The 54,351-nt window shown below is 39.7% G+C and overlaps 1 protein-coding gene across 9 annotated transcripts; it reads left to right on the top strand.

The window, feature by feature from the left end:
- Positions 1-22,211: 22,211 nt before the first annotated feature.
- Positions 22,212-48,136, top strand: LOC103717048 (ethylene-responsive transcription factor-like protein At4g13040). 9 transcript variants are annotated; one of them, XR_015977038.2, is made up of 8 exons: positions 22,212-23,429; positions 27,169-27,223; positions 27,796-27,926; positions 30,196-30,280; positions 38,954-39,134; positions 46,196-46,317; positions 46,407-47,348; positions 47,779-48,136. XR_015977038.2 is itself a non-coding variant. In XM_008805278.5 (7 exons), the coding sequence occupies exons 2-7, from the start codon at positions 27,181-27,183 to the stop codon at positions 46,541-46,543; spliced, it is 699 nt and encodes a 232-aa protein (XP_008803500.3). In that variant the 5' UTR covers positions 22,212-23,429; positions 27,169-27,180; the 3' UTR covers positions 46,544-48,136. The 9 variants fall into 9 exon arrangements, 3 of the variants coding, with proteins under 3 accessions (XP_008803500.3, XP_008803501.3, XP_008803499.3); XR_015977039.2 differs by having other exon boundaries at positions 47,439-48,136; XR_015977041.2 differs by having other exon boundaries at positions 22,223-23,429; positions 27,179-27,223.
- The last annotated feature ends 6,215 nt before the right edge of the window (positions 48,137-54,351 follow it).

Below are 54,351 nucleotides of genomic sequence, written 5' to 3'. Positions count from 1 at the left end.
CGAATAGATACTAAAACCTATATCGATAGGTGGACAAATTAGTACGTACCAGTTTGATATTGTACCGACATATGGTATACATGGGTGTGCTGGTTCCCAACCGACATACCATTTTTTTAAGCTTTTTAGATTGGTTTAATTAGTAATATTTTTTTTGGATTTTTTCACTAATTTTAAGTATAATTTGATATTTTTTGATATTTTTTGTATTTCTATGATTCCGGTATAATCTAAATGATGCATTTTGTTGTTTTAAAGTAATACAAAACATAAAATAATAAGTGAGATGTTGCATGCTATAAGAAGTAACATGAAATATCCTAAAATCAACTAGTAAAATAGAAAATATAAAATAATACTATCAATTACATATATTTAAAGAATCACATATATATTGATATCTAAAATTTCGTCAAGTAGCAATGCCTCTTGTAGATATTCTGATCATTAGCATAGTTAGAAGGCACATCAGCCCATTCCTCTAAAAACCAAGCGACATTGTAATCCTGTATGTTCATCCCATAAGAAATATCCTCTAGGTTATAAGCACTTTCGGATCTTTTGCTGAAGCTCTATCTCTGAAAGGCATTCTCTGGCTGATAATACAGTTGTGGAGGAGACTATACGAATATGTCGGCAGCAAAATCCGACCTATAAGATGCTTTGGGTTGCATAGGATAATAGCCACCAGAAGATAATATCTCAAATGCATCATATCCATATTCGTATCCATATGGATCATAGGCTACTTGTGACTGTAGGTAATAGAATCCAGTATATAAGTCAAAATCTGATATGTTTATGGATCCTACTTCATGTGCAAGGTCATCGTATCCTTCTGAATGACCTTGAGAAAGTCATCTTCTATATGTAATTGTAGACTCGTGGGCTCTACTAGATCGTACACCGTGGTCCTTATCCTATATAACATGTATAAATTGGAACTCATCGGTGAATCGAATACCACCTTATAGCTGTGTCTCATAAATGGTGGTCTTATTACCTCCACTCTCTTTCTGGCCAGTAGATCTATGACCATTAGAACTATCATCGCCGTTGTTCCTAGTCTCTAAATCTCAGTGAATTGATTTCTCCTCCACACTCTCCATCGGGGCTGCAACTGCCTTTTTTTTTTGCTGTATTGAGCAGCTGCCTGTTTACCCTTTGTGTCCCTCTCTACCTATCTATGTTGGAAAGATGAATGTCACCCTCCTAACTGAGTTAATTGAGTAGTATGGTGGCCTTGTTTAAGCGACTCTCAATTATATCTCTAAGAAGATATCTCGGACAAAGAGTCATGTGATGATCGGCTCTCTAGTGACCCCTATGGCTGTGGCTGGTTAGCTACAAGCATAGGTGGAATGTTGCGATCTGCCCATTACCCTACATCGATCCTAGCCTCGCTGGCTACGAAACTGGCCGATTGTGGAGACGATCCTTGCTCATCAAGCTCCAGGTCCTAATATTGGCCCACAAGCCATTCGATTATATAATCATCGTCATCGTCAACGAAAGCATTATAGATCCGATTTGTGTACTTTAACTCCACTTCCTCCTGAATGCACTCTAGCCTCAATCTCAGATTGTAGTGAACATATACAAGATCATTGAGGTGCTTCTATGTCAGACAGTTCCTTTACTTACTATGGATGAGGACAAAGGTAGACCAGTTATACTCATAGAGACTTAAGGAGTCGATCTGGGAGAGGATCCAAATAGCTAATCGCTTAAGATTCTTCATAGACAAATCAAAATGAGTCCACCATTCAGCTGTAAAAATATTTTAAAAAAAATACATATAAGATAGTATCATATTAGTAACCATCTAACATTATATAATAGTTATTGTTGATATGTAATACACCTGGATTCATACTTTTTTTTACTTATAACAACTGTTGAGACTCCAAAGCTGTCAGTGCTCTCTATAAATATTTTGGTCTGTAAAAAAATCATATTGTAATATGTTAATAATTGAAGATACCAACTAACTTACGTATGTTACTTGATGAGAGCACAAAAGTGCGACCTACATGTTACTAAAATTAGTGTTATTGTTAACCGATAATAATAAATTCACTAGATTAATATTATATTTGGATTTAACATAGATTAGTATAAATTATAGATAAAATGCACATTGAGTACAAATTTGACTTCAAATCGGGTCCGAGTCGGGTTCGGGTCCGAATCGGATCCATTTCTTTTGAGCCTTTGGAAAAGAATTTTGGGCAAATCTAATTTGGCCATATCATAACTATGAGGTGCTGGGTGACCTATGACTTGAAAGACTTGCAATTGACCTCCAGTCAGAACAGTGACCCGTGACGAACCAAGTCCATCCGTCTACAAGCCAAATTTCAAATCACACTATTTTTTTTGTCTATATGACTAATTGGACGGAACTTGGTGTCTCCCAGCTCCCCTCTCAGGAGGGCAAAGAAAATCCCAAACCTTCTTCCAAAATCCAATTCCATTGCAGAAACTAGCACATGACCCATAAGCAGTCCGCGTCCATCTCCACGCTCCCATCGTTCCGAGCGATTCAAGCATCCCAGCATCACGCCCAGCAGCCGTCCACGAAGCTTCCGCCCGTGATCCCAGCCTCCACCGTGGCCATGATCGGCTCCTCCCAGCGCCCTGATCTCTTCCATGATCGGCTCCTCCCAATGATCTCGCAGCCAGCCGTGAAGCATCCCAGATTCCCAGCTCCTTCCACGTCCTCCTTGATCCACCGCGCGTCTCCAGCCGTCCGCAACGAGCCTGTGATGCAGCACCATCTCCTCCATTCCAGCCGTTGGCATTCAACGCCCAAATCTCAGCGCCTCAGCCGTCTCCCCCTTTCGGATTCGTCCAGCCTCCTCCGCCTCAGCCCGCGCCTCCTTCCTTCAGCATCGCGCCCGATAGCAGTGGTCCCAGCAAAGATCCCGCAACGCCTTCATCCCGGGCTCCACGTCCCAGTTGATCTCGCAGCAGCTCCCTTGATCCAGCCTTGTGTGCAGTCCGCCCCAAGAATCATGCGTCCGTTCCCAATGGATCCATCGCCGGCTTTAAGGCTCGGACGATCTATAAGAAGGGGGGGAGAGGCCAAGGAAAAGGTGGTGGCCGGCGGGTCCAGAGGGGTTCTCGGCTCGGTTGAAGGAAGAAGAAAGGCTCTGTTGTCAAAAGAAAAGGGAAGAAACAGAGCATGGCTCTGTTTCGTTTGAAAGGAAGAATAAAAAATTAGGGAAAAAAAAGAAAGGGGAGATTTCTATTTGATTTTCTTTTAGTCCTTGTTTTCTTTTTTTTCATTTGCAGAAGAAAAGAAGCATTAGGCTTCATCTTCAATTTTTTTACTTCTGTAATCATTTCTTGTCATGAAATTTTTAATTTTTATTTTATGAAATCCGTGTCTAAGATTCAGTTTAATTTCTGCAATTTATTTTATGCACTTTGGAATTCTTAGTTTTAAGATAACTCTAAAATTTTTCTTTGCTATTCGATCTGCAATTTTCATTTATATTATGTCTTCAGGAATCAATCCCTACTCTGCATTAGAATTCAATTGCAAGTTTTCTTTCTCTCCTTTGTTTATTTTCAAATAGAAAACATTCTCTGATAGACTAGAGAATCATTCCACATCCCCGAAGTAATGTTTTTCTTTTATCATTCAAAAATCGATTTTGAATCCGAGTAAACGTTTTTATTTTTAAGCAACTCCAATCGCCTCCCTGTGGATCGACCTCGTACGACCACTATTCTTCGAGTAGAGAAGGTAAGAGTAAAAATTTAAATTTTAACTTTTGTTCGTCGGTTCTAACAACGATCTGTCTAGCATATTTTTAGGTAGACAGGAATGGGACGAACAAAATTTTGGCGCCGTTGCCGGGGAGGCAAATCGAGAAGCAAGAACGATCACGAAGATCAAATTGGACTTTGGATGCCCGGAGTGAACGCACTCCGGTAGTAAGTTTTTATTTTTATTATTTTGATTATTTTCAGTTAATAATTTCGTAGTTATTAAATTCTGAAATTTGAAATTCGAAAAAAAAATTCAAAAAAAAATAAAATATAAAAAATATTTCAAAATTCAAAAATTCAAAAATTTAAATTCAAAATTTGAATTCTGAAATTCGAAATTTGAAATTTAAATTTAAATTTTAAAAAAAATATATTAAAAAAATAAAAAAAATTAAAAAAAAAATTTTAAAAAAAAATCTATATTATTTTTGCTAGTAATTGATAAGGCGCAATCTCCCGAGGTGATCATACCTCTATTGGGGCTCCTCACAGAGTAATCTCCAGAGCTTATTCAACGGGCATTCGGAGATTGACTGACGCATAAGGATTAGTTTTAGTTTACATTCAAGTTATTCCTATATTAAAAATTAAAAAAAAAACAACATAAAATTAAAAAAAATTAAGAAAAATAAAAAAATAAAAAAAAAATGCTTGCTCATTTAATCAGTACAACCTAATGACATTGCATAAACTTTAAAAAAAAAACCATTGATTATTTGCTGCATTTAGTATTAAGCATTTGCATAAAGTAATTAAGGGCAAAACCCATTAAAAAGATAAGGTCGGGAAGTCATTACCTGTCCTTAGCCCAAAAATCACCACCTTGCATACTTATCCTAAGCCAAATTAAATTAAAATCAAATTAGACGTTGGCCTTAGGGTTTCGAGCTCAATTAGGCTCTTGGAAAGAAGCGGCTGAAAGCCACTCCAGTGAGGATTTAGTAATTGGTGATGTCTAGAAAAGTTTTACAACAGTGAGAACTGTTACGGGTATTGTGGTATCGGTGTATCCCTTCTGGCACCACCACACACCCCGGGACTTTCCTGGTCACTGGTTACTGGATCACTTAACTGGTAAGCTCAAGCTTAATCTGAAAGGGAGATTAGGAGCTGTCTAATCTAGAGAGAATTTCAGGAATTTTTTAACCTGATAAGTCTCTGTGCAACTAGATTTAAGAAGCTACTAAACCTCACTTAGCTCTAAGACTAATAGGGTCAAATTGTTGTGTGGTGTTGATTGTGGTCATCTTGGTCTAGCCCTTCTTCTTATCTTTTAGGATTTCGTTTAAAAAAATTGAGTCTAATTAAGTTGTGGAAAATATATGCATGGTAGAAGGTCATTAAGGGATAAGTTAACCCCATTTGATCTTGAAATTGACAGAACTTTTCATCATAACCTGCGAACTGTAAACCAACCGTCGATCTCTACAATGGGTGAACATATTAGAACCCTGAATGAATTATTCGCTCCTGCATCCGCTAGTCCACCTACATGTATAGTATTGCCAATAAATAATGCAGCCCAATTTGAAATTCGGGCTGCAACAATAAACATGTTACCCAAGTTTCATGGGTTCGAGAGTGAACAACCCTATATTCATCTAAACAAATTTTTGACAATCTGTCAAACGTTTAGAAATCAAAACTTAGATGAAGAGGGTATTAAAGTAAGGTTGTTTCCCATGACTTTAGAGGATCGTGCTGCTGCATGGCTGTATTCCCTTGCTTCAAATTCCATCACATCATGGGAACAACTATCTAAGAAGTTCATGGCTAAGTTCTATCCTATGGTAAAGACTGAAAAAATTAAGGATGCCATAAGAACTTTTAGAGAAAAATCTGAGAAGGAATTTTTCCAACTTTGGGAAAGATTCCATGACTTGTTGGTCAAATGCCCACACCATGGGCTTGATAAGGCTGATCTGGTCCACTTCTTTTATAAAGGACTACCTCCAGCACATAGAAACATGATTGAGTCCATGCACAAGGGTAGGTTCATGAACCAAACCCCGGATCAAGCCTATGAATTTCTTGTTGACTTAGCTGAAAATGCCCAAAATTGGAGTAGCTATGGTGAGGAAGTAATTAGAGATGAGTTTGGGTCTAGAAAATCAGGTAATTATGAAATGAAAACAGATCCAGAACTCAAAAATGTCATGTCCAATCTGGTGACTGGAATGAACAACTTAAGCAAAAAGTTTGATGCTTTCACTGTTTCCACTAGTTTGAGTTCATACAAAGAGTCAAATCACGTCATGAAAGTGGATCACGAGTCATATAGTTTGTGTCTTATGTAACAGTTCGGAACATCTAGTGGAGTGCTGCCCTAATCTGCCCACCATAAAGGCCGAGCAAGCAAATGCTCTAAATTCATATAGTGCATTTAAGAAGCCCATTCCCAACTCGTTTAGCCCAGTTTACCACTCTGATAATAGGTTCCACCCAAATTTCTCATACAAGCAAAATGAACCTATTCAGCATCAAGGTGGTCCGCCAGGTTTTCAGAACAATTTTTCCAGGATAGGTCCACCACAAATGAACCAACCTTTGGTTCCATCTGTACCGCCTTATAATGCCCCTATCCCACAGCAACCTTCACAATTAGAAACCATGATGGCTAATATGATGAAACAACAACAAGATTTTATCAAGCAACAACAACAGACCAATACAGCCCAAGCCCAGACTAACCAATTCCATGAGCAAGTAATTGCAAAACTTGAGGTTAGTCTGAGCCAAATAGCTAACTCTCTAGGGGATAGGAAGAAAGGTGAACTACCTAGTCAACCAGTGCCTAACCCTAGTAGACAACAAAATCAAGGTCAGATAGGTCAGTATCAAATCAATTCTAATGGAAATCCGACCTATGAAGTCCAGGCAATTACCACTTTAAGGTCTGGCAAGCAAGTGGACAATAAAGTCCAACTTTCTGAACATGAAAAAGAAAATAAAACTGAATCCGATAAGAACCCTATTCAGAAGAGGGGTCAAGAACAGGACAAACCGAAAAAAAGGGAAGAACCCATAGAAACATACAAACCCAAGGTTCCCTTTCCCAGTAGACTTCGGGACTCCAAGAAACAATCTAACTTTGATGAAATAATGGAAGTCTTTAAAACTGTTCAAATAAATATACCTTTTCTCGATGCCATAAGACAAATTCCCTCCTATACAAAATTCTTGAAAGACCTCACCACGGTCAAAAGAAAAACCAGTATTCCTAGGCAAGCTGTTATGGCTGCACAAGCCTCATCTCTCATTCAACAACAGATTGCCCCGAAATTCAAAGACCCTGGTTACCCCACCATTGAAATAAAAATAGGAGAGACGATCATCCAGAGAGCCCTATTAGATTTAGGAGCCAGTGTGAACCTACTTTCCTACTATGTGTACCAAAAGTTAGGTTTGGAGAAATTAAAGCCTACAAATATTACCCTTTCCTTAGCAGATAGGACGGTGAAGTACCCCAAGGGGATTGTAGAGGATGTAATAGTGAAAGTAAATGAGTTTTACTATCCTGTGGACTTCGTTATCCTTGAGACTGAACCTGCAATATATCCAGACAGTCACACACCTATAATTTTAGGTAGACCTTTCTTAGCCACAGCAAATGCTGTGATCAACTGTCGAAATGGGATGCTGAAGTTATCTTTTGGCAACATGAAAGTCGAGCTTAATGTCTTCAACATAAGTAAACAACCACCAGACGACAAAGAAATCAATGAAGTTGACATGATTGAAAGTCTGGTTCAGGAGACTTTCTTACAAACTTATAATAAGGACCCTTTAGAAGCTTACCTTGCCCATTCCGAGGAAGGGGTCAAGCATGCGCCCCTTAGTTCTGTTCCCCTTATGAGCATAGATCGTCATCAGCCGACTGTTCTTCATCGGACTCTTCCAAAACCATTCTTAGATAATGGTTGAAAAAAAGGAGGATTTACATTTTGTCCGGCTGAAGACATAAAACTTAGCGCTCTTGGAAGGCAACCCAACATGTAAATATTATTAAAATAATAATAATAATTAAAATAAAAAAATTCAATAAATTACTAACATGCAGGTTTGGGGGTTTTTGGCCCCAATTGTCACTTTATCCACCCATATCAGGTAACTTCTTCTCTATCCTATTACTGCTTTAAATTCTCTTTAACATTGAGGACAATGTTAGATTTAGGTATGGGGATGAGAATATTTTTGATTTTTTATGCCAAAAAAAAATTAAAATTAAAAAAAAAGGAGTTCAAATTTTTAACTCAAACTCTAATCTCTTTGGCTGTACAAACTAGGAATTGCTTTGACAATAGCTTTGAGTTAAGTAATATGTAGCAGTTCTAGCTTGAGTTGTCGTCTCACCTATCTTCTGCTAACATGATACAAGATGAGTTAGCACCTACACGTAAGCACATGAATAGTGGGGTATGTAAACTTGCAACTAATATGAATACTTTTAATCTTCGGGATAATTTAGAGTTATATGTGTGATGAACACCCTAACCTAACCAAAAAAAAAGAAAAAAAAGAAAAAAAAAGAAGAGATAAAATAAAATAATGAGTTTAATTTAAGTCTCCTCACTGAGTAACCGGGCCTCCTGCCTGGCAAGCAGCGAGTGTTCGCGTAAAAAGGTGAGGACATTGAGATTAAACTCTGAGTGACTAATTTGGCCTTGAAGCCTAGTTAACTTGAGTTATTAAGCCTGTTAGGGTGTCTCTACACCTAGTGCCCTGAGCCATCTGGATCGGGAGTCATTGGCCTAACACTCGCTACATGGGTTAGCTAGAAAGCTTAATAAGGCTCGATATTGCACAAGTTATTCTTCTTAGCATTCAGTCTGGAAAAAATAAATAAATAAATAAATAAATCCGGGGTGTTCATTACCATTTAACTCTAGAAAGTCTTGAAAATTGGAGTGATCATGTTGGAAGTAAGTGAAAGCCACTCATTTATATGATACTATCTTGCACCTCACTACATTCTTGACTTGTTAGCAGATGGATGGGGTGTAATGAAACTTGAGTTAGAGTCTGTTTAAATATGATAACAACAAGTCTCTATTGTCCTTGCAATCCTAGTTTCATACAGTAATACTTGTTCAAATTTTGAGTTAAAATTTGAAAATTCCTGACTGATGAAGTTTGTGGGTAACTTCAATGCAAACCCTCACGAGACAACACTCGTCCGCTAGGGTAACCTAGGGGTTTAACGGCTTGTTGCACATGCTAAGTGCAATCGTAATGCTCTACGAAAGTGAGTATTTATCTTAGGATATTTATATAATAAATAACACTTTTGCTCTCTCATTTTATCATTTTCGCACTGAATTGCTAGAGACTAGCAATAAGCTAGTTGGGGGGTGTGATAAGAGCACAAAAGTGCGACCTACATGTTACTAAAATTAGTGTTATTGTTAACCGATAATAATAAATTCACTAGATTAATATTATATTTGGATTTAACATAGATTAGTATAAATTATAGATAAAATGCACATTGAGTACAAATTTGACTTCAAATCGGGTTCGAGTCGGGTTCGGGTCCGAATCGGATCCATTTCTTTTGAGCCTTTGGAAAAAAATTTTGGGCAAATCTAATTTGGCCATATCATAACTATGAGGTGCTGGGTGACCTATGACTTGAAAGACTTGCAATTGACCTCCAGTCAGAACAGTGACCCGTGACGAACCAAGTCCATCCGTCTACAAGCCAAATTTCAAATCACACTATTTTTTTTGTCTATATGACTAATTGGACGGAACTTGGTGTCTCCCAGCTCCCCTCTCAGGAGGGCAAAGAAAATCCCAAACCTTCTTCCAAAATCCAATTCCATTGCAGAAACTGGCACATGACCCATAAGCAGTCCGCGTCCATCTCCACGCTCCCATCGTTCCGAGCGATTCAAGCATCCCAGCATCACGCCCAGCAGCCATCCACGAAGCTTCCACCCGTGATCCCAGCCTCCACCGTGGCCATGATCGGCTCCTCCCAGCGCCCTGATCTCTTCCATGATCGGCTCCTCCCAATGATCTCGCGGCCAGCCGTGAAGCATCTCGGATTCCCAGCTCCTTCCACGTCCTCCGTGATCCACCGCGCGTCTCCAGCCGTCCGCAATGAGCCTGTGATGCAGCACCATCTCCTCCATTCCAGCCGTTGGCATTCAACGCCCAAATCTCAGCGCCTCAGCCGTCTCCCCCTTTCGGATTCGTCCAGCCTCCTCCGCCTCAGCCCGCGCCTCCTTCCTTCAGCATCGCGCCCGATAGCAGTGGTCCCAGCAAAGATTCCGCAACGCCTTCATCCCGGGCTCCACGTCCCAGTTGATCTCGCAGCAGCTCCCTTGATCCAGCCTTGCGTGCAGTCCGCCCCAAGAATCATGCGTCCGTTCCCAATGGATCCATCGCCGGCTTCAAGGCTCGGGCGATCTATAAGAAGGGGGGGGAGAGGCCAAGGAAAAGGTGGTGGCCGGCGGGTCCAGAGGGGTTCTCGGCTCGGTTGAAGGAAGAAGAAAGGCTCTGTTGTCAAAAGAAAAGGGAAGAAACAGAGCATGGCTCTGTTTCGTTTGAAAGGAAGAATAAAAAATTAGGGAAAAAAAAGAAAGGGGAGATTTCTATTTGATTTTCTTTTAGTCCTTGTTTTCTTTTTTTTTCATTTGCAGAAGAAAAGAAGCATTAGGCTTCATCTTCAATTTTTTTACTTCTGTAATCATTTCTTGTTATGAAATTTTTAATTTTTATTTTATGAAATCCGTGTCTAAGATTCAGTTTAATTTCTGCAATTTATTTTATGCACTTTGGAATTCTTAGTTTTAAGATAACTCTAAAATTTTTCTTTGCTATTCGATCTGCAATTTTCATTTATATTATGTCTTCAGGAATCAATCCCTACTCTGCATTAGAATTCAATTGCAAGTTTTCTTTCTCTCCTTTGTTTATTTTCAAATAGAAAATATTCTCTGATAGACTAGAGAATCATTCCACATCCCCGAAGTAATGTTTTTCTTTTATCATTCAAAAATCGATTTTGAATCCGAGTGAACGTTTTTATTTTTAAGCAACTCTAATCGCCTCCCTGTGGATCGACCTCGTACGACCACTATTCTTCGAGTAGAGAAGGTAAGAGTAAAAATTTAAATTTTAACTTTTGTTCGTCGGTTCTAACAACGATCTGTCTAGCATATTTTTAGGTAGACAGGAATGGGACGAACATTACTTAAGTTAACCTACATCTTCTAAACATAGAGCCATGACTTCTAGATCAAGCTCCATCTTGTAAATCACATTACTTAGAGCAGACAGATATTCGTTATTTATATCGATTCTAGGTAGGTGTACTAAAACTTTGCATTCAGGTAGTAAGCTGCAGATAGAGTTCATAATTATTTTAGTAAAATTATATAAGTACATGTTGTATAATTTATAATGTTCTTGCTTATCTAGTAGATGTAAGTTTCTATCCATCTGGTAGTCCGGTCATTGCTTAATGATGTCAATGTACTTTTGGGCATGTCTCAGATTTGGTTCCCTAATCTGATTCATTGCTCTCTCCATCATATGATATGAGAAGCCCATCTGGGGTACCTCTCACTGTCCATGGCCCGAAATACTTTGTACAATGACTTGATTGCCTTCACTATTTTCTCGACCCACTGCTAGAATGTCTGGCTTGTTACCAAGTCCTTAATAGTGCTCCCCTCAGTGTTGGCCCTTGCAAATCTACTTTTCTGCTACTCAAGACTGACAAACTGCTATTCAAAATTGACAAACATCTGACGTAAGGCTTCTTTCCTCTCCAAAAGCCTATCAAGTGTAACATACTTGGTAGCAAACATTGTCACACGTGGTCTCAAGATCTCTCCCCCTATATATATTCTCATGAGTGATGGGACCCATATATGGTTATAAATATATCTGGTGTTAGTTTAGGTTATCTTCACTATTTACTACACCCTACAAATCTTAGCAATGTTTATTAACATGAGGTTAATACAATGTGCAGCATATGAGGTCTAAAAAATATGCGGCTGCCACTCTATCAAGATCTCCCTAGAGGCCTTATATTATAGCCCATTATTAGTGATGACCTACACGATATTCTCCTCTCCTACCTATCAATCACCTCCTCTATTAATTTGAGGAAGTACATGGTATCGTGCACCTGATAGGTAGCATCAATTGACTTATGTAAAAAAGTCTTCGTATCAATATATGTTAAGAAGTTGATGATGCTTTGCCTGGTAGGATTGGTCCAACTATCACACATTATCGTTAGTCCATATATGGCCCACTTGCTATTTTATGAGGCAATCTACTTATCTAGCTCTTCCTTATTGTCGTCAAGAAGCACACCATAGATGTCCTTCGGTCCTGAAGGATTTACACCAGGTCCGACAACATGTATGTGGGAAATGACATATCTATAGTATATATTGTCTGTTGCAATCGCTGGGATGTGGCTGAAGTGGAACCAAAATCCAATAGCTCACCACATATCCTTCTTTAGCATTGTGTCAATCCTCTACTGCTTTGAATCCTTACTAGAAAAGGCATGCAGATCTAAATTATGGATGGCGGCTCCTGGTACAATCTTTCTGGAGGACTTCTTTCTGCTACCAAATGCCCCCAACATAGATGCAATATGATCACCATCTCTGATGACGGCCTCCCTAATTGAAGAGGTTCTCCTAAACTCTAGATCTACCCTGCTGGTCGCAGAACAGAAGCCTGACTCATAGTGTGAGGGCCCAAATGGAGCCCTATACTTGGACACCTCATTCTCCTGCCACTGATCATCTAAGCTCACCTGTGTAGAGCCCTATGCCTCCTCGTCGTCTGGAGTGGACACCTTCTCTGACTCCCTAAAGTGAAGAAAGGTGGCTCTGCTACTCGATTGTCCACCTCCACCTCCTTCTTGGCATTCCTCTTCTTAGGTGCTCTAAAATTAGTGAGGTGTTTCTTCATTAGCTGTCGAACCTCTTGTGGATAGTTTTGGCACATAGATACATCGAGGTAACCATCAGCTAGGTGCTACTTCAACTTAGTTACTCCTTATTTCTTGAACTCTGTATTGCACCAATTACACTTCTAGTAGTGCTGACAAAGCGCATTTGCATATGATCCCAACTAATGTCATGCTCTGTCTTCTTTTTTGTTAGTTTTATTCTTGTAGGTTTATCAAGTACGTCAGTTTATCAATTATTTAAAAATACTAAAATTTCATTATAGTTAAAATAAATTACTTTAGAAAATATATCTGATTTATCTAATATATAGTACTAATTTTTTATATTTTTAATTTTTTGTATATTTTTATTAATTTTTAAATTTAAAAATATATTTAAATACCATAAATTCAGAAAAATATAATTTTTACTTCAAAAGATACTACTAGAATAATTACTACTATTGTTTCATAATTTTTGGTATTAATTATCTATTTTTAATTATTTTTAAATTTAAAAATAATTTTTAAATATAAATATTTAAAAAATTTAATTTGAGTTTGGATCTATGTAGAACCCTACCATGAATGTTATATATATTTTTTTAGGGCCATGTGCATATATCAAAGGCTACTGATTTCGCAATTTTCAAAATTTAGGCCTTGATTGTATCAAAACTTGAATACATACACACCAAATTGAGATAGAAAGTTGCTTGTATGTCTCTAAATACACTTTTTATTTTATATTTTTTTAAAATTTTATTTTATTTATTTATTTTTTAATTAAAAAAATATTTTTTTAATTTTAAAAATTATATATAATCCAAAAATTAAAAAATTTTATGCGATTTTGTAGACCATCTATAGATCTACAGCATATCATGAAATCATGCTAAAATCAAAAGTTTTGGCATGAGTTTTCCTCATTTTGCGAATTTTGAAGTATTTTTTGGCCTAAAAAAAAAGGAAATGAGATGGGGAGAGAGGAAACATACCTTATTTTGGGTTGGATCCTCATTTAATTGTATTGAATTGGTGTATTTTTGTCCACAAGAGGGAAGCGGGTGTTCTTTGGATACGTTGGGAATGCTCGAGAATTCTCAGGCCTTCCCAAACTTTCTTTAAAAGCAAAAGAAGAGACAGGGAAGGGGGACAAGTTCGGAATCGGTCCGACTCGGTGCGAACTAGATGGTTTGCACTAATTCTACACGGAATCGGCTGGTTCGGACCGAGTCTATGTAGTTCGTGACTGGTTCTGGATAGTTTGAAGCTGGTTTCGAAAAATATGGATGAACCAACTCGGTGCCCCGTCGGGTTGGCCCGATATGGGCTAAACTGGGCAGTTCGACCCAGTTAGGTAAACATTGATTTCCTTCCAAAAAAATGTGTGAGGCTTTAAAATATTTGCATTCCGACCACATAAAATATCATGGGAGGGAATGGAGCTCATGTCATTGGTATTGGAGTTAGTCCATGACATTGGAGTCACCTTCTAACAAGATCTAAGTTCCATTGAAATCTTCAACAACCATGCTAAGACCCTTCCATGTACCTTTAAGTTTTGCTTAGAACATGCTAATATAGCAAAGCGAGCATGGTCTGTACAATCTTTGATAATGACTGTTGTGGTGGAAAATAAACTTAATGATGTAATACAATTGGATTAATCCATTTCCAAACTAATATAGTGTCCCATGTAGCCGGACCAAGTCGACCTCGACTGAACCAAAAAAGTAGGACAAGCATATTAGAAGACCTCCAAGATTGTGTTATCCGACAAGAAACACCATAGCTCAGATTTCCTCAAGTTGGCATCTACTCCAAGCCAACCTGAACCTCCCTAGCTTGGTAGCCGATTTTTCCATGCATAGAAGTATGTTCCCTCCATCAAGCCGAGGATAAAGATTATCATAATAGCCTCAGCGGTTACATCGAATCTGTTGGTGGTTATGCCAGATCCTAGACAGTTATACCAATAGACTATTAAAATATAATTCGCAGGAGATTTGGGCCCCTATAGTTATAAATAAACCCAATGACCCTTTGTGAAAAGGAGCGGTTCAATCCTTCAAAAATTGAAGCATCCCTAGGACCACCTTCACTAAGCTCTCTATTCTTTTTTACTTTCTTCTTCTTCCCCATCTTCCATCAAAACAATTCTTTTTGACTTTAGTATGGAGGGTCTGGCTAAAACCAATCCGGTGAGCTCTCTAACCTTATTTGTTATCTTGCAGATCACTGGAAGCAGCTCATGTCATGGATCCAGATTTGGTAACAACAATGACAAAAGTCGAGCTTGCCTTATCATGTTTGAAGACTCCATTAGCCATCCATATTGTGGGGGACACCAAGACCCAGGAGAGAAGATGTAGAAGAAGAAGGAAACCCATGCTTCCCAAGTATCTTTGGTGAACAATTGATGTAGGTGAAAAGGAATTTTAAAGTTGCAAGTGTTCTACTGTTATAATGGCTTGCCAAATAGATTCTTAGGCTTATGCTCAAAACAGTACTTGTTTCAAGCTTTTCATATATGATAAGGCCATGTAAATGACATAAGTAGCATTAATCGAAGGTAAACCATATAACGAAAGGCATACTCAACGTTATTCCAACCATGCTAATAAATGGTAATATATAATGCTACAACAAAATCACCCCAAATATTCTCCAATTTCCGGCAATTAGTGAAAGTCTATATGTATGAGAATTGGCCCTATTAGGCCCGACCAAGATTGAAGGCGGTAATGCCCACTGATTTCAATCCAAAAAATTCAAAAAAAATGAGGAGGGGGATTGAAATAGAGGAACTGTGTTCCCTTACCCGATCCGTTGGCAGTTGGGTGGATAAGGCCGCGGAGTTGCAATCGGTGATGACTCTGCTATGACGACTCCACAAAGATTGTTGAACCAACATCGGTCATTTGGTCACATACAATCGGCATCAGGATCCATGGATAGGAGCAGCGACTGCCGAACTAACCCCAACCAAAACTCCTTTAAGTCCCCTTCATCATGTTTGATCACCGTCAAGCCATCTTGTCCCTTTCTTCCTCACCTTTCGTGACCATCGCGTCACCGTAGCTGAGTTCAACCACCCTCAAAACCTATCCTATTTCTCTCTAAACCTGATTGTTGTATTTTCTTTCCTCTATTCTGAGCATTGCCGCCACAAAACTCTCCAAAACTCGCTGTTGTCAGCCAAAATTCGCCGCCATTGTTGTTCGTCGCTGAGCCCCATCTCCTCTTGTTTCTTTCTTGGCCAAGAAAACTGCCACTATGGCAGCTAGGGGACGCTGCCCCGTTCCTCTTTTTATTTGCTTCTTCTGTGCCATTGTGGCTGCTTGTCGTCGACCCCCGATGAGCTCACCAAGCCACCCCCGGACCACCACCCCCTCTTTTCCTTTCTTTTTTTTTTGGTTAACCGGATAATTCATATAAACTTAGTACGAATGCATCCAACAAAATTAGAAAATAGCAAACCATGAAGTGCCATAGGCAACTCCCTCTCCCTACTCCATAGGGTACTCCCGGAGTGGTCGACCATATATGAAGCCACCCAGTCCGCAACCCCATTCGCCTCTCTGAAGATATGCCTGGCCTAAAACTCCACGCCCTCGGCCATGTCCCTAATATCACGCAACAGGGGGTGGCACCCGTGCACACCGCCGATGCTCTCCGTAATCCAGCTGATCACTGTAGCTGAGTCCCCCTCTAGAAGAACTGCTCTAGAACCTAGGACACATCGGGCATGGCCCAGCCCCAGCCAAGCTGCCCTGAACTCAGCCTCTGGGACCGAGACCTCGAAAATCTAGCGCCCACCAATAGCAACTACTCTCGAGTCCGAGCCTCTAACCTCCTACCACCCTCCAAAACACATCTGCCAAAATTAACCATGAGAAAACTCGGAAGTGGGGGCTCCCAGGTGATAAACATCGTCTGAGGTGCTGCAACTGCAGAGGAAGAGCCCTAGGTGCCTCAAGCTATCAAGGGTCCATCTGATCGAAAGACCTGGACAATCTCGAAAGCCTGAACCCGTGTCTGCTCCATAACGAAACGAGAGGGAGGACACCTCTTACCAAAGGTTTAGGCATTTCTAGACAACCAAATTTGATAGGCATTATTATAGGTTGCCTCGATGGCCACCTATTGAAAAGGAGGGGCAGAAGCCCATAACCTGAGAGCTAACAACAAGGAATCAACCCCACTTCGCACATCCGACGAGAGTGCGATGAGCCCCCAAACCCTCCTAGCACGCTCACACGAGAAAAAAGCGTGATCTACTGTCTCCTCAACTTGGCAGTCAGGACACTAGGTCTGGATGCCCAGCCCTGACCGCCCGGCATCGATCTCATTGGCAACCGACCCCACGCCACCTTCTAGAGGAACATGGCCACCCTCGAATGGAGGCCGAACCGCCAGACCTAGGTACAGTCCACCTCGTGGTGCTGTTCCTCATGAATAGCATGGTAAAGGTCTTCCACTCTGGCTCTATAACTGGAAGTCACACCCCAAACCCTCATATCAGGGTTGGTCCTCCTCGGCACGGGAATAGACCGTACCTCTCCGCAAGGTGCTCCCCAAACAGCAGGCTGACGCGGTGGGGATCCCACCCCGCCCCCTCTGGCCAAAGAAGGTCACTCACCCGAAGACCCTCCGCGGCCTTGACATTAACCGTCGTCAGTCAGAGTTCCACCAGGATTGAATCCAACCATGAGTCCTCCATCACGTCCATGCTACGCCCATCACCAATCAACCATCTGGAGTGTGCCAGATCAGGGGCACATACCTACTGATCTCACGCTAGATGAAGGAGCATCTCTGGCTGCTCCGAACAGGCGTGCCCCTTCCTACCGGGCCATACCGGGCCATCATCATCTGACTCCAGAAGCATTGCCGCTCTAGGATCCACCTAGTCGTGTGCCGAGCAATCAAAGCCTCTCTCCTGATGCGGAGGGACTGCACCCCCAGTTTCCTTCGCAGATTGGCATACAGACCGCCTCCCAAGCTAACAAATGCACCCTGTGCTAACCTGGAGTAGCCTCTCTATACTACCCAGCACGATCTTTGGAACCACTATATTGGACATAAGGTGTATTGGTATTGAACAAAGGACAAACCTGACTAGCGTCAGCCTGCCCATCATGGATAGAGAGGTCGCTCTCCAACCCTTTAGATGCTCTTGGACACGCTGCACCATACTGCCACACTCCCCCACCTGCAATCTCCTGCCAGTGATAGGGACGCCCAGGTAGCTCCACAGCTCCACTTGCTCCCTCATGCCAAAGAACCCCCTAATTTTCTGCCTCACCTGCCGCTTCGTCTTCGGGCTAAAGCAAATGGTGGACTTAAGTAGGTTCACCCTTTGCCCGTAAGCCATGCAAAAGTCTTCCAGAATCCTTCTAAGGGCCCACGCATCCCTCATCCTCATCCTGACCAAGAGGAGGCAGTCATGTGCAAAGAGAAGATGGAAAATCAGCTGGGCACCAGGGGCTAGGATGTAGGCCTCCAAGGCCTCTCTCGACATGCAGCCTAGAGGGCCCGGGACAGCACATCTAAACAAATAGGGGGACAGAGGGCATCTCTGTCGAAGCCCTACTGTGGACTGGAAGAAAGGTGAAGGTGAGCCATTAACCAGGATGGAAAAGGATGGCCCCTGCATGCATCCCATAATCCATGCTATCCAAGTCTCATGAAATCCTAGCCTCGCCAGAGCCTGCCTAAGGAAACCCCACCGCATCCGATCGTAAGCCCTTTCCATATCAAGCTTAACTGCCATATAACACATCCCTTTCTTCTCTTCCTTCTCTTTCCTCTCTTTCTCCTTGTTTTCTTCTTATTCTTTTAGGTTCTTCTTCCAATCTTTAATTCTCTTATTTATTAATTTCTATTAAAAAAGAGAAATTCTGAGTTTCTTCGCTAGTTGTTAATTTATCTTTTCTAGCCATGGAGTAGATGCAATGATGATTTATACCACTAACAATAAAACCTAAACCCCTGATTGAACCCGAATTGAGACTCTCTTTCTTTTCTCTCTTCTCCCTCTTTCTCTCTCTAAGCAAGACTTAGGGATCCTAGTGTAAGCCATATCTTCCTTCTATTCGGGGTCTAAGTTGACCCTAAGGCTGGGGCCCTAAACTATCCCAGTACCCAAGCAGTAGGCCGGCCCCTTACCTCAGCCTTTGTCAGGTTTTTTTGAAATTTGGTCATCATTGACTTTCATGGAGTCATCTAAACTATGTTTGATCTTGACTAGTTGAGTTCATCTTGTTGGACTGACCTAGATTGGTATCGCCGCTTGGCTGACCCTATCTTTTCTTTACCTTGGTTTGGATTTGAACCCATACACTTTGCAGTACCCCTAATTGGATTAGTTTGCCCAATTTTAACCTATTCTCAGTTATCTTGAGTTTCAAAGTTGTTGATCTTAGATTTAATAGCTTGAATAGGTGAAGCTGACTTGCCTAACTGAAGTAAAATTTTAAAACAAGAAGAGGTAAGTAACATAATACTTCAAAGTGTAGTTTTTAATTTTTAGTAAAATTATAATTAGTTTATTAAATTTGATTGTGATCTTTATTTTATATTTAATTAAACGAGTCAAGTATGTTATTATTACAGTTGTAATTATTTTAAAATATATTATTTTTATTATATTCTTGTAAGATAAAATTTAGATAATATGACCACGTAAATTATGAAATTTGTTTTATATATGTATTCTCAACATAGCTATGATCTGGCCCCGCCAATAGAGATTATTTGTTGGTCTTGTTAATTTGTAATTTGTGAAACTAGTTTCGACACTAAGCTATCGATGATTAGAATAATGATATCTATTATCTGGTACTTGGTGCACTTTGTATTTGCTATTTGACCCATGCCATTGGGCGACATGACCAAGTCTACTATTAGGTTTAGTATCAGTTTATAAAAAAATAAAATTTGAAAGAAATGTATATATTATTCGAAATTTTATTTATTCCCAATCTAAAGCATGCTATTTGATTATTTATTTGCTTGGCATGCTCAGACCCCACTTTGATGTGTTATGTTCCTTACTGGGCTGGTGTAGGACATTATTTTTTATTTTTCTATTTTTTAAATTCTGAATCATGATTGCTCAGGACTTAGAGGTGTGCGCTATCTGCTGGAGATAATTGTAATTATTTGGATTTCTAGTTTCCCTTAGTTAGACTAGTTTAGTTTAGTTTGAATATTTTATTCAATTTGAATAATAATAATAATTAGTTAGCATAATTTGAATTATGTTACTTTGGGACAATTGATTCTGAGAATGATTTATTTAGATCTTGATTAAATTAATTTTTGAGAATTGAAGAATTATTATTATTACTTTGAGATTATTATGATTTGATATGTAGTCTTGCATGTTTGTATGGTTCACTCTACAGATATATAACATTTGTTACACATTGAGTTCGGAGGGTGACAATATGCACACTAATTTTCTTATTAGAAAAAATAATGATTGCAGACATGCAGTAATGTTAATACCACAATTCGGTGAGAAAAACACTGATATGGGGTCGAAGACTGGTAACTTTGCGCAGGAAAAGATTGGATTCTGGGCAGGTGAGGGGTTCGCTATATCTAAGCAAAGAAGATAGAGGAGGGGGAACAAGGAGATAGAAGTAATAAGCAAGGAATTAGATCAGTTGAGAAGAGAATGTCAATAAGTACTTTCACATATTCCATGAAACCATGTGACCGTAGTACTGAAATAAAGTTCACTGAAATTAGAGAGCAATAAGAGACCTTCAATGTAGAAACATAGTGCTAGATCTAGATATGGGACCTCTAGGACTTTATGATGTTGATATTCATATATATATGGGACCTCTAGGACTTTATGATGTTGATATTCATATATATATATATATATATGATGAGAATCCCACAATAAATTTTGCAGCATGATAATGTTTAGAATAATTTTAAATAACTTGAACATAAATAGAGAGAAAAATCTAAAATTATAATATTGAATGGCCCGTGTCTTGCTTATAAGCTCCGGTTAGGTATTTGATTGAGGCCTAAAATCATGAAAGGTGAGCTTTTCCTTTAAATTGGTCAAGAACTGGATTAATTTAAATAGAATTACATAATGCGGCCTCGTAATTCTTTTTCTTTTAGTTTTTGTATTCATCTCAATTTCTAATAGCCTCACCATATAATTGCAAGAGATAAATATTTTTTGCACTGATCTTCGTGTTTCATTGCATATTTAATAAATAATTGTATCCAATTTTCCAAAATAAAAATATATGTGCAAATATCGAACAAAAATAAAAGTGAAGAATATTGCACTTATAAATTGTTAGAGAAATGGTAGGCAATCGCTGTAAACTAACATTTAAGCAACTTCTCGATTATTTTCCATATGATTTGGTTAACATAATTTCTCTGTATCCATTATTTCTTGCTCCCAGTCCGCTCATGTATTTTTTTCCTCCTAGATCCATTTTCTACTTCATGACTTGATTCTCTTGCAGAAAGTTTAAATAGAATATTATAGAAAAAACATACATAAAATTCATAGATTACAAAAAATGAAAACATAAATTATTTTTCCAAGGAAGATGGCTAAAAAGCCCGAGTATCATTAGATATTTTGTACAAAACCATGCAATTGTCACATATTCATGCAAATTAAGACAATTCTAAATATATGATTAGGATACAAACTATTCGGAGTCAACCCAACTTTTTTTTTTATCTCTGACATGTTCGAACACGGAGCACGGATTTGATCCTCGATTTAGCAAAGTTGAACATAAGCTGACCAAATCTAAATTTGCTTGAGAATATACAAAGGATCGATCAAACAGAAAGTATTGCTTTCCTACCATGACAACAAACAACCAATCGCATTGATACCAGCTAAGGTGATGAATCCACATGGTGATGCAAGTGGCACATCCATGAAGACCCACTTCCCTTATGCTAATGCACAATTTTTAATTTAAAACTTTCGCCAAAGAACAAGATAATAAACAAATTCTTAAGGAAGAAGTTTGGCGGGTAGGTTGAGGTCAACCCTCACCCCTTTGTCCTCTCCCTTCCCTCCCTTTGATTCTCTCCCACACCACCCATCAAAACCATCACCCCCATGGGACACACACTTTTAAAGCATTACTCAATAATCCTTCTTTCCATTGCTCCACACCTCCTCCTTACTTAGCCTAATGCCTCTTAACCTAATAATTACCCAATTATAACCAATGTTTTTTTTTTGGTACCAGCTCGTGTATGAGTGCAGCCAGACAAATCTACTGTTCTAGAGTACCAAACAACGAAGGAGGTAATCGAGTCTGCAGCCCTATTTGTCTTCTGAAAAATATAAATAAGGTTATTAAAAAAAAAAAAAAAAGTGAGGTGGGCGTGGATCATTTAGGAATAGGTTAAGTAGAGGGTTCATGAGGGGCAACGTAGTTGGGGGCGGACGTTATCCGCACGCCTTATGGCCACCTTTCCATCCAACCACCATCTCGTCGGTGGCTGCCGCCCAAGCCTTCTCTCCTCTGTTTCTCGTCACCCGACCTATGAGCCAATAAAATCCAACCCCACCCCTGAATTCCCGAAATGCCCCCCCCCTGAGAAAGTTTTATTTTCCGGATCTGTCCCTCCTTCGATCCCTCCGTTCCTTCCTCGGAATTCCGTTCTGCCCGTCCTCCGAACCTTCCGCCGCTGTAGATGCTGAAATTAGTAGAAGGCGAAGCGAAGCAATTCAGTTATTCGAATCAGAGGACGTTTTTTCCCCTCATTTTTTAGGTTAAAATCGATTTTTCTGGGGGGTCCGGAGCTGGTTTCCATGAAAATTTCATCTGTTCATGGCTTGTAGGGTTTATCCGATGAACAATTCGTTTTTCTTCTAGAAAATGGGGGTTTTCCGGGGGAAATTTTGGATATTTACATCAAAAAAGGGATTGTTCTCTAAACGGAAAACAAACTCGCGATGGAACTGCAGCTTTTAATTGATTTATAAGGTTTACGCGATGAAAATTCGTTGTTTTCCCTAGAAAAATGGCGTTTTTCCAGGGAACTTTCGAATATTTACATCACAAGGGGGATTTTTGCTAGAAGAAAATTAAAAACTCCAGCTTTTATTCGATTTTTAGTGTTTATCCTCCGATAAATTTAAGTAATTTTTCCTGGTAATTGCATTAAGAAAGGATTGTTTTAATAAAAACGGGGGAAATTTAGATCGGAATTCTAGTTTTGGGAGGAATCAGAGACCCTGGAAAGACGAGAAAACCGTTTCCTTGGAATCGGGGATCTCCTCGCTCCCGTCCCGGATCTCCCGAAAGGTCGCCTGGGGCATTCTGGGAATTCCAAATTTGGTTCCTTTAAAGGAAGCCCGAAATTTACGTAGACTTTTCCGCAATTCTCCCTAACTTCCGGGGGCATTCTCGGAATCCAACCCGAGAGTAGAGAAAAACACAAAAACATACGTTCCCCCTTCACTTCAACCCCACCAGCCACAAGCACAAGAGCGCAGAACCGAGAAGAGAAACCAAAAAATAAAAAAAAAAGAGAGGAAAAAAGTAGGGAGAGAAAGGTGGTAGATGAGAGAGCCTCGCTCTCGTCACCTTCGCCAACTTCATCTCCGCCTTCCGGTTATTCCCCTGTGAGCCCACCAACCTCCGCCCGCCTTCCCCGAATCCCCCTGATCCTTCCCTCCCTCAGCGCCGTCGTGGTACGAACTTGCCTTTTTTTTTTGGTGTTTGTTTGCTGGTCCTGGGGTGGTTTTCCTTCTGTCGTTTTGATGTGTTCGCCGCTTACCATATTTGTGTTTTATGTTGTGTTTCGGTAAGGAGTGGGGTTTTGGATGTTGGGTTTTGATGGGCTTGCCGCCATTGGGAGCTTGGTTTTTCAGCAGTCCTGGGTGTTGGATTTTTGGTGGGGTTCTGGGCCTTGGCAGGAGGAGGATGATGGCTGGAGAGTTCAGCATCGCCAAGCTTTGCGGGGTCGTGGATTGGTGGTGGGGGGTTTGTTGGTGGGGTGGTTCGTGATGAGAAAAAGGTTCGGGGATTCGATTTGTTGAGGTGTTTTCCTTTGTGGTTTGAGTTTTGTCGTGCAAATTTTGCGTTGTGGACATGGTTTTCTGGGGTTTTGCGTTTGATTGGTGGAGCTCAGGGGCTCGCCATCCTGTTTTGTTTTGTCTGAAGGGGTTCGTTCTTTTGTTGATTGTGTGAGTGTGGAGTTGTTTCTTTCAAGTGCATCCTGTGAGTGTGGTTTTGGTTGGCTGAAGTCTGGTTATGCATGATTAAAGTTGGGGTCGTGAATGAGTTGGATTTGGCTGTTGGCATGAATATCGAGATGCTTAGGGAGCCAGATGTGGTCGTCATTGTTGCTGAAAAATTGTGTTGGAAAGCTGATTCAGTTTCATTTCCTCAGAGCTTGTGTAAGATATATTATTTGTATTTTGAGAAAATAACTGGGAATCTGGATACACTGATACAAATTTAAATAATAAATGGTTTTGACAAGGTTTTCCGTGTGTTTTTTTTCTCTGTTTCCAGATGTGCTTCTTATGTCAGTTAGAAATTTGTGATATCAAAATCTGTACAGCAATTTCCATTCTGTTAGCAGCTTCCATAGTGCTCCTTTGATTGAATTCTTTTTCTTTTCTGTCTAATTGTCTGTTTTGTTTATTTCTTTGTTTAATTTGATAGGCAATTCCCCATGGGGTTAGGGTGTGCCCATGGTGCCTTCATGCTAATGTGGCTTGTCTCCATGTCATCTAATTGTAATGTGGTGCTTAAATTTAATCCCCAGTGCACTTATGCAATACTGTGAAATCCTGATCCATTAATCCATATGTTTTGGTGGTATGAAGAAAGTGACATGTCATGCCGATTAGGACTCTGTTGGCGATAGATTTTCTAGGCATATGTAATTTATTGGCCATGACAGCCTTCTTACCACAGCATGCTTCTTTTGAGTATTTTCGCATTTCATATCTGATTAACATTTTGTAGTCCGTAAGATCCTTCCTTTCCATTCGCGGTTTCAACTGACCTCACAGGTTCATTCCGTATTTATCTCTTTGTTTGTTTCAGTATCTTATGTTGTTTGTGTTTTTGCTTGTTTTGTATCTTTTTTTTTGTTTTTTCTTTTATTTTTTAAAATTCGGGGCAGGCCTTGGTATAATGGTAAGGTTGCTTTACTGTAGCCTTGGTGTCATGGGATCTAAACACGGAAATAGTTTTTCTGCATGCGGGGGTAAGGTTGCGTACATCTAACTCTCCCTAGAGCTTATAGTAGTGAGGGCCTCATGCACTGGGGCATCCTTTCTTTTATGTTTTTAAATTTCACCTTCTTCCCCTTATCATAGCACATATTGTACTCTTTAATGACTAGTAATAGAAATATAACTTGTTCAAACAACTTAAACTAGAACTCCTAATCCAGTTATATTATACTCAGACCATATGAACAATAATCTTTCTTGCCCAAGTGTATAACAATGGGACTTTTTTGTTTAAGTGTAACAGGGTCCTTGGATGCATTATTCAAGTTTTTTTGGAAGTTAAATAAACTTCTAAAGTAATCCTGCTTGCTTTTTTTGAACTTTGACATTGTGTGTTAGTAATCAAATAATTCATTTATCAATTGGTTAACAATTGGATGTTCGGATGCTTCAAATTTGACCTTTTATGTGATACGTTGTGAACAACTTTCTCTGTTTATCAGTCACAATTGTTCTGCAGCTAGCACTGGGATTGATGGATATGGTCTCTTGATTGTGTACTGCATTATTTTATACATTTGCAAATCTCACTGGTGAGATAATACCTTACCTATAGGCATCTTTAGGACTTCAAGGTTAATTGATGGACTGACAATTAGCTCATGATCGTGTTCTTCAATGAAATTATCCTCCATCTTTTCTTAGAAGATTAACTAATCGAGTTTCATCTCACTTGTGCCTTCTTATTATGACTATTAACCTTAATGTTCAATGAAAGAAACTTACTTTCCTATGGTCTTTGTCTGCAAGCCCTGGGGCACCACCAGCTTTGGCCTCATGATCTTGGATTTTAAATTCACCATCATGGATCTTTGTGATTTACATTTTTTTAAAATTCTAATATGTGGATAAGCATCAGTCTCAGTCCATCCTTCTTTTAAAATGATAAATCTGTCAAGTCTTGCAATTTTTATTCATTCTTTGACTATGGTAATAGAGATTCTTCCTTTATTGTTAAGAAAGATCCTCTTGCTCCCATATCATATTAATAAAGTTGAGTTGCAGTTGATGATGGACTGAAGATGATATAATCCTTTGTGTATCTCTTAGTTACAAGGTTTCTATTTTTTCTCATTTTCATTTGAAAATTGTATTTTGTTTAGTTGATATAAAATGTCTACAAGTTTCTAGACCCTTGTCATCCCTAGTTTTATTATAATTTATACAGTTCATATCAACATGTGTACAACATTTTTTTGGGGTTTTATTTTGAATTTGACTTTATTCATCCATTGCAAGTTGAATGAAAGCTGCAGCCTCACTAGTATTGCCACAACTACTACTTGCTCTTGAAATCGGTTATTTGACATCCTGAATACTCTCAGTGAATTTTCAGTACATATTTCTACCTCTGTTCTTCACACACTCTCTCTCTGTCTGTCTCTTTCTGTCTATTGTCTCTGTGTGTGCATGCACATGTATACATGCAGTCTTTCTGTCTATCTCTCACTTAAATTAATTGCCAAAGCAAAGGTTTGTTTTCCATCATCCTTCTCCTATAATTGCATACTCAATTAAATTGAGTTAATCAACTTAAATATTGTAATTTACACTTCATTACCTTCCCTTATAATTTGATAGGAAGGCTTGTAAATTCAGAATACTAAGGAATTTTTGTATGTCACATTTTTTTTCCATGGTTGCGCTATACTTCTCGCCAATTCACAGGACATCCATGCTATGTGTGAGATCATTGAATAATCTAAACAACCAAGTACATGAAGTTACTGTCATGCATTTCTAGAATAATAATTCATTGGGAAAAACTAAGGATTTCTGTGAATTATTAAGGGATCACACTTCGCTCCAATAGAAATTCTATGCAAGTTTTTAAATATCCTAAGGCACGGCCGTCGCAGTCTTCCCATGGAATAGGAAGCTCCAGGTCCTAATACTCGAGATAATGAATTTCCCACCCCATCTTGGTCCATTTTCCCACTCATCCATTCCCAACACTCGAGGACGGTGTCCTGCTGGTATTTAAAAACTTGATTCTATGATTGTTGCTGTACACTGGCTGATTACTATTCAGATTCATTACATAGTTCAAGTTTGCCTGTCTATATCATAACTTGTATAGTTGTTAATGCTGCTATCATCAGTATTCCTTATGTTATATCATAAATTTCTGCTAATTTTTGAATAATTCTCTCATGTTGAATCGTTTTTAATTTTGCATTAGGAGATTGCAGCCATGGTTAGCATAAGGAGACGGAGATATCTGGGCCTCTGCACAGGTATGCTAATTATGCTTTAACATTTTAAGCAAGTTTTAAACTATGGATAATGAAAATGACATTGTATTAATTTATTTTCCCTTGTCCAGGTGTGATGACTTATATTTTTCATTTCATGAATGTTCATTTTTAGAATGCTTAGTGAATACTGTTGGTATTCTAAAGATTGCTGTGAAATGGAAAATAAATAAATTGTTATAAAAGTTCAATTACCTTTCATTTTGGATTTCTTTGAAATCTGAAAATTCCACATTTTTGAGCTTGGTAATTAATTAACTTTTCATAATAAGTGGCCAGAAAAAAGTCCAACAGTTAAATAAGGACCTTCTTTTTACCCTTGATATGAATTTTATAGCCTAATGTCATGTCTAATCCTTATTTCTTTCTGGAATGCTTTAGGGGGGTGGTCTGTGAAGACATCCTAGGCCATTCTTACTTTTGATTACATGGATTTATATTTAACTTTTTTTTTTGCTTTTTTTTCTAGAAATCATGTTCTCATTCCCGTACTTCAATGAACTTATTTCCATTGGACATGTCAATATAATCAAAATTTCAATATATCATTTCAGGGAAAAGCTCCATTCCTGTTGAGCTTCCCAAGCCTGCTGCCATTGGGAACACTGTGGAAAATTCTAATCAGAATGTGAAGCCATTCAGTGTGCATCCTATGCCTTCAGATAATTTAAGCCTTCAAATGCCGGTAAAGATGGCTTTTTATCATCCTAAGCTCATTTTTTCCAAATTATGTTGGTTTTCGTACCTGTTTTTTTGATTTTTGTGTTTTTTTCTAAATAGCTTACCTTTAAGAGGATAAATAACTTACTCAGGAATACGTATTTTTCTGGGTAAGTATTTTTTGGGCAACAGAAAAATAATTTACTCATATTTTTTTATGCATTAGAAAATGGCTTCAGAAGTTGTTACCCATATTCTTTTGTATTAGTACTTTTCTAGGTAAGTTGCTAAGATCTATTTATATTTTCCATAATACCCTTTATTATATAAATATAATTATATATTATATTATATTATTATATATATATATATTATAATATATAATATAATATAGTATATAATATTACTGTATATTATATTCTATTATAATAATACATTATATTACAATAATATATTATCATATATCATAATAGTAATATGCTACATTATAATAAAATATAATATAAATATTTATTATAATAACAATGATATATTATATTATAATTATAAATTATATTGTAATGATATAATAACATATTTTATTAGAATAATAATATAGTATATGATATTATGTAATATTATATTGTAATCGTATAATATATTCTAATATTATAATAATGTAATTTGTTAAATGAGAATATAATATATTATTACAATATTATAGTATATGATATTATATATCATAATATATTATTTATGATTATATTATATTATATTATATAGTACTATATTATATTATAATAATATGTATTATACCATTATTATTATATTATTCTTATAAGGTTAGGAGTATTTTAGGAATGAAATAAAAAGGTTATTTTTCGGCTGATGAGAAAATAACTTACCCACCTAGAGAAGTATGAGACATGGATAAGTTGGTCAATGGAAAAGTTGACCAACTTTCCAAGATATTTACCCACCAAGGAATGGGCCCCTAATGTGAATCGTGTTTAAATATCTTGCTGATTAAGTTGTAGAAAATCTAAATTCATTGTAATCATTTCATGTTTGTATTTGGAGTACTAAAAGATGTTCACTCATCTTCCTTGGTATGATTTCATAATTCTGGGTGTAAGAAATTGGAGGAATCTTGAGACCTTTCTTAACAAGCTTGTTAGTTAGACTGTTTGTCATCTAATTCACTTGCAGGTATCTTAAATATCTTCTTCCTAACTCGTTTTGCTCTCTTAACTCGTTTTGCGAACATGTCCTCATTTTTGTTCAGGCCTCTCATGTTCTGATCTGTCCTCACTTCCAACAATATGTTCATGAATTAAGCTTGTCCTAGCACTGCCCTTTCTAACCAAAGAAATCTCAGTGTCATTTAGTGGCATTGGTGCACTCTGTAGTCTAGAGGCATGTTCTGGTTTGCTTCATCAAACTGATTTATTAATCTGTTGATACATCCTTGTCAGTCTCTTTTTTATGGAATAGAACCAAGCTAACTTAAAACTTGTTCGGGAAGATTTTTGAATAATTTTGACCTACAGTTGTAACTATATTTTGCAATAACTGCTGTTTTTGATGACTTCAAACACTAAACATAAAGTTATTTGGTAAGGGCCTGCTTGGTATTGCTTTCATTTTCTGTTATTGGTTTCAAAAACTTGGTATTGCTTTCATTTTCTGTTCTTACTTTCAAAAACCGAAGAAGAAAATATACTGGATCACACCTCTGTATGATGAAATCTTTTGGATTTCCAAATTGTTTTTTTTTGGAAATCTTCATAGTATATGGAAGAAAATTTGCTTTCATAGTGAGAGACAATAAAAACAAGGAATAACAGAAGTTGTGCAACTGCTTTCACATTAATCCTCACCATGTGGGATTTGGCTATTTTGTAAAGAAATAAAAACACAAAAACAGCAACGGTGCCAAACAGGCCTTAAGATAAACATTAAGTTGGCATATTAGTGCTCTTTGTTAAGTATATCATGATATCTTCTTCCCATCTCATGGCCTGTGGTGATAAAGCAATAGGAATTATTGATTGATATACCACAGCATGGAAACTGCATCAAGCAATTGTCTGTAGGATGACATGTACTTATGTCTATGTTCTCTATGCCATACTGGTTACTGGTGCTATGTTTTTTCTGCAATCATGCCAACTGTTTAAGCTACTGTTTCTAATACTGTCTGTAATTTTAGTGCAATGTCAACTGCTTATTGGACGATACTTTTGTCTAACCTTCTACTTTATTGATGATTCTCCTATACTGAAACCTGATCCATCAGTTGATGTTATTGACAGATTAATGTTTCTGAAGCATTACCTGGATCTTCAAATGCATCTGGTTCAAGCTCATCCAAGGAAGAGGTAAATCATTATTATCCAGGTTAGTTCTTTCAACTCAAACCTGATATTTTAAGGCCCGAAAGGGTTCTTTAGATATTTTTTGGAAACAGTTGATGTATTTATTCCTTGTGTTATACTGGGTACTCACTACTTTCTGCATGTTCTTGGAAATTTGAAATTTAAGTTTTGATATTGTCAAGACAAGCATATAATAAATAAGTTGCAATTTTCTTCCATTCAGTGATAATTTATTGGCAATAAATTATTTGTGTTGCTGAAAATTGGACCCAGGGGTGACCGTGAGCCGAGGAGGAGGAGCTTCGGCTGTGATGCAGTGGCAGGCGGCTGTCTCTGGTGGACCTGCAAGAAACCTTTGGCCGGGGTTCTGGCGAAGGCGCTTCGATGTTTAAGTCAGAGAGGGATTTGGAGATATTTAATGGAGATAATTGAGAGATGTTCTTTGGCCAGGGGAGAAGATCCTCCCTCTTAGGGCTTCCCCCCCTCTTTTTATAGGAGGGGGTGTAGTGGTTACCTGCAATCGGGTGTGATTGTGCGAATAAATGAGTTACCGTAAATGGCCCGAGATTTTGGACTAGCTGGCGATCGGTTGAGATTGCGTGAATTCAAATGTTAACAGCTGTTGAGGTGGAGATTGCGGGATTTGATTCCGGATAAGGAGGACTTGAGGATTCCTTCATGTGGGCGTTACGATGTAGGGGTTGGCTTGATTTTCGGTGGAGTGGGAGTCGGTTTCTCCCTTTAATTGGATTTTTTTCGACCTTAAGGTCAATCGAGCTTTAGCTCAGCCGAGAATATGCCTGCCGAGGTAGCGAGTGCTATGTTTGTTCATGCCGAGGTCGTGAGCGCTGAGGTCGGCCGCACTGAGGTCGTAACTGCCGGGAGCATGCTTGTCGTCGTCATGCTTGCCACGAGGTTTTGGTGCTTTGACCATATGCTCATCGACTTTTTCCCCCAACACTACCCTCCGACTTTCGAGTTCGAGCCGTCTCCGAGCTCGGGCGAAGGAAGTAGCCATTTCCGTCATGTTGACTTTAAATTATTTTGTTGTTTCGAAAGGAGGAAAAATGCGCTTTTTGAGGCGTTTTTAATGAGAACACGAGGCGGCAGATTTTTGCTTGTCGAGGTGATTTTGAGCTACGGATTCATGATGAGACTCCAGTATTCAAAGAGACGGCCGCTTCGATTCTGCTTTTAAAGCGACGATCTACGTTAATACGCTGGTTCGGTTTCTGAGGGCGACACGTGGCGTGATCTAGACGGAAGGCGCGGCCTGCTCTCGTCGATCCGGTCCGTCGGAGGAGTCTATATAAGGTCCAAGCCAGCCATAAGAACCTTTATTTGGCCGTCGTAGCCTTTGTCTTCTTCTTCTTTCATTTTCTCCTTTCCCCGATTGTTATTTGGTCTTCCTTGGAGGTGCTTGGGGGTGTTTATTGGCGACTTCTCTTGGTTTTTCATTTCTGACCGTCAGCCTTTCCAGCGAGGACCACGGTAGGTCTTCTCACTTTCGCTCGGAGGCCTACTTTTCTTTCTTCTTTGCTTCTCCATTCTTCTTCTTTTCTTCTTTTTTATACTGTGAGCAAGACAATGTCGGGCGGCTTTTCTCCCTCTGCTGGGGCTTCTTTTCGTGGGATGGAGCTCGGGCCAGAGGTGAGCCATGATCTGGATGAGGTTGGGTCGAACCTGACCAAAGAAGAATTGGGCATGATTCGAACCCAATTTTTCTTCCCACGCGAGTTCGCCTTTGAGCTCGCGGGGCCGTGGGATCGTGTTACTAGGCCCCCTTCAGGTCGGGTCGGAGTGTACGTGGAAACACTTCGGGCCAGCTTGAGATGCCCCCCTGCACAGGTTCATGAATGAGCTCCTGGAGAGGTATCGCCTTGTCCCAGCGCAGCTCGCTCCGAACTCGTGGAGGATAATCATGGGCTTCCTGTCCCTTTACTTTGCTCACGGGATACCGACCTCGGTAAACGTCTTCCACGGATGTTACATGTTGAAATCTAACCTCGCGGATAGAGGATTGCTGTACTTTGCCCTTCGGGGAGGTAGGCCGTTGTTCCGAGGTGCTCCTACCTCCATCCATGGTGGAAGGAAAAGTTTTTCTTTCTCTCCTCCGAGTGTCAGTGGGGGTTCAACCCGACGTAGGGCCTGCCGATACTTAAGGTCAATAATAAGGCCCTTGAACTAACCGTGAGCGAGTAGAAAGTCTTTGCGGCTCTTCGCGGTCCTAAGGGGATATCCTTTTGAGCGACCTCTTGAGCGAGGTGGTCCTGATAAACGTTGGCCTGAGTTCGGCGCGCCCTGGGGGTAAGGGCGGTTGCATTGTTCCTCCCTTCATTCTATTGTTCTTCATTTTATTTTTTCTATTTTTCTTCCTTTCTTTATTTTTAGGGTTGGTCTGACACTTGAGTTTCTTTCTTCATTTTTCAGAGAAAGAGAGTGGCCGAGGCTGGCGGAGCTCGTTCTTTGTCTAGGAAGAGGCCTAGGCCGACCTCGACTTCTTCCCCTGTCGAGGTCGAGGACCTTGAGGCAGAAACTCCTCAGCTCGTTCGGAAGAGCAGTCAGAAGAGGATTGGGGAGCCTAGGTCAGAAGAGGCTCCCCCTGCCAAGCGCGCAGCTTCTGCCGAGGCTACAGAAGGATCAGCGGCCGGTGCCTGCCCGACCTCGGGTCCTCCAAAAGCTCGTAGGTCATCCGTCTGCGGCACTCAGGACCCGAACCGGACAGCGGTCTCGGGGTCCCAAGTTCTTCGCATGCTCCGCCGCTGAGCTCTTCAAGGCTCGATCTTTCGAGCTCTGCAGGGGTCGATGATCGCCCTGAGAGGAGGCTCTACTGCCCTGAGTGGTTAGTTTTCGAGGACAACTCGGCTCTCCGCAACAACGAAGTTGCTCGTGAGGTCGTCCGCTGCGCGTTGCTCCCAGTCAACCGAGCCGAGCTCGAAGTCGGTGAGATCGGCGATTTCATCGACCAGGCCTACTGCTCCGTCGTTCGAGTAAGTCTTTCTCGTGCTTTTATTTTCATGTTCTTTTAAGTTTTTGACTTTGGCCAACTATCGCTTTTCTTCGTTGCAGCACCTCCACGTGATCGATATGTTAGCCTCTGCATCGGTTAACTATCAGGATCAGGCTTGGAAGAGTCAAAAGGAGCAGGAGCTCGCCGAGAAGCTCGCCGAAGCCGAGGCCAAGCGAATGGAGGCCACTGCGAGGATGGACGCTGCCGTGGCCGAGCTTAGGTCCAAGGCTGAGCACCTTGATGAGGAGGCCTCACATGCTCTGACTAGGTCGGAGCTCCGTGGCTCTGAGGCATGTTTGGCCGACGCCCGTTCTGAGCTCGCAGGCCAAAAGTACGAGGCGGGGGTCCTCCGGCTGAAGATTGTGCAACTTGAAGCTTGAGAGAGGAAGGCACTAGAGCACGCTCGGAACGCGGTGCAGATCTTCCGCAAGTCGGCCCAGTACCGGGAAGAGTTGGAGGAGGAGGCGGTCGATGGGCTCATCCGCGGCTTTGAGGATTTTCGGGCTTAGGTGCGGAGGATTTGCCTTAAGCTCGACTTCAGCAACCTTCGACCTCGGTTGGGGTCCACTGAAGATGAGGATGTTTCGAACAGCCTTGCCCCTGTGCCCGTCGAGCCCGAGTCCGAGGTAGTTCCCGGGCAGCCAGTGAAATTTTACCTGAGGCTGCCACAGTGAACGCTCCCGAGGCTGCTCCAGCAGAGGATCTCGAGGCGGTTCTTGCGGAAGAACCCGAGGCCGGTGTCGAGATCATCGCCACCCCGGAGATATCTTAGGGCTTAGCTTTTCCTTTCTTTTCTTTTTGTAAACGAGGTCAGTCACTGAAGCCATTGTGCGGCTAAGTGGGTTGGCTTCAGAGCCAATATTTTGTACTCAGCCTTCCAGCTTTTTATCAATAAAACTTCAGTGTTCTTCAATTTTGTTGTGTCTTTCAACTTGTTAATGTTTGCGCTTTCAACGCACCTTTGTCTTTGACTGTTTGAGTAGGACTTTGCACATCATTCACTTTCGAACTTAATTCCGGCGCTCTTGTAGAATTTTGCTAAGTCTTTGGGCTTGGATCTAGCTGTAGTGCGGTCCGAGGTCGACTTGTTATTCGGCTGTTAGGATCGTGAGCTTTTACAGGTTTGGGTGCTCTTCGATCCATAGCATCTGCCTTAGATGTCTCGGACTATAGCTTCGATTTTCGTTCGATAGTATCCGAGGTCGAAGGAGCCTTAGCCCGCGGCCGACACAGCGGGACGTTTCGAGCTTGGTCGGGACGTCATTAGATAGGACTCGAGGTCGAGGGAGACTTGGCTCGCGGTCGACACAGCGGGGCGTCCCGAGCTTGGTCAGGATGTCATTAGATAGGACCCAAGGTCGAGGGAGACTTTGCTCGCGGTCAATGCAACGGGGCGTCTCGAGCTTGGTCGGGATATCATTAGATAGAACTCGAGATCGAGGAAGACTTGGCTCGCGGTCGACACAGCGGGGCGTCCCGAGCATAGTCGGGGCATCATTAGGTCTCTCCTAAGGACTCGAGACATTTCAGGAACATCCTGAGGTTCACAAGCAGATCATCATTAGAGGAAGCTTTGAATAGTTAGGAGAAATCTCTGAAAAATACCTTATTAGCTGGATTTTCAAACATTGGAGACCCTTAGAAGGGCTTCATTGATAATACATCCAGAGGTTCTCGGAGTGCCAACTTCGGAGAATGAGGGTCCCATCAAGGGACTCAAACTTGTATGCTCCAGGCCGTTGGATCCGAGCGACTCGATACAGTCCTTCCCAGTTCGAGGCAAGCTTCCCTTGCTCAGTAGGTCGAGAAGCTTCAGCTTTCCTCAGGACGAGATCTCCTGCTTTGAAGAGCTTGACTTTCACCTTAGAATTGTAATATTGTGCCTCTTTCTATTGGTACCTAGCCATGCGGATTTGAGCGGCTTCCCTTGTCTCTTCAAGAAAATTTAAATTGCTTCTGAGTCGTGACGAATTGGAGGCCGCATCGTAGTTCTCCACTCTTGGCGACGGGAGCCCGATCTCCAAAGGGATGACTGTTTCCGTTCCATAAGCCAGGTTGAAGGGAGTTTCGCCGGTAGGGATTCGGAATGTAGTTCTGTAGGCCCATGGTACATTGTAGAGATCTTCGACCCATTGCCCTTTGGACTTGTCGAGCCTGGCTTTTAGCTCTTGAAGAATTGTCCGATTTGTCACCTCCGTCTCTCCATTAGTCTGAGGATGAGCGACCGACGTGAAGTGATGGTCGATGCTCCTTCGTCACGCCGGTTCTATACAAACCGATTGAGTATCCCACGATAGATGAGCGCTTCAATCTCGTCTTGGAGTCGGAAGCACTCCTCTGTGTCGTGGCCGTGATCTCGGTGGAAGCGGCAGTACTTTCTAGAGCGTTGTCGAGCTTCCGACTCTCGCATTGGTGGTGGAGCTCGGAGATAGCCTCGGCCTTCTATCTCCATGAGAATCTCGGACCGAGTAGCAGTGAGGGGAGTATAATTTTCGTACCTCCCTGATGTGTTCTCTGTCGAGGCGGTGATCTCGGTCGGGGCCGTGGTCTCGGGCGAGGTGGACTTCTCAATCGAGGCAAGTTCTTCTCGCGGCGAGGTGATCGACTTCCTGGGTGGCCGCGCTGTCGCGACGCCTTTTCTGCCCCTTCGAGAGTCGTTAGGCGGCGTCTCGCCGAGAGGCCATGGCCTCTTCAGCCTTTGCATATTTCCGAGCTCGGGCCAGCATCTCCGTGCAGTCGGCAGAAAAATTCTTCTCGATGGAGAAGAGAAACCTGTAGGACTGAGCTCCTATTTTTAAAGCTGACACGACAATCGATTGATCAAGCTCGCGGACTTTCCAAGTAGCGGCGGTGAAGCGGTCGATGTAGTCTTTCAGGGATTCTTCTTCCTTCTGCTTGATGTCGAGACGAGAATCCGACGTTCGCCGCTAGGGCCGACTGGCTGGCCGCAAACTGCCTGCCGAGCTGCTCGAAGGAGAGCACGGTGCTCGGCTTTAGCCTGGAGAACCAAAGCTGGGTCGTTCCTCAGAGGGTTGCGGAAAAAGTCTTGCACGGCAGAGCCTCCGAGGATCCTTGCAGTGGCATAAGGGCTCTGTAACACTTCAGATGATCCAGGAGATCGGTGGTTCCGTTGTAGGATTCTATCTGGAGCATCTTGAATCTTGAATCTTGATGAAATCGGGGTTGCCCTTGTGCCTGATTCTTTGATCCCGAAGCGCCTCGATTTGCCGCTTGAGTTCTTTGACCTTCTTGTCGAGTTCTCCGCCTTGGAAAGTCGCCATGGTGGTCCGTTTTGGTACCGACTGACCTGGGGTCGATTCGGCTTTCGAAGGCTGCGGCCTTCTATCCTGGTGGCTCCTTAAGGGCTCTCTCCGGGGAGACATTCGGATAGAACCTGGTGACGGCGCCGTTCTCCATTGTTGATCTTTGCACAGACCCATCTGGAAGAAGTGCCGATCGAACGTGAACCCGTGGAGGCAGCACAGGAGGGGCTTCCACTTGTTGCAGGCCTTGGACTGCTGTTGCTAGTGCTTGGACTTGCTACACTAGCATGTTAAATTGCTCAGGTTGGATCTGCGGAACTTGATCTGCTGGAGGCCTCGGTGGGGGTTCTGGACTGAGCGGCCAGGACTTGGTGCATGATGCCGGGAGGCATTAGAGGCTCCTCGGCTCCTTAGTTTCATGATCATGACTCGGTCCCTTCCTCTAGTGCCAACTGTTGCTGGAAATTGGACCCGGGGGTGACCGCGAGCCGAGAAAGAGGAGCTTCGGCTGTGATGTAGTGGCGGACGGCTATCTCCGGCAGACCTGCAAAAAGCCTTTGGTCGGGGGTTCCGGCGAAAGCCCTCCGATGTTTAAGTCAGAGAGAAATTTGGAGATATTTTAATGGAGATAATCGAGAGATGTTCTTTGGCCAGGGGAGAAGATCCTCCTCCTTAGGGCTTTCCCCCTCTGTTTATAGGAGGGGGTGTAGTGGTTACCTGCAATCGGGTGTGGTTGTGCGAATAAATGAGTTATCGTAAATGGCCCGAGATTTCGGGCTAGCTGGCGATCGGTTGAGATTGCGTGAATTCAAATGTTGACAGCCGTTGAGGCGGAGATTGCGGGATTTGATCCCGAATAAGGAGGACTTGAGGACTCTTTCATGTGGGCGTTACGATGTAGGGGTCGGCTTGATTTTCGGTGGAGTGGGAGTCGGTTTCTCCCTTTGACTGGGTCTTTCTCGATCTTGAGGTCAATCGAGCTTTAGCTCAGTCGAGAATATGCCTGCCGAGGTTGTGCCTTCCAAGGACAGGCCTGCCGAGGTAGCAAGCGCTGGGGTTGTTCATGCTGAGGTCGGGCGCGCTGAGGTCGGTCGCACTGAGGTCGTAACTGCCGGGAGCATGCTTGTCGTCGTCACGCTCGCCACCGGGTTTCGGTGCCTTGACTATGTGCTCCGGGTGATCTACTTTCCCCCCAAACAATTTGTATACTAGGAAAAATGAACATATTCATGATGGGTTTTTCATGTAGGTTTTCAGATTACTCAGGATGACCACCATTGGCCTTGATAGCACTGTTTGGTTAAAATACCAATAGAAAAGAAAGCTCCACATTGGAGAAAATATGGAATGTTAGTTACATTTAACCTCAATGAGCTCATGCTTAGGGCTGGAATACCAATATAGCAATTTATTCTATTGGGCCCTATAAGGTTAACTTGGATCAATTAGATTCTTATATTCCTAACCTACTTTGCTCTTGAGCAAGTTTTGCAATACTTGTGTGTATAGCCCTGGACTGGGCCTGCTGTACTATACTGATACCGAATTGATACATCGTACGAGGGTGTGTCGAGTGTCGATATAGACTCTTATACAAGGCATGTTGACACTGTATAGATATGTAATTAGTATGGGATCCAATACCGAGATTGTGAACCTTATTCCTAAGTATATTACTCTACCTTGTAGGTTGAATAATTTACTCTGGCTCAAAAGGAGAGTGGTGCTGTCTACTTTTAAAATGCCTACTTTGCCCCTAGGATAAAGTTGGTTCTTGTAAGGCATTTAACAAAATATCTGGAGTAGGTGATTAAAGAGGTTATATTCCATCTTGACCCAGTCTTTTCCTTGAGGTAAACATAATCTTGGAGAAACAGAACACGAACATATTTACTGCCTTCAGGAACTCAATAAGCTGGTGTGTAACTGTTGAAATAAAAAGAAACGGAAAAAGGACATTCCTTAAGGAACATTTCATCAATAGGATTTCTTGTTTGTGGATGGTAAAATACATGATAGTCCTACATTTGTTTTTTGACTTCTGCATTTTCACTGTATCCTTGATATTTGACATTCTTCTCTTTCTGCAATATTTGCTTGTGCTAGACTGATGAAGAGAAGGAACAAGAAGGGAACACTAACATTAGTTCATTTTGTCGGTTTGAATTGACTAGGGCACACAATTGTTTTGAAGATACAAATTATTCTTAACCCCTTCTTATAGTTCATTTAGTAATGAATTTGTCGATCTGTAGCTTTCAATTGTATTGACTTTCATTTAAGAGAGAGAGAGAGAGAGATACTTTCTTTTAAAAAAAGAGAGTAATCTGGAAAGAAAGCTGATATGTTACCTTGCCACCATTTCTATCAATATTAGATGTGTTTTTTCAATAAATTTTGCTATTGCTCTTTCAATTTGCAGGTAAACAAATCAAACGCAGGAAGCGACACAGGAGAAAGCACTTTGAAGACCAAGAACCATGCGTAATGAGGGGTGTTTATTTCAAAAATATGAAATGGCAGGCAGCAATAAAAGTTGACAAGAAGCAAATACACTTGGGCACTGTTGGATCACAAGAGGAAGCGGCCCGATTGTATGACAGGTATTTGCACACAGTACTCAAAGTGATTGCTATGTGATTTTCATTTCTACTGGTGTCCTAAAATTTGAAAAGAAGTACTTGTGTTTTTTCTTGATTGTATCCAATTTTAAATTGCTTTAACAAATTTGCTTCTCAGACTGAAGCATGCACTTATACAAAAATTTCTGCAATGAATAAAATTGATCATTGATTTAGTCTTGAAAGGACTATTATTTTATTGCTACTCTTTTGTGAGGATGCCCTAAACTTCATTACCTATTAACTAAACTACCATATCTAATAACACGTCATTGATCTTTGTCTACTGATTACTTGATGCAGGTCTAACCCAGATGGAATGAGGTGTAAGGTAGCAACTGAATATTTTAGGCACGAAAATTGCAAAACTTAATATTGATGGATAAAAGCAGTAATTTATTTTTATGTATAAATAGATGTGTATCAAAAGCTCCACTAAGAGTCTGTGTTCTAGATTTCGATTGCGGTTCATGTCTTTAAGGATCTTGTTACCACAGAAAGATAAATCACAGCAGAAAAAGCCTCAAAATTTATCTTGTGGCCTATTTTGCTGGGAGTAGTCTTTGCTGTGGAAACCCTAGAAGCCATCACCTGGTGTAGAGGAAGTTATGGATTTCAATTTTAATCTTAACATGGGGAAAAAATTCTATTTAAGAAGCCTTACAATGGCGATAACCCTTTTACTACTTCCGATAGGGTGATCTTATTATCTTCATAAAAGAAATAAGCTTTCTACTATGCAAACTCAAATCTCATTTCTCACTTCTGAAGCTGGGCTCCTTTTCCAGCCTGATCACCTGGGCCCTGGCTATTCAGATTTTCACCATACAAGTCAAATGATTACATCATTAAGTCACTTAACTAAATAACATGCCAGATGACTCACTTAAGTTGGTCAGATAACGTCACTTAATTAACCAATACACTGATAAAAGAGCTAAATAATGTTCCAACATTTCTTTTTAGCTGTTGGTTTTTTGACATATGATTTTTATTTCATGAATAGATAAATCTCCTAGAGAAGCCCTTATAGGACTGTACATAAATTATAGTAGGCTCTTCTAACTCTTCAAGCTTCAATTTTAACCTTTGTAGACTTCTCTTATAGTTAATCCTGTCAACAATAACAAGACATATAGGTGGTCTTATTTCATACTTTTCATCAATGGACTCTAAATCAGAACTCTGTCTAACTTTACGACTGCCATAGAAAAATCTTTTGCTAATTGTATGCTTGACTTCCTAATAAGTGGATGTACACTACCATGGATTTTTATCCTGTTATTGTTCATTCTTTGCATTTTTAATATGTTTGACTCCATTGCATGTTTAAGTGGATAGAGCAAGTGTCAAAAATTCTGCTTATGTGGAACGATCCATCAGAAGAGACAGCTTTAATGTACACATTTACACTAGGTCTTCGGTTCATAACCTCTCAAACTTAGCATGTAGACATATCCCATGGATATGCATTGCACACATAATATAGCTGTGTAAAACAGATGAAAAAATTTATATCTTAAACTCTCTCGTACTCATGATGGTATCAATTGAGTCTGCCCTCCAGCAACTAAAAGCTTGTCTGATGTAGATTCGGATTGCATCAATGGAGTGTATTCCAACCGACGTCTTAAAATTTTCTCTACTTTAGGTGCACCTCTACAAACTTTGCCAACTCATGTTCTAAAACTCATTCAATTTAATATGTCGTGCAGCTTCCTGGTAGATATTTGAAGGTTCGGGGCAGCCGCAGAATATAATATGTAACCCTTTTTATTGACTCGAGTAAAAATGATCACTTATCATGATAGGATTAACTTATCATGCATCCAAGATTATCATGACATTAAAACATCTGTTTGTCAAGCTTGATTTTAGTTATTGTATTCAAGCTACAGCTATTACACGTCAACATCAGGAACTACATCTTGAAGAAATTGTCAGGAATATTTGTTGGACACTAGATCAACAGATGCTTCTTCTGCAGATTTTGTCAGTCATTTTCATGAATAAAACTCAGCATATGATAATAACTTAGCTGATAGCTTAGGAACTTATTAGTTTTTCCTGTAAATGTTGAAGGCTGTAGTGAATCATGTCATCTAGAAAGTTTTATTTCTATATGACAGAAAAGGGAAAAGAAGATTACTGAGGAAAAGAATAATTAACAATCATTAGATTTGTTTTTATTAAGTAAAGTTATAATAATGCAATTGGAAGTGAAAAAAAGGAAGAAATAAAAATGAGATTGGTGATTAGCTCAACATAGTCAGAAAATATAGGCCATGCTATGTTCAAATCTTTGTTTAGCACGAGATAAATGATGCGGAGGGTTGGATCGTGATTTAAAGTTTTTGTTGAAACTGAAAAATTTCGCCAAATTGTATTGGTTTTGCTAGAAATTCATCCAGAGCCTATCCAAATTTTTAGTAAATTTAGCTTGTTTTATTTTTTTATCAGATATTCACTAGCCTTGGTCTAAACAACTTACGTAAGGCATTCTAGCCTTTTTTTGGGATTCTTCTTATTTTTTATGTTATTTTGTTTGATGGGTAGGGCTTTCTTGTTAGTGAAGAAGTGGGCCTTTACAAAGCACTTCTGTGAGACTCATATTCAATTTTGTGAGTTTTAAAGATTTGGAAACATTTTTGGTATTTTTTGGAATGAATATTTTTTCAACTATTTTTTTTATTAGTAATTTAAGCTCATGGAAAATTTCTTGCCAGTGATGAATGACTTTAAACTTGGATTTTTCTTTTTGTAAGTGAGCAATTCCAAAAAATAAGATCTTGTTACTTTTAATGAAACTCCCAATTTTGTGGTATAACTTTTATACAAAGTAAAGAAATTAAAATTTTCAATGTTGTAATCTTTTGAAAAGAGCATCTGGATGTTGAGGAATTTTTAGTTTTTCATCATGTACTTATATTTGGCGTACTTGGTTGAACCTACCAACTGATGAAGCAAATTTTATATTTAACATTTTATACTTGAAAATTTAATTTTTCGCATTTTCCTTGGAGAATCAATAATTGCTAGTTGTGCCTTCAAATTTGGATTTTTTTGTATATACTCTTGCAATTATGGGTTGTTGCATATTTGCCATTCGAAAATCACTATTTACCTATATTTGTACCCCTCAAATCACCTTGTTTTGGCATGGATGCCCCTCATTTGATTTTTGGCTAATGACGTGTTTTAAATATCATTTGACACCAAGGTCTACTGTGCTGGTTTTGGGCACTGTATCGGTTGCCCGATGGCACGAGTTGGTATGGGCCGTGCCGGGCCCGTACCGAGAGAGAAAACCTGCCGGAGAAGGAGAAGAGAAAAAGAGAGTGAGCGGGGGAGGGAGGGATAAGGAGCGGCAGCAGAGGCTGCAGGGGTGGGGCGGGGGGGGCAGCGGAGGCTGCAAGGGGGTGGCGGCCACGACCTTGGCCCCCGTGGCCCTCCGCCGGCGTCTACCGCCGTTCCTTCTCCCTCTCTTCCCTGCTCGCTCTCTCTTTCCCTTCTTCTTCTCCGTCTTCGGCGAACCGTTTTCTACGGCAAAACCATACCGATAAGCCACCGGTGCGGATCGAAACAGGCAGAACCATCCGGTTTGGGACGGTTCTGCATTTCTTATTTCACACTAATACACTTCTACGCTAATACCTCTAAAAAATTTAATATCTAGTTTGTATTAAAAAGAGTTGTATTTTTATATACAAAGTGCTCTGTAAGTTCATGGATTTTAAACTGCCGGTACCCGTAAGTGCAAGCCGATCATTTTTGGCCATTGTTTTTTCCTGGGGCATCTATGTGAAAAGTGTTGAGAAAGGAGTAACAAAGTAATTCTATATTTTTGATTGTTATTTAATAACACCATCATTCAAAAAATCTAAAGGAGGGGTACCTATGCAAAACAGGATGATTTGAGGGGTATATGCAAATAGTGATTTACAAAGGGCAAATATATGCAATAGGCTATATTTGCAAGGATATAGGTGCAAAAAGCCCTTTAAATTCTGTATTGTTATCTTTGTTGATTGACATTCAATATCACTCTTATTCTCTATTTCTTGATACCACTGAAGATACCCAAACCATTTGTATTACTAAGACTTATTCACAGCAATAAGTGTTGCATTCTTGGCTGAGAATTTATTTGAATATTTTTTAAATTTTTATAATTTTACTGTTTATCATGAATTCTCTTTTTCCTTTTTTTATCTTGTTATAGTAGTCTATTTTAATATAATTTCAAATACTTATTTATAACTTTGGGAAAAAAAGCTGAATTATATGTTAAAACAGCATGGTATACTTTCAAATGATTTGTATTTGCTTCTTCTTACCTTTGTATTGAATCTGTATCTTTTCTTATTTTTCTTTTTTGTTTATCATACATTTAACATTTTGTTAATTGGATAGAATTGTTTATATTTGGATCACAAATATTGAAACTACTAGATATTACAGTCAACAACTTACCTGAAAGTCCGAAACTAAGTTTTGGAATTTTGGAACTTTGAAGAAGGTACCCAGAACCTAAGGTTGTAAATGATACCTGAAAACTTGATAACCCAACCAGGTTATTTTATAATAATCAAGTATATATCCAATTTAAGTTTTCGATGACCTAATTGGATCAGCGTTGGATTTTATATTATAGGATTCGATTTATTAATGGATCGAACTTGGGTGTAGCTATATTCAAATATGAAAACTTGATAACCTGAATACATATGCACAAACTATATTTATGTAGTATATATAAATATGAGAATATAAGGAGAATTGGCTACACGATTTGTGTTAATTCCTTTTCTTTATGTTTGTATTTATGGTTTTTCTCAAACATGCTTTCCTTAACTCTCGCCTACTACTATTTCAGTTCCAAAATCCTAGCCGACAAAATCCTGGCTGACATTTAGATTTTGAATATGTTCTAATCAAACCAAAGATAAATAGAAATTTAAATCTGTTTCAAAAGAGATTGGACTTTTTCAAATTGAATCATTCATTTCTCGTATCATGCTCCTTTTCCACTAGAATTTGTTACAGATTTACTATATATACAGGATTCTTGTGATAAGAGTTCTTTTAGTTTTGAAACGAGTTAACCCTTGTCTAATTGGTCCACTAAAATCATGTGCTGAATCGAACTTTAAAAAACTTGAATCCAATTATTAATGGAGATTGGATTCGAGTTCGGAGCATACTCATCTTGATGGATCCAATGCCAAATTGGAACTCAAATTTCATATCGAGTTCCGACGCAGATACGAGATAGATCCAACCCAAGTCCAACTCATTTACAGCCCTATCAAAACCCATTTAGCATATGAGGAATGAACTGTAAGGGATGACACTGACTCAACTATTATAAATACAAAAATATGTCACTAATTTTAAGGAGAAGGAGAATTGGATGACAAAATTGCCCACCTTTGATACCCTCAGTCTAAAGATTAGTTTCCATTCTGTTGGTTGCAGATTTACAGAACCTGATCAAACAGCTGGTAATGCTATTAATTTGGTCAAATTACTGTCTGCTGGTGCTGTTGCCAGCCTCACATTGCATAATACATGCTATTCCGTGCTAGTGCTTGGCGTACAGACAAACACATACACTCGTATGTGTAACTTATACCACATGCTGATACGACATCGGCATGGTATGTGCTGATGATCATGGATTATGCTTTATTCCTTGAAGTTGGTATATTTAGTAGGATTACAAGATACTGTCAAAAGATTCATAGTTTTGTGACTTTTGTCACTAGAATATGGAGGAAATGTATACCAATGCCCATGATGCTGCCTCAAGGTCCTCAATTGAAGTGCTTGTCCTGAAACTGACAGACCTAGTGAGAATTTAGGTTACATTTGGTGGATTTAAGCCCTTAGCTTTGGACCTAGCTGAAAGATGGGAACCTGACATTGGAATTTGAATCATGTTGTTTTTGAAACTGTCATTACATAACTTGTGCCAAGTTGAATAAGGCCCTTAACATATGGATGAATGGAGGGTGGCGATAGAAAGGGAAGCTAAAGTTAGGAAGAGAAATGGGTGATTTGGGTTCCTATATGTGGCAGAGGCTTCTGCAATGGAGTAAGTATGGTATTTTCAAGCTTTCAATTTCCTGAATGCAGCAACAAAGAGACCATAATTAGTGGTCAAAAAGAGCCATTAACATAAACAGCATTACAAATCCATGGATCAATTTTGATCCTACTTTATCAGTGACTGATATCCTCGGAGTCCTTGGAATTGGAATGTCTTCAAATTGCTTCTCCCCTTCTTCCAAAGCCTTCGTTGGTCACTTCACCAGGTCTTTGCTTCCACAATATATAGATCTGAAACGTGTTGGGTTGCTACATGCTTTATTGGCCATTTATGGAGTTTATTTAAATCCCTTATACGTGCTACTTCTCAGCCCCATTCTATGTACTCAAAAATATCTTATTTTTCCTAGCTTCAACACCCACCTCAATTTCATCATGTTTGTCACATTCATCTTAAGCTTTTGTCCATATTTCACTAGAGTCTGAATTTGTTTCACCATTCTTACTGTTATTTGATTGTAGCTAAAAATGCCATTTAATATTTTTACGATCACATCAAGACTGTCTGTCTCCCCCTTGTACATATCTTTTTGCGTGGACCCAAAAGTCTCTTAGAAGAACCATATTAGCATAATACATTAGAAATCTTGTCTCACTAAATTACACTTGGAATGTTAAAAAGTAAAAAGAAAAACCGAAATCAATGTATTGTGCAGGTGCTATAAAAATTATCATTTTGTATGGGCCATGATTTTGATTATATAGAAACAACTACACTATAAAATAATGACAAAATAAATCCATTTATACCGGAGAAGGGCCAAATCTACCATGAATAAATTGTAAATTAATATGACTAACATGTACAACTATGTACAACTTAAATTGTAAATTAAATCTACTATGTACAACTTTTCTCAAAAATTATGTATAAGGTGATATCTCTGTTGCTACATGTTCCTCAAGTTTGGAAATTGGATCTTTGTTTACAGAGCTGCTTTTATGTGCGGGAGAGAACCCAACTTTGAACTCTTAGAGGAGGAGAAGCAAGAACTAAGACAGTACAAGTGGGAAGATTTCTTGGCAGTGACGCGCAACGCCATCAACAACAAGAGTAAAACTAAGAGTTCACTTGTACTGATCATACAATGGTTGTCTGAGGTTATTAGCTGTAATAATTGTTAAACTGCTTTTATTTTTCAGAACATCAGAAAAGGCTTGGTGCGGATAGGCGAAAGAAGCCTGAGAGCCAGTTGCAGAGTAATGATGGGGAGCGTGAGAAAGGCACCCATGCTTCATCAGCATCTGATGATGGAGACGCTGATACATCTGTCTCATAATCATAATAATGCAAGCAGGCCAAAGGCCAAATTACAACTGACCCCTATTTTTCCTATAGGGATTAGTCTATATCTACATATTTCATATAGGTAGCATATAGCTTATATTTCTCCATTAAATTGCTGTGCATAAAGCCCCTATTAGGGCAAGCAAGGGTTGATGAAATGCATTAAATTCTGGTAGGAGAATTCTGTTGCCATTTTCAACTAGCCATTATAAGGCTGCATTTGGAGTTTTTTAGCCCGAAGATTGTGTTTTATCATTTTCCTTTGCTTGGTTCCTTGTACAGCTGTTCTTAAAGCCTGTTTGAATCTGTGCATAGAATCTGGCTGCAGCCCTGGGGTGAATAGCATACTGTCCATGTTTTTCTGATTGAATAATGCCATGAGTCCCATTCTGATCAAAACAATTCTCCAACTTCTAATGGTTCTGGTTAGTTAAAATTAATATTGACATATCTGTGCCTAATGATTTTTCCAAATGAGAAGGTTTTGAAGGTTGGTTCGAACTGAAACCTGCTTTACTCTCGTTGATGCTACTACATTATTTGAGCGTGGAGAACATGTTAAGACATCTGTCCATGAGAAAGAAGGGTGTGAAAATAATTGCAGTATTTGCGCCTAGTACTCCTATTTCTGACCACTTAAAAATACTTGCATGGGGCAAGTATGGCATCTGAAAGGAAACCTTCTCCAGACTTTAATGTGCTTGTCTCTTTGAGTGCAACATCTCACAGCAATTGAATTTATGTCGAGGCTTCTTTTCCAAAGTCAAAAAGGATGTTCCCGTGCACGAGGCTCAGAGGTATGCAAACTTACCCTGTTAGTATGAGCAATTGAAGCTAAGTTTATGTTAATGCATTGTGCCTTCCTCAGTGATTTTTATCATTGTTAGGTCTAAATCAGCTATGGTCATGCTAAGACATGAACTTATCGATCTACGCAATCAATGATCAGACATTTTTTGTTTGTATTTTTTTCCTGTTCTATTGTTTTAAGTAGTTGAGCCCTACAAGGCTATAATAGAGACAATTCAACTTCTTTAGGTTGACATCTGTGTGCCTCCACTGATGTACCAAATTGTGCTAAATTAGATCACTGTATCCATAGCACTACCTCATGCCCTATGCTTACATGCATCTCACTCCATGTTGCAAATGCCTGCACCTTGTAATCTATACTTGTTTGCTATATGCCCAAGCTACGGCAGAGTAAAGCATACAACTTTCTTGCAGTAAAGGAATTGTCTCATCAAGTTCGATTTAAAGTATATCACAAAGCAGGATTTCCACTGGAGGAGAATGGCAATGTATGACATGAATCGAAGATTTGTTTCCTCATGGGTCCACTAACAATTTTACTAGCGTCAATGATGTTACTGCCTTCAATCCTAGAAAGCTCCAAGACTATGGATGGGATTGAATTACTTAGTGTCGAGTTACCTTGGTCTGGGGTGAAAAATGGTTCACCTTGAGGTAAATTGTACTGTGGGGGCTTGAAGCTCCCACAACGTTGTCAATCATTCAGTCTTCAGTCTACCTCCTGCCTATCCCAAAATCTTTTCTGTTTTAAATAAAAGTATGTTTTAATTAATTTTTTTTGGTTTAAAATTAAAAAAAAAAGTGTGCAAGTTAGAAATGTGAAGGTTTTTATTTAGATGGAATTCTATCCATCTGTATCACCAATCTTATATGCTTTGTCTCCTATGCCAATGGCTAGTTAATTTGGTACGAAACTAAAGAAGTATTCTTTTATCCAAAGGAGTTCAATGTTCATGCTCACTCTTTATATGCACCATTATATAAGTAGTAATGGAGTATTGTTTTATATGACATTTAGATAATAATCTTTGTAACCATAACTTGTCCAACCACCAAAGTTAATTAAATGCAACTCGCCACCAAAGTTTGGAAAAACAACCACAACAACAAAGATTACTGATCATGATCGACCTATGATTGACTCTCTCTCCATGCAAGACTAAAATGTGAGGGGATAAGGTATTGTTTTATATGGCGTATGGATAATCTTTGCAACCATACACCTATTCAACCTCTTCAATTTTAACGTGCATGCACCGCTAACAAAAATTAGAAAACACACACACCCACACACGCATACACACGGCAGAGATTATTAAGAAAAAGTGTCATGCCATAAATCACTATACATTTTTATATAAGGTTTTTATTTGAAGAGGAAAAGGAAAAAAAGAATGAAAAATCCGGCAATGTAATAGAGTATAGATGGGCGTTCTCATCGGATTGGTGATGATGGGGTGTCTTTGTCTAGAAGAAAGATAAGGTAAACTAAATAAGGACAAGACTTGATGAAGTTAGAGATAGCAACGAGTTGGATAGGTCCTTATCTATACTGCCTCATACTTGCTTCGGAGCGATGAGGCAAATAGAGTTTCAACATGGAGAAGAATGAGTAGAGTTAGATGGAATGAGTTGGACAAATAGTATCAGATCAAGCCAAAAAATTATATATATATATATATATATATATATATATATATATATATATATATATATATATATATATAATTTTTTAAAAATAAATTTGTGAAAAATTATATGTATTTGGATGGAATTTGGAGTGGATTTAATCATTATCTGTGCCTATTATTTGGTAGAACCTGATGGGTAGTAATGAACTCTAAATTGTCACTCATCCGCTAAGTCGCGTGGTGTGGAGTTGAGAGACGATCAAGAGCAAGAGAGACCAAGCCATAAGAATGCAATTGGAAGCACGCCTGCATTCGCATCTCCTCTAACCCTTTCTTTGCGATTTGAAGGAGACAACTTGGGCGTCGCCGGCGACGTGACCGCACCACATGGTGCCAGCCACTCCGTCAGCCATCTTTTGTCCGTAAAATTTTCTTCTTTTCTTTTTTTTTTCCTCGTCCTCTTCTTTTTTTCCTTTTTTTTTATCTTTCCTTTATTGAAAGGTTCTTGAGAGTGGATCAGAGAGTTTTGCGTGCTGCATTTGGCAGAGCAGGCTGTTTCTTCATGTGAAGTAGTAGATTGATAAGCATAGACTTCATCATTCTTGCTTGTCCATCTTCTTGAATTCCCTGCTTTATACCTTTTGCTGAGGATTTTAAATTCTTGAGTTCTTTACTACTTGGTCGTTGAGCAGAAATTTTCTAATTACAAGCAGGCCTTCTTCGAGCTTTCATAGTCATCTTGGCCAGGTTTGTAGCATCCAATTTGTAGACTATGATTGTTAAACTCTCTGTTGACTTTACCTTGATCCTAGTAAACAACCCCAAGAAGATTGCATGAGGCTTCTTAGTTAAGGTTATTTGGAGGTTGCCTACCTTATGTCGGCACTGAGAAGCTTAATGTTGGAAGAAAGGAGACATAGGAAGAAGGGAAACTGAGGAAAAAAGGAAACATAGGGAGAAGGAAAACATAAAACTTAAGGAGAATAGGATAAGATGCCAATATTTTTTGTTTTTTAGAAGTTATTGAATGAACAGGAGATAAAAATGGCTAAGAAGTGGCCACATATTATATTGGATTGTAGGCTCGAGTTGTTCCTTGACAAACTTGATTATCACTTATCAGTGTTGGCAGTGGTACCAAGAAAATATTAAGCAACTTGGATTGAGGGCATTTTGCTGGACTACGCTAGCTCCAGTAACAAATGCCTTCTTCAACTAGCTAAGTGAATATTCTGGTTGACATGGTAAAAAGGATCTGATTTTCTTTTATAGCTAGTTCAGAAGGCACGGATGAAATTGGTTGGAGAACTTTTGCACATAATGTTCTATGCTAGATTTGTGATCTTGAAAACCGAAAATTCTCTCTAGTACTCCATATTTAATATGCTTTGTTCTTCTATTTTTATGTCTAATCAAATTATGGTTAGATCCTCGAGGCTCGAAGGACATCTAGGTGAACTTCTTAATAGTAATAAAGAGGAGCTAGAGAAATGAATTTTCTCCTACAATAGTAAGTGACCCACGTATGGACTGACTGCGATATATGATAGTTAGACCGGTTCTACTAGATGAAGTATCATCAACTTTCTGATATACTATGATTTGAAGACTTTCTTCCACAAGTTGGTTAATGCTTCTGATCTGGCGCATGAAGCCGCGTACAACCTCAACTGATGAAGGAGGTGATTGATCAGGTAGGAGAGGAGAATGTCGTACAGATCATCACTGATAATTGGCCACAATATAAGGCCGTTGTGGAGATCTTGATGAAGCAGCGGCCATTTATTTTCTGGACCTTATGTGCTGCACATTGTATCGACTTTATGTTGATAGACATTACGAAGATTCATAGGGTGCAGCAGATAGTGAAGATAACCCAAACCATTACTAAGAAGAGAGATCTTGAGACCAAGAGTCATACGGTTTGTTACCAACTACATTGCAGTTGATAACTTTCTTGAGAAGAAAGCAGCCCTACGTTAGATGTTTATCAGTCTCGAGTGGCAGAAAAGTAGATATGCAAGAGTTGGCACTAAAGAGAGTAGTGTCAAGGACTTGGTGATAACACAGACATTCTAGCAGTGGGCTACTGCGATAGTTAAAGCTATCAGACCATTGTATGAACTGCTTCAAGCCGTAGATAATGAGAAGGACCCCCAAATGAGTTTTTTCTATCACATGATGGAGAGGGTAAAGACTCAGATCATGGAGGCAAATCCAACCCATGCCTAGGACTACATTGACATCATTGAGCAGCAGTAGGACTACTAGATGGGTAGGGACTTGCATCTAGCAGGTAAGCAAAAATATTGAAAATTAGATTGCCCCTGTACTTGTATAATTTTACTAAGACAATAACAAACTCTATATGTAGCATACTATCTGAACCTTTGGTTCCAGTACAGCATAGCTGGAATCGATATAGATGACGAACTTCTGGCCGCTCTATGTACTGTCATTTACAAAAAGGAGCTTGTTTCAAAAGTCGCGGCCCTAGATCTAGAAGAGGAAAGTTAACTTAAGTGACATGTGTAAGTTAACTAGTGTCTTCTATTATTAATATAGTACAACATTGTTCTTTTTCACAGACCAAAATATTTAGAAAGGGCAGCGACAACTTTGAAGTTTCGACAACTATCATAAACAAAAAATGTATGAATTTAGGTATGTTACACATCAGGAGGATATTTACCTCGCGTTAGATAGTTACAAAAAATGGTACTATCTTATATTTATTTTTTTTAATGTTTTAGCAGCTGAATGGTAGATTTATCTTGGGTTGTCCGCGAAAAATTTTAAGCAGCTAGCTATTCGGATCCTCTCACAGTCGGTCTCCTCGAGTAGCTGTGAGCGCAACTGGTCTACCTTTATCCTCATTCATAGCAGGTAGAGGATCCGTTTGACACAGAAGCGCCTCAACGATTTTGTATATGTTCACTACAATTTGAGATTGAGTCTGAAGTACATTCAAAAGAAAGTGGAGCTCAAGTATACATATTCGATCCATGGTATTTTCGTTGATGATAAGGATGATCTTATGATCGAATGGCTTGTGGGCCAGCAGTAGGAGCTAGAGCTTGATGAACAAAGATCCCCTTCATGATCGGCCAGTTTTGTAGCCAACGAGGCTAGGGTCAATGTAGGGCAATGAGCTGAGCGCAATATTTCAGGCATTCTTCTAGCTGATCAACCACAGCCACAGAGGAGCCAGTCACGACATGACTCCTTATCCGAAACATCCTCTTAGAGATATGATCGAGAGATGCTTAGATGAGGTCACTATACTACCCGGTTGACTCGGTTTGGAGGGCGACATACATCCTCCTAGTATAGTCAGGCAATGAAAGGAACGAAGGGTAAGAAGGTAGCTGCCCAGCACATCAAAAAAGAAAAATAAAAAACACCTGCAGCCCTAATGGAGAGTGTCAAGGAGGAGTCAGTGCACTCAAATTCAAAGACCAGGAGCAGCAGCGATGATAGTTTAGTGGTCATGAATCTGTTGGGTAGGAAGAGAGTGGAGAACAGGAGACCACTATTTATGAGACACAGTCATAGGATGGTCTTCGATTTACTGGTGACTTCTAGTTTATGCATGCTACATAGAATAGTGACCACAGTGCACAATCAGGTAAAGCCCGCGAGGATATGATTGCATATAGGAGACGAGCTCCTCAAAATCATTCAGGAGGACATGATGTAGCTGTAGATGACCTCACACTTGGAGTAAGATATATAGACGTATTAGGTTCCGAGTCGTATAATAGATTCTATTATCTGCAGTCACAGGCAGTCTATGACCCATACGGATATGGATATGGTGCGTCTTAGGCATCTTCTAGTGGCATCTTCAGATAGGCCCCTCCACAACCGTATTATCAATCAAAGGACACTTCTCAGAATCAAAACTTTAGCAAGAGATCTGAGAGTGCTTATAACCCAATACATATTTTTTGTAGGATGAATGTACAAGACTACAATACCTCTTAGTTAGAAGGGTTGGTTGACATGCCTTTTAATTATGCCGATGATCCGGATATCTACGAGAGGCATCGCCACTTGATCTGATTTTAGATATCGGTATATATATTGTACTTTAAATATATATAATTGATTATAATATTTTATAATTTTTACGTTACTTCTTGACTTAAAGATATTTTATGTTATTCCTCATGGCATGCAACATCTTACTAACTATTTTATGATTTATATAATTTTAAAATAATAAAATGCATCATTTAGGTTAAAGCAGGATCATAAAAACATCAAAAAATATCAAGAAAATATCTAAAAAAATTAAATTAGACTTAAAATTATTGAAAAAGTTTAAAAGAGCGATTACTAATTAAATATTTTTGAAAACTCAAAAAAAAGAATGTGCTGGTACAGAACTGATATGCCCTATCCATACCGGAACTGATACCAAACCGTACTGGCGGCCGATCGGTAGATTCTCGATATCAGTTTGGCAGATCTTGCACAGCATGTTCTTTATGGTTATAGTACTTGCTTATTGCATCCATCATGCATCATCTCTGCAGCGGGTTTGGAAGAGAAGGAAAAAATAGCTTGCATGGACGAGAATAAACCTCTTTGGATGTGGGTCGCGCTTTAAGGCACCTTTTTATTTTGATAAAGGCGAACAGCTTCCACCCACTCATAGCTTGGATAGGAGGGAGTGGTTACTGGACCGCGCGGTTAATCGACCAATCCAACCGTGGAACAGTAAGCATAAACGGACAAAATGGAAAGGGCACATCTTCTTTACGTGTGGCTTTGCAGTTGGATTGGTTTAGCTGCTGTGCGGTAGACTTAGTCCCACAGTGGAGTTGGATTGGTCCAGCGGCTTTGTGGTGGATTTGGTCCAACTAAAAATTATCCAACTGGTGGGGAGCCATCGGTTGATCGGTCCAATCAGGTTAATTTACATCTGTCATGGTTCTTTCTTGGATTGCGACTGGAGTTCGCATGTATCATGGCATAGTTCTTCATGGGATTGTGACTAGAATCTCACATTATTGATAGCAAACTCAACGAAAAATTCAGATAAATACAAACTCAAAGTTCACGTTAACCTTTTCAAAGCTTGCTTGTTCATTAGAGTATCTTGAAGTAGAAATTGATAACCAACAACCTAGATTGAACATAAAAACTTACTTAAAATTCCTCCAATCATGGCCTTGGATCAGATTGTTGATATTGATTCCATTTGGCTCGAAGCCATCGCACTCATCTCCTAGAACCAATGCAAATATATGCACTTGAAGCTTCCTGCAGATTTCAAATGTGTAAACAGACTTCAGGGGAATTCCTGCCACAGATTTTCTTTTTCCTTTTTTTTTTCTTTTAGAACAAC

Source organism: Phoenix dactylifera, chromosome 4 (assembly GCF_051530095.1).
Source record: "Phoenix dactylifera cultivar Ajwa chromosome 4, Ajwa_hap1_PhDact_Kaust_v1.1, whole genome shotgun sequence".
Lineage (NCBI taxonomy): Eukaryota > Viridiplantae > Streptophyta > Magnoliopsida > Arecales > Arecaceae > Phoenix > Phoenix dactylifera.
Note: the sequence above shows the minus strand (reverse complement) of the source record. Positions and strands in the feature narration are given on the sequence as shown.

Bases quoted from the DNA above. Each gene is read 5' to 3' on its own strand.
- LOC103717048 (XM_008805277.6), top strand. From the start codon at position 23,996: ATGATTAAAGTTGGGGTCGTGAATGAGTTGGATTTGGCTGTTGGCATG. The intron at 27,224-27,795 runs GTATGCTAATTA...ATATCATTTCAG, and splicing joins ATATCTGGGCCTCTGCACAG to GGAAAAGCTCCATTCCTGTT. The intron at 30,281-38,953 runs GTTAGTTCTTTC...TTCAATTTGCAG, and splicing joins GGTAAATCATTATTATCCAG to GTAAACAAATCAAACGCAGG.